General features: G+C 38.8%; 3 protein-coding genes across 12 annotated transcripts; all 3 read left to right on the top strand.

The window, feature by feature from the left end:
* Positions 1-2,077: 2,077 nt before the first annotated feature.
* LOC148879913 (uncharacterized protein At3g49055-like) lies at positions 2,078-12,007 on the top strand. Its single transcript, XM_088975532.1, has 5 exons — positions 2,078-4,150; positions 9,948-10,024; positions 10,869-10,980; positions 11,096-11,212; positions 11,879-12,007. The coding sequence occupies exons 1-5, from the start codon at positions 3,173-3,175 to the stop codon at positions 12,005-12,007; spliced, it is 1,413 nt and encodes a 470-aa protein (XP_088831658.1). The 5' UTR covers positions 2,078-3,172.
* Positions 12,008-34,437: 22,430 nt separating this feature from the next.
* PRD3 (putative recombination initiation defects 3) lies at positions 34,438-43,618 on the top strand. Of its 8 annotated transcripts, XR_016104387.1 has the most exons (14): positions 34,438-34,895; positions 34,981-35,155; positions 36,225-36,378; positions 36,603-36,737; positions 36,964-37,016; positions 37,124-37,318; positions 37,618-37,683; positions 37,943-37,995; positions 38,198-38,251; positions 39,083-39,236; positions 40,936-41,017; positions 41,740-41,848; positions 42,986-43,160; positions 43,359-43,618. XR_016104387.1 is itself a non-coding variant. In XM_088961653.1 (13 exons), the coding sequence occupies exons 1-12, from the start codon at positions 34,831-34,833 to the stop codon at positions 41,844-41,846; spliced, it is 1,266 nt and encodes a 421-aa protein (XP_088817779.1). In that variant the 5' UTR covers positions 34,438-34,830; the 3' UTR covers positions 41,847-41,848; positions 43,359-43,618. The 8 variants fall into 8 exon arrangements, 6 of the variants coding, with proteins under 6 accessions (XP_088817779.1, XP_088817777.1, XP_088817778.1 ...); XR_016104388.1 differs by lacking the exon at positions 41,740-41,848; XM_088961653.1 differs by lacking the exon at positions 42,986-43,160 and having other exon boundaries at positions 36,225-36,351.
* Positions 43,619-50,347: 6,729 nt separating this feature from the next.
* On the top strand, positions 50,348-64,329 carry LOC148879911 (uncharacterized). Of its 3 annotated transcripts, none has more exons than XM_088961648.1 (7): positions 50,348-51,742; positions 53,103-53,282; positions 53,784-53,848; positions 60,264-62,274; positions 62,361-62,521; positions 62,647-62,833; positions 62,940-64,329. In XM_088961648.1, exons 2-7 carry the CDS (start codon positions 53,132-53,134, stop codon positions 63,518-63,520), a joined length of 3,156 nt encoding a protein of 1,051 aa, XP_088817774.1. In that variant the 5' UTR covers positions 50,348-51,742; positions 53,103-53,131; the 3' UTR covers positions 63,521-64,329. The 3 variants fall into 3 exon arrangements, with proteins under 3 accessions (XP_088817774.1, XP_088817775.1, XP_088817773.1); XM_088961649.1 differs by having other exon boundaries at positions 50,452-51,742; positions 53,096-53,282; XM_088961647.1 differs by having other exon boundaries at positions 50,452-51,742; positions 53,051-53,282.
* The last annotated feature ends 7,760 nt before the right edge of the window (positions 64,330-72,089 follow it).

Below are 72,089 nucleotides of genomic sequence, written 5' to 3'. Positions count from 1 at the left end.
ATTACACAAGAATGGCCAAATGGGAATGGAATTCCAATTCCATCCAAAGAAACAGTTGAAATCAAAATAAACCATTACAAATTTACAATTCTAAGTCCAAACCTGTATTCTTACAAACCAAACAGACCCTAAGTTAATAAGAAAACCTTATTGCAATGGCCAGATGGTTCTTTTTTTGTTTGTTGGATCATTAAAAATGTTGACTTAGAGTCAAACTGATTTACCTCATTTACACATGTGTTTGATGTGTCATAGCCTCCAATCTCTCTATATTTAATACTGATGTAAGCTTACTTTGACTTAAAATAGCTTTAAACTATAATCCGATACCATTTTTAAATTAACTTGTATTTTTATTATTTTAAAATTTTTGTTTGAATGCATCAAATAATTGAACCAGATGGTAAAACCATTCAGTCGTGACGAGCACCAACATATTTGTTTATTCTTCCAAAACAAAAATAATTGCTATTTTAGCAAAGTTAAGAATAGACAAAGGTGATGTTTAGTTTAGTTGTTTACTATTAATTCTCCCAAACCAGACAAGGGTATATTGGCTTCTAGTTGGGTATTTTTTGAATTTACAAAATTTATGAAAGTCATGTCATGGCATTCAACGAAATCTAAGCCAGGCAATATATGTGATAAAAAATGTTTTAGCATATTTGTGATTCTTTTTTTCCCATGTTAGAATGCATTTGCTATTATATCTGTTGTAGCATTTCCCTGTAAACATAAAATGTGAATACACTACTAATTTTTTTTTTGTTTTGAGTACAGAATATCATATAATTTGCTTCTTGATTTACTCCGGCGTGTTCGCTTTGTATTGTGGGTAGGGTTATTTGAGCTGGGCCTTGTCTATAAAACTCTAGTTCAGCTTCGGGCAAACTCTGTTTGGACAGTCTTTACTGCTTTGTATTAAGAATATCTTCATAGTTATATGTTTTATTTCATGGGAAGATATTCCTAATGTAAGATTGGAAAAGGTTGTTAGAACGGTGTAGGCATGAATTTACCTTGACTGAAGCCGGTCTCATAAAACTCATGTCTGACCTAATCTGGGTTTGGATTGGATAATTCAATTCCAATATAACTCAAGTCCATCCAAACAAATACATTCTATACATGTATATTCTCAGGTAGATGTTCCCAATGGACGGTTTGGATGTGTTGTGAGGCACCAGTTGGGTGCCAATGTGTATGCCAATACTTTCAGGGTATGCGCAAAGATTTATGTAGGGAGAGGATCCAGTATTGCACTGCTAAGAAATCGGATCTACTACTCACAAGTCTCACATAGGGCATCTCACACCAACCTCATAGGCACATACCACTATGCATTGGGAACATATTCCATATTTATTTATTTATTATTATTTATGGGAGATATTCATGGTAGGATGTGCCTATGAGGTGGTTGTGACTTGTGAGATGCCCTGAGTGAGGAAATAGAGATCTCAATTCATGTTAGAGAGGGATGAGATGAGAGGGACGGGGAATACCTCCGGTGTGTTTGTTAGAGTGATTGTCTTTGCCGGAGTTCTCACCATTGGTTCGGATGGAGGAATGCAAGGGTCAAGAGATGAGGCCAGGTCAAGAGTTGAGAGTAGCGGGAATTTGGAGCTAACGGGACGAGCTAACATCCCTCCTGTTAGTTTACACACGCGCTGAGGGAGAAATCGTGTGGAAGGACACTTGGCACCTTCAGATTGTGTGGGGTGTAGATCCCGCTTCAGATTTGAACTCCTCTAACATCCTTTACATGTTTTGCTGATTTTTTTTTTTTCAATACAAAACACAGAAGGGAAGGTGATCACCAGCGACCACCTGACCATTATACAAAACACAGGTGGATTTTTTCAATACACCTGGCTTTTTTTCCCCTATCCATTCTCATCTATTTTTTTTATTGCATCAAAATTTGGATTTTCTAATAAAAATAGAAAAAAGTGAATTCTAAGTAAAAACACCTACATTCAAAATTAAGAATATCCATATTCAATGAACGCCTCAAATTTTGTTCTTTTTCTACTGTTAAAATAAGATGAATCTTATTTTGTGCAAAAAGAAAAAAAGAACACCCATATCCAATACTCCGACTCGCATAGATCAATTGACGCTCACCTACATTGGCAATGGAACCAGAGCCTGGCGAGAGAACTCTCACTAGAGAACACTAGATCATTCTCCTCCGAAGCAAGCGCTTCCCCGAGGATTACAGCATGCGAATGCGAGATCTTCCTGACGCTGGATAATGGAACCGCCAAGGATTCAACATACCAGAGATAGTTCGACGTCTTTAGTTTCTTGGCCCCGTCCGGCGTGGCCAACAAAAAAAAAAAGTTCCCCCCTGGAGCAGAAGAAGAAAAGAGCGATTGATGAATAGAATGTTGGAGGAGAGAAGTGGAGATTACTGGCAAACGGGGAATACCTCCGGTGTGTCTGACGGAACGGTCATCATCGCCGGAGTTTTGCCGTTAGCTCGGATGTAGGAGTATAGGGGTCAAAGTTAGATGGAGGAGGCCGATTTCGGATCTCCTGCCTACAAAAATTCTGTTCACGTTTACCCACAACACACTACCCCATCATATGTGACTGCGATATTATCTGGGTAAACGTGAATAGACTTTGTATGGGCAGGAGATCCGGACTCAGGGAGGCCAGGTCGAGTCGAGAGTAGCGGGAATTTGGAGCTAACAGCCGTCCCGTTAGCTCCACGCATGCTGAGGGAGGAAATGTTGCGTGAGGACACTTGGCGCCTTTCGATTGTGTGGGGTGTTTGCGGGGCGCCTTGTTGTGAGGCGCAGATTTAAAGTCTTTTACAACCCGTGTTCCATTTTGCTACTACATGGTTGGGATAAAACCGCGAATAGTGGCTTTCAAAAGATATCTGTGGCCCCACCGCGACGTTACTTCATCTAATTCAAAGTAGGGCCACAACATTATCGATGGCATTGATTTCCCAAAAGGAAAAACTTGTTTCAGGAATTTCCACTCGCTAAATTGTTATCCCGCCGAAACCGATTCTCGTAGATTATTATTTCGTTCTCCCACCTGAACGTCTTCCTCGCTTGTTTTGACTGGTAGATTTTAGCCTTCCGTCTTTCTTTCAGTTTACAGAGATGAAAACGTATGAAGCTTTCTTCTTAAATGGATTATCTTCTATGCCATGGAAAATGTTTCTGTTGATCGAAAAGAGGAAATTTTCTCGAATGACGACGAACAGGATCTTCGTAACCAGCTTCGAGAATCGCAGATCCAAAATGATGCTCTTCTCAATGAATTGGAAGCTCTTCGGGTTTCGTATCGTGATCTTCAATCAAGATCCGTGGTTATGGAGGATAACTTGATCTTCCTTCAACAGCAGAAAGAGGAAGCTCTGAAACACAACTTCGATCTCGTTAATTCTCTCGAGCAAACCTCAAGCGAAAAAGACGCTCTCCAGAGCGAACTTCGTTTATTAGAGGTCTCTACGAGAGAACATCAAGATGAATTGATGAGACAACGGGACGAGGAATTGAAGGGGAACTTGGATCTTCGGAACGAAGTTGAAGTTTGTCGAGAGAAGATTTCTGTATTGCTAGAGGAAAGGAGCAAGCGAATTCAGATTTTTTCTCGAAGTTTGGATTTTCTTCGCTCAGTTAAAGAGTGCTTGATGAGGATCATCGAGAGAATCGGTGAACAAAAGCCAGAGAGTGTTATTGAAGAAGGAGAAGAAGAAGAGCAGATAAAAGAAGAGGCTGATTTGGACGAGGAATCAAAGGGTCTTTTATCAGAAACAATGGTAGTTCATAAACTTACGATGTCGGTGGAATCGAGGTTAACAGAGTTCGAAGAAATGAGGAAGAAGGAGAAAAGGCAGTTGGAGAATAGTATCGTGAGTTTGACTGAAGAAAACAGAGACATTAATAGCTTGCTCAGGATTGCTCTAGTGGAGAAGGAATCAGTTGAAAGGGCTCTTAATAGACTGAAAGGAAGTGGTGAACAGAGAAGAGTGGCAATTCTTCAAATTGCAGAGAGAGGGTTGCAGAAAGTTGGATTTGGGTTCATGATGGGTGCTTCAACCGGTGATTCAACAGATAATTCTGGTCCTAACACATGCAATAAATCAGACAGTAGTGAATGCGAAGAGGAGGTTGTTAGTCTGGTATGGTTCTATTACTTTTGTTCCTACAGTTCAAATTTCTAGATACTGCATATTACTTTATTTTTGATCGGCTAAACTAATCTTCATGACTCAATTCCTTATCAGAAAACAATTCTTCAAACATACTGGAAATTTGGAATATGGTTGAATTTCATCATTATTCTGACATGAATTTAAATTGCCGCCATTATTTGTCTGTGTTTTGTGCACATTGTAATTTGGCAATTTTTCTTTAACATGTTTAGCTCTTGTTGGATCCTTTGAGCGGAGGTTCTCTGTTTAGAGTTTGATATTATTCATCATCCATTGGAATTGGGACGCCACATAACTAACTGACAAAATTCTCTTCACCAGTGTGACTTTATTTTTTGTTTTAATTTCTAAACAAGTTATATTGCCTTTACAAAATTATTTCTATCATAAGCGAATGCTTTGGAGATGCTATCTTTGCCTAACCATCTGCTATGGCATCATTAGTTCAAATTTTAGGCCTTTAAATTATCCATGGTGTTATCCGTGCTATCCAAGATGCTAGCAACACCACAAATCCATAACAATACTAGTAAACCAACAAATGATGTTAGCAAAGTTTCCTTAAACTAGAGAGTGACTGTCAATAAATTCATTGAAGATATCTAATTCATTAGAGTGTAATTGTTTCAAACTCATTGGAGTTGTTGTTAGACAGCGTTTGCTCTCAGCTCCAACAAGAGTGATGTAAATGGATATTTGTTATTGAATAAGTTCAAGTCATTATTATTTCATGTGTATATGATATGTTTCTGTTTTTAATACCCCTTAAGTTGGACATTTATGAAACTTATGTTATCTTAAAATGTTCTCCACCAATTGATAAACTTGAGGAGTTTATCATGCCAAGGCTGACGCTCTTGTATTGCCAAAATGGTGGAACAGTTTGTCTCAATTGCTTGGGCTAGACCTGAGGTTACAATGAGTAGGTGATTGAGAAACACTGAATGGGACCATTTCCAGTTAAACCCTAGACATTGGAGACATAGGGGTAAAACTAGAAAACTATATTTAATCCCCTGACTTGATAATGATACTACACTAGGTGTTGGACTGATTTGCTTTTGATGTGCCAATTAGTGAGATCCTTTTAGGTTCAAATACTTGGGTATGGTGAATTGAATTGGAAAGATGCTTTAGTGAATGATCATTGTGATAGGATTAGTCACTTTGTCGAGCAAAAAGAATATCTTAGTTACACTCTTTCTGATGGAAACTCAAAACTACTAGTAGTGTATTTCATTTTTTTCTTTGAAATTGGTTTTGTAAAATGTATTTATATTTATAAATAGTTTATTTTGATAAAGAGTTTGCAAATGATTTTAATCTTGGGATCCATTATGAGTAGAGGTGTAAATTGGGCCGTGCCGCCCGTGGCCTGCGGGTTGGCACAACCCATATATATTTTATATATATTTGTATATACTATATATATTTATATATATTTTATACATACTATAATTATATAATAATATATAGTATATAATATAAATAAAATAAACATTTTTTTAATTTTATTATACTAATTTATTTAATTATTGCATATATAAGCAATTTTATACACAAAATTCATATAAAATTAAAATTTTAAGTTTTTTGTCAATATTTTTTAAATAAATAGCTTTGGCCCGATACACAGCCCGACCTAGCCCAAGGCTTGGCCCACGGGCCCACATGGGCCCGGGCTGGGCTGACCCCCAAATTTTTCACCGGGGAGGGCGACACGGCTTGTGATGGCCTAGCACAGCCCACTTTACACCTCTAATTATGAGTAGAGGGTGTAGCACTACATTTGGTAGTTAGGGAAGAGGTCCTTCCTTATGGTGGTGAATCAATTTTTAGGATCCATTATGAGCTTTTATGCTTTCTGCCATTCCCTAGTGTCTCAATGATCATTCTCGCATTGCACAACTTCATCTACTTCCTTTTGGTTTTCTTGAATGATGCAAGAGCTGAAGAGTCAAAATTGGAATTTTATGAAATGTTATGTATTTATGTATTTTAGGACGGTAGGGGGTATTTTTGTCATTTTTCAATTTTTTGTGGGATCCATTGATAGGGTTTAGTTTGTATAGTTATTTTATGTTTAAAATTTCAGAGTCATTGCATAAGTAGGATTAGAGTTATTGAGTCTTCTTTGAATTGAAATAGGATATGACAACTTAGTTTGAGTCCTACTAGGATTATTAAGTCTAATAGTTTGACTCCTAAAATTATTATGAGTCTAACAGTTTGACTCCTAAGGTTATTATGAGTTTAGAGTCTATAAATATGTATGGGCGTTTTACACAAAGGCAATGAATTATATTGAGTTTTCTTCAGCTTATGCTAGCTATGGTGAGTGATTCCCATGTCCTAGAGTGATTCTAGGTATTTTCTCTCTTATTCCTTCAAGAAACCATTACAGCCATCAATGGCCATAAAATTATGATCTAAGAAGACCATTCACATTCCCTAAGGACTAGAACTGAGCTGGTCCTACATCAGTTGGTATCAAAGCTAATGGTTTATTCACTATGTTCTCACAAAGTGACTGATTCTATAGGCTTAGGGTATCTTCTAGACAATCTTACAGATCTAGAATCAATGATGATTAGGTTTCTGAACCAAATGAAGGGTCTTTGGTTAACTTATTTGAGAAGATGGTGGAAGAAAACAGATCTAATAATGTTGCCTATGGGAGCAAGGTTTTCAAACATGTTAGAAGAGAAAGGGAAATACCAGATTTCAAAGGAGATGATGACCCGCAAGTATTCTTTGATTGGGATTAGATTTGTGTGCATGAAGTTGACGAGTCATGCTGAAGTATGGTGGAGAACTCTTGAGCAATGACTAGAAAATAGAGGCAATGATCCAATTAGTACATGGGCAGAGATGAAGAAGTGTTTGCAAGAAAAGTACATCCCACTAGACTTTCATGATGATTCCTTACATGTTACAACAAAGAACTTGAAGTCAATGGGAAGAAGGTACAAAGTTGAAAAGAAAGTAGATGATTCCTTACACGTTGATGCCTATCCTATAGCTGAAGTTGAGGATGAAGCTAAAGAAGAAGAATTTCAAGCTATAAAAATTGTAGATATTAAAAATCAAGAGTGTGCAGGCTGAGAAAAAACAATAATTGTTGGAGTTTCCAACACCCATGATCAGCCTGAGGTTAATGATCAAGAAGAAATGGAAGAGGAGCAAGTTAAAGAAATTCAGGTGCAAGATACAAATGTGTTGACTGTAGTAGGTGCTAATAAGAAAGTACGTGATTTTACCTTTCAAGTTCAACTAGAACTAGTTCAAGAATTACAACCTGATATAGCACAAGTTCCACCAACATAAACAATGGAAGGAGTCCTAGAGTTGGTTGAAGAACCAAGGATAGCAGGACACATAGGGATGGTGATTCCTAAGCTAGAGGTCGAAGGAAAGGTTCCAAATGTTGCAGTTAAGAGTTTGGACAAGCAAGGTGAAGATTCATCACAATGGTTGGTTGATGAATTAAGTGTTCAGAAAACTAATGTTATTATGATTTAACAAAGATGGTTAGGAAAGGTAGTGTTTCAGAAATACATTTCCTTCAAGATCCTTTTCTAGTTCTGTGTGTGGCCTCTACTCTACAGTCCAAGCATGTAGCTGTGGGAAGTCCTACTCCATTTGTAATTGGGCATATCAACTTTTCATCCTTAAGTTCTTCAAAACTCAAGAATGAGTTATTTTCAACCAGGGAAGAATGATGTAGGAGCTTAAGAGTCAAAATTGGAATTTTATGATATTTTGTGTATTTCTGTATTTTTGGACAATAGGGGGTATTTTGTCATTTTGCAATTTCTGTGGGGTCCAATGATAGGGTTTAACTTTTCTAGTTATAGTTTTCTTATGTTTAAAATTTCAGTCATTGCATAAGTAGGGTTATAGTTATCGAGTCTTCTTTGAATTGAAATAGGATATGACAACTTAGATTGAGTCCTACTAGGATTATCAAGTTTAACAGTTTGACTCCTAAGACTATTATGAGTCTAACAGTTTGACTCCTAGGGTTATTATGAGTTTAGAGTCTATAAATATGTATAGGCGTTTTACACAAAGGCAATGAATTATATTGAGTTTTCTTCAGCTTATGCTAGCTATGGTGAGTGATTCCCATGCCCTAGAGTGATTCTAGGCACCCTGTGAGTGATTCCAGGTGTTTTCTTTTCAACTTTGTACTTTCTTCCCATTTGCTCGAAACTAGTCATCTCCATAAATAGATCATCATGAAAGTCTAGTGGGATGTATTTTTCTTGCAAACACCTTTTCATCTCTGCCCATGTACTAATTGGATCATTGCCTCTATTTTCTAGTCATCGATCTAGAGTTCTCCTTCTCCACCATACTTTAGCATGACCTGTCATCTACTTTTTTTTCAGCTTTTTACCTTCTTCCCATTGACTTCAAGTTCTTTATTGTAACCTGCGGCTTCTTCTTTTGCTCAAAATTAGTTGACTCCATATATAGATCATCATGAAAGTCTAGTGGGATGTACTTTTCTTGCGAACACCTCTTCATCTCCGCCCATGTACTAATTGGATCATTGCCTCTATTTTCTAGTCGTTGCTCAAGAGTTCTCTACCATACTTTAGCATGACCCGTCAGCTTCATGCGCACAAATCTAATCCTTTGTTTGTCAAGCATATCATGCCAATCAAAATATTCTTCTAGTTCAGCAACCCAATCAAAGAATGCTTGTGGGTCATCATCTCCTTTGAAATCTGGTGTTTCCCTTTCTCTTCTAACATGTTTGAAAACCTTGCTCCCATAGGCAACATTATTAGATCTGTTTTCTTCCACCATCTTCTCAAATAAGTCAACTAAAGACCCTTCATATGGTTTAGAAACCCAATCATCATTGATTCTAGACCTGTAAGATTGTCTAGAAGATGCCCTAGGCCTATAGAATCAGTCACTTTGTGAGAACATAGTGAATAAACCATTAGCTCTGATACCAACTGATGTAGGACCAGCTCAGTTCTAGTCCTTAGGGAATGTGAATGGCTTTCTTGGATCAGAATTTTATGGCCGTTGATGGCTGTAATGGTATCTTGAAGGAATAAGAGAGAAAATAGGGAGAGAAGAGAGAAAATACCTAGAATCACACACAGGGTGCCTAGAATCACTCTAGGACATGGGAATCACTCACCATAGCTAGCATAAGCTGAAGAAAACTCAATATAATTCATTGCCTTTGTGTAAAACGCCCATACATATTTATAGACTCTAAACTCATAATAACCCTAGGAGTCAAACTGTTAGACTCATAGTAGTCTTAGGAGTCAAACTGTTAGACTTGATAATCCTAGTAGGACTCAAACTAAGCTGCCATATCCTATTTCAATTCAATGAAAACTCAATAACTTTAATCCTATTTATGCAATGACTCTGAAATTTTAAACATAAACAAACTATGACTATACAAATTAAACCCTATCAATGGACCCCACAAAAATTGCAAAATGACAAAAATACCGCCTACTGTACAAAAATACATAAAATTCCAATTTTGACTCTTCAGCTCCTGCATCACTGAATGTAAGGGGAGTTGTATTTTTTGCCTCATCCATAATTCATACTCTTCAAAGTATCATATTTGAAAGGAGTGCAGTTTATGGTGATAAAATCCAATCTTAGTAAGAACAACTTTCTGTTTTTGTGAACTTTAGAGTTGATAGCATAATTATCTCAAGGAGTTTCATTTCAATGGACAGCAATTTGGTTTCATGTTTCTGGTTATTCTATGCAGGCTTCAACTGTAGAGAAGATAATGAAGAATTTACGGCTGGAAATCACTGAATTAAAGAGATCCTTGGATGAATCTAGGTACTTTTTTTCCTCTGATTAGCAGAGTCTACAGTTACTGCCATACTGCCATGTGTGTTTCTTGTGGCTTTCCTGTTGTTTAGGACATACTGGGAACTGAAGAATGCACCCAAAAAATAACTGGAGAAAGCGAAATAAAAGATGAACTGGTGTAGCACAAGATATCTGTACAAATCCAATTCCAACTTTTATGCTGTACTAAAATATTATTATATTTCTAATGGTTTTCTATCAACTATTTTAATAACTTCAATAGTTTCTGGCCTTCTGTTAGAAATTTTTGAACTTTGGATGCATCAAGCATATATGCCTGTTTTAATTTTAGTAAATTCTTGTGTTTGTCTTTGATTACAATGTAACCTAACCTTTAGAATTACCTTTGTACTGTTTTGTTTATAGTCAGTCAATTCATTTTATTCTGTACTTCTAGAATGATAGGAAATATATCTAACAGTCACTATTTGGATGGGATCATGGAAGAAGTATATTATATATGATGAATTTGTAGTTTAAACAATGAATTATCCATCCACAACTTTGGAATATCTATTCATATCTTCTCTTGATGCCCAAGCTCTTTATATGACATTTTTTTGGTAATCTTTATATGGCAATTTGAGCGGTGGATGGTCTATTACCTTGAATTAAAGTTCTGTACACAGTAACCTTTAGATGAAAACATTGACCATGAGTTTGTTTATGACTAGAACTTTTTTTACTAGATCACATAAGCTTTTAGTTGATCAAGTTAATTGACAGTCAGAAATATTAGTTGACCATCACAGATTCATTTGTGAGGTTCTATCTATTTAGTTACTGGTTTTAAGTATCTATCCTATGGCAGGTCAGACTCTGAGCGTCTACAGAGTCTTACAGAGAAACAAGCTCAGGCAATTGCAGAGAACAAGTTGTACATACAAGAGTTGGAAGAAAGAGAGAGTAGGCTGGCCCAAAATGTAATTATGTGTTCCGTTTATGGGAGTGTTTTTTCCCTGTTGCTCTCTATTAACCATGCTCTACTAACATTTCCTTCCTTTTTGATCTCTTCTTTTTGCTGTTTCTGCCTGTAAGGTTGAAGAGCTCATGATGGAAATAACAGAAACTGAAGAGGAGGTTGCTAGATGGAGGGAAGCTTGTGAATTGGAAGTGGAAGCTGGGAACAATGCCATTGAAGAGCGTGATAGAGAGGTAAAGATAAACTTATTAACTGCTCTTTGCTAGTGTCTTTAGACTTTCAGTTTTATTGCTTTCTATTTATTTCAATGGTTGGAACTCGTAGTTGTAACTTGTATTGATATGGAGAAAACGAAACTGAAATCATGACCAGTCACCAGGTCACCGGTCCGAGGGTTAAAATGGGGTGAAACATTGCTCTTACCATTTGTTAAATAAATTCTCCACCGGTGGAACATTGCCAATTTACCATTAGAACTTGTTCATTCTGTATGGAGAATTTGATTTAGATCATATACGAGGAACATAATACAACTACTATTTCTTTTCCTAGGCATGGTTTTAAATATTTGGATATTCTATCCCATGGAAAAAAGAGAAGGCCAAAATGAAAAAGAATGCTTTCATTTATGGATGCAGATAAAGGTGCTTTCAAAAATCTGTATTTTGATGCTTCGACTTTGTTCAACATGTATACAAAAAAGCACAGTTTCTGAATTCCGAATGATGTTCCTAAAACGAATAATGTTTCATTTATTCAGATTAATACCAGAGTGCTATTTCCTTTCTGACTTCTCAGTCATTCTCTTCTTGATTTCATATTTTGGATTTTACGGCAATGGGAATTTAAAAAAAAAAAATGTTTTATTGATTTTATCAGTTGCTTCTGTTCTATACCAGGCTGCAAATCTCAGGGAAGAGCTGGAGAAGACAAAGGCCTCTTTGGAATTGTGTAACAGCAAGTTAAAACTAAAAGAAAAACTTGCTACTGCAGCCATGGCTGCACAGGCAGCAAGAGCACCTTCATAGGAATTGTAAATGTGTAATGTTGGGAATTGGGTTTCTAGTTTGTGGGCTTTAGGGGCAGCCCACATCTCTGGTACAGTGATTCTTGTAAATGCAGGCCCATTTTCGCATATAATTTTAGATTGTGTTTGGTTTAAAGGAAAAAGTAAGAAAAAGAAGGAAAAGGCAGAGAAATCTATACAAGGTTTGTGAAGGTTTCTGCCTTTTCTTTCAAACCAAACATAGCCTTAGAGTTTCAGACTTTTTTCTTTTTTAATATGTACCCAAATGCATACACTCCACCCTTTTTGTTAGAATCACTAGGAATGGCAATGGGACAGGTTTGGAGTGGGGATTACATTCCCCATCCTTGACCCTGACCCCCAAATCACCCCATCCCCGTCCCTGATCCTTGGTGGGGAAAAGAATCCCCAACCTTGATGGGGAATTCGTCCCCGTCAGAGACCCGAATCCCTGATGAATTGGAGACAGAGTCTGAATCTCTGAGAGACTGAGAATGGGAGAGAGAGAGAGAGAGAGAGAGAGAGAGAGAGAGAGAGAGAGAGAGAGAGGACCGTTGCGACTTGCGAGAGTTGAGGTTGGCAATGAGAAAGATACCAAAGGGTGAGGCGATAACAGTCGGCGATGATGACGAAGGTTGAAGGAAGATTATAGAATTGAAACTCTTCTTTGAGTATCTCTTCTCTGACCTCTATTAAGACTCGAGTATCTTTGTCTGATTTCCGATGTCCAATGGCGACGGGTGAGTGGCGATAGTCAGCAATAGCGGTTGGTGGCCGGTGAATCGACGATGAAGATGAACCGATAAAGGAAGACGAAGCTAGGGTTCTGTTGAAGACTCGAAGTTGAAAGGTTTTACTATCGAGTCATCGAGTGTTTTAATTTTCTTAAGTTTTAATCTTTTAAAAAATAAATAATAATTATTATAATATATAATATCATATATTTATATATTAATTGAGGACGGGTCAGAGCGGGGATTGCTGAATACCGGTCCGGGATAGGAAAAATTGTCACCCCTAAGTAGCACACCGAAAAAACTCTTTTTGGTAGAAGCGTCAAAATTTATTTTTAGAACATTTTGGGAATGTGGTTCCCATCGAATCCATTTTAAGAATTTGCTTTGAGATTGATTCTCATTTTGCGATTCATCAATTAGATCGTTTCACTTCCTCCGGCAGAGAAACTGATTGGAGGGCTACTGCGTTTGAACTTGAGCTGCTACAAAGAAGCAGCCCATATTGATTATCTGTGTTCCGGATGTTCATATTTTACGGCTTCTGATGTTTCCAACTTTCTATATGAGGCCCAGCTCGGAATGCGAGAAGCCTTCCCAAAAGTCTTCCCAAATGAGCAGAGTTATTATCAAAGTTTGGATATATTGATCACAGTACATTCCTGGCCATGCTCATCAGCAGCATGTTGAAAATATGGGTGACCATAACACAACAGATATTTTATATTTGTGCCTGGACGAACGTGGCCATGGTCAGTAGATCGAAACTCTCCCCAAAAAGCAAGGATAATTTCTGTTGCTCACCATATCATAAATTCAAGAGGATATTCTTCACCTCTTACCCCGAAGCATCCTTCAGTTTTTCAGCTCATCTGGTGGTAGGCAAACTCTATGGCCCACAATATGATCAGTCTATGTAAGAAATCCCCCCAAATGAGACCCGAACTGTTCTTCACGGAATATGCTTCACACCAATTTCACAATATGTTTTAGCTTAACATTAGAAACATTTTTCATACTTATATTTATTGTTCACGAGAAAATGTGGCTGTGAGGTCAGTTTGAGGCGCGGTCTGTTAAAAACAAATCCCAATGCCCAATCCTCCGAAATGCATGGATGATCCGGAACCGCTTTCTTTTTGTATTGGGTTGGGGAACTTTGTTTTCTGATCAGCGCTGGTCTCATCGGCCATTTAATAAATTCCTCGCGATTTATTGTTTTTTCCAAGAGGTGGGCTAAAAAGCATTTAAGCTCACGGTCGGCCTAAACCCAAACAATGTAATCTAGGGGTAATTTTCATATATGCCCCTGTATCCCTGTATTTCACTTAACTACTTGAACATTATTTTCTTCCTGATTTCCACTTAAATTATCACAAGTTAAATAAATTAATACCTATATTAAATTTTATTGGGAAATTGACAGAAAATTCCTTTGTATACATCATGTGATATAAACAACCAGCAAGACACCTTATCAACCGGCACCTTGCTTAAGTTGTGACTTGTGAGCGGGAAGATCCCGCACAAAATAATTTAGGCCTCGTTTGATTTGCGATAATAGGGGTCTTGAATTGGAATTGGAATTGGAATGGGTTATTTTAATTCCAATTGTTTGGTTAGATAGAATTGTAATTTTATTTTCATTTATGTTGGATTGGCATTCTTCATTTAAGAGAATGGTCATTTTCTGGCCTTTTTTTGGGAATGAAATCCCATTCTTATTGATTCAAATTTCATTTCCATTCCTGTTTGAATCAAACAGACTATAGGAATAAATCATTCTGATTTCGAGTCCGATTCCAATTCCAATTGTGAGCCAAACGGATCCTTAAGGGTATGTTTGGTTTACAGTAGGATTCGGTATCAGAATTAGAATCAGAATTGAAATTCTTTGAAATCAGATTTGAATAATCTATTCCCATAGTCTGATTGGTTCAAACAATAATTGGAATGGGATTTCATTTCTAAGGGAGGGGGGAGGGAATGGCCATTCCCTTAGATGGGAAAACACCATTCCACTTGGAATGATAATGTAGATGTATAAATTGGGCCAGCACAGCACAACACGACCTATATATTATTATTGCATATTAAATAATATTGTATACATCAAAATTCATATAAAATAAAATTTTAAGATCTTTTTTTTTATTTTTTGTCATTTTTTAATTTATGTTAAAATTTTTATTATTTTTTTCAAAATTTAAAAAAAATGACTTGATCTGGTTTACACGCCTGACTCAAGGCTTCAAGCCCATTGACCAGCTTGGCCCACAGTACAACACGGGTTGTGGGCCATGCCGGGCTGACCACCCAAAGTATCCCAAGGAAGGGAAGCATAGCCTGACTTGGCTCACACTTTACATAAGCCACATGCGAGCCGTGTTGTGCCGACCTAGCACGACCCTATTTACACTTTTATGGGAATGGGATTCCGATTCTGTTCAATCAAACAATTGGAATGTTTGATTGAACATTCCAAACCCTTATTACAATTGGAATGGCCATTCCAAATTTCCAATTCCGATTCGAAACCCTTATTACAATGAAACAAACGGGACCTAAGTAGTGAAAGTGAAATTCCTCGATCATATAAGGAAATGTTCGAGAGAGTTCACCTTTGCCATGAGTCCGTGACACTGTCGTAGGTGGGACTAAAATAGAAAATCATAACCTTAGATACAATGCAATGGCCCCACCAATAAATAATTTGAATACATGGTTGGTTTTGCTTTTGAAAACAAATATATATGCAATATCAACAAAAACAACATAATTTTATTAATGTAGCAATTGTTTTTCTTTTCAAAAACAAAATCAATCCATATTGTTGATACCCCTTTAAAAGGGTAGGAGTATATGGATTAGGCCACTAGCACACCGAATAACTTTGCAGCCAAACATTTCTCTTGCTTACAATATGTATGGCTTAGCACACAAATCTCACCCTTCACTTACGTCAAGGTAGGGATCATTTCAGCCTGGCTTGGGCCTGAAAATTTCTGGGCCGGGCCTAGTCCAATATTTCAGACCCGGCCTAGTACTATGTCATATATACATAATTTATATATGTTATTTTATAATTTATATAAATGTCATAATATGACACCTATAATATTTTATATTATAATACATAATTACATATAGGCTGTATTTGTTTTAAGTGTATGTAAGACTCCATATATTTTCATGCGTTTACTTTCAATATAAGATTTATATCGATTTGATGTATGTCTTTCAATTTCCATCGATTGACTTTTTCATGGATAATCAATATAAATAATACATTAATTTTATCGATGTATATTTACATGAATTATCATCAATTATCGTATAAAAATTTCGATCCACTAAAATTTGAAACTCATAATTGAATTTTCCATCGATTGAGTTTTAGTATCATGGATTTTTCATCGAAAATAAAGGCAGCTATTATATTTTATAGAGAAAATTCCCAAACAGTATCCTGTATTTTGGCCGGAGTGACAATTTGATCCTTGAACTTTAAAATGTGATAATCTAGTATCGAATTTTTGAAATGAGACAATTTAGTACATATTATTAATCAGTGGCATGTGAAAAGACACAAATACCCTTCAAGTGATACCTAATTTTCTTTATCAACCATTGCAAAAAGACTTTGCCTTCCCATTTGGATCTGACGTGTGAGTAACACCACGACAACCAACCCCTGAACCAACTCTAGCACGTGCTCATTGAACAATATACTTGAAACCTTTGGCGCCATGCCATGAGCATTCACCACCCTCAACACCTTCACCCCCAACCTCTCCACCCGCACCTTGAAACTCACATTCCCGACTCTCAGTCCCGAGAATGAGAAAACCATCTACTCCTAAGCGGAGTACTTGTAGAACCGGTACAGAAATGTTATTGTACCATTTACTGTGACACCGCTTGGTAGAATTGCCTGGACTGAAGAAGCTTAAGGCCAAGGCATCTCCTGCCAATACTAAAAGTCTGATTCTCACTTATCATTTCCCCTTATTTAATCTGATGATAGTTAGTAAAATCGATGACGAAAAGGAAACAATGATAGAACAGAGCACCCCACAAACAGTTCTTTTGATATTAAGATCTTATTTGTTCTATAGTTCTTTATTTTATTTTTCCATTTGGCCTACCAAAACAGGGGTAAACTACAATTGTTATTGATTGAGAAAGCAAGGTCTGACTTTGAGAAGAAAGAAGATAAAGTGAAGGTTTTAGAATTTTTGTCTTTTATAAAGAAGAGGATTCGCATGCGTGTGTTGTAGTTTTTTTAACAACGAATACAGATTAACTCAAACAACAAATGTAGAATAGCACCAAAAACAAAAAAGAAATACTCAATAGATATAGACCTCATAGCGGAAAGATATCAGCTTGAGTTTCTGAACTCTTCGCCTTCAATCTCACCAATTTGTTCATATTCATGCCCATGATCATTGAGGTAATTCATCAATGATAACAGTGTGAGTTCAATTCATCAATTAAGGGCATTTTCATCATGAAACAACAATATAGACTGTTGAGAGTTTGGATCTATTTCATTTTCTTGAGGAAGAAGATGATGAATAGTATGTTTTATTTTCAAGGGTAATTTTGATATTTTCAAAAGTTTTAAATCGCATATGAGGTCACGTAATGTATACAATTGACAGTCTATTAACAACAAATACTAGATTGTCGTATTTCAAAAGTTCGGATATTTAATTGTCACATTTTAAAGTTTGAATGCCAAATTGTCACTCAAGTCAAAGTACAGGATACTGATTGGGAATTTTCTCTATTTTATATTATATGTACATGTCTTATAATATATATATATATATATATATATATATATATATATATATATATATATATATTAAAGTAATAATTTCAAGCCAAAGCCTCCCCTAGTCAAACATGTGGCTCTCCTTCATTCAGACACCTGTACATAAAAAATTAAGTTAGGAGAGAGTTTATTCAATTTCCCACTTATAATATATATATATATATATATATATATATATATATATATATATATATATATATATATATATATATATATATATATATATATATATAAGTGGGAATTCACACTTGCAAATTCACATTAAGATAGACCACTAACTTGCAAATTCAAATCCACCTCCTTGCAAGTATAGTGTGTTATTTAAGTTAGGAGAGAGTTTATTCAGCTCCCCACTTAGAGAGAGTTTGTAAGCCACGTACCTATTTTTCAGCAAACCAAAACCTCTCATTCATTTCAGTTGGAAGGCCATCAACCTAAATTGTAGAAAGATGAGAGCTTAATGGGTTATTAGGCCAGCTTCCAATTTTCGAGAACAGACATTCAATCGGGTTCCTTTTTTCAGAGAAATTCAATCCGGTTATTCAGAAAATTAAGCACATTCAATTCGGTTAGTGTATTTACATTGTGTTCAATTTACATGTTTGATTCTCCATACAGCCGCTGCGGTCTACAACAGCCTTCAATTTTATTATACCTTCAAACTGCACTTTTTCAGCCTGCAATGGACTAAACCTTCCATTCTACCTTGGATCAATCTTCTTCTATTCTAGAACATTTAAAATTTTCTACGGTTAATAAAAAAAAGGTGGACTGACTCTTTACATCCTCAGCGGTCAACATCCTTCAATTTCATTTGAGTTCAATCTGCATAGCACTTTTTTCAGCCCACAACCTTTCTGGTATTAACTAAACCTTCCATTCTCTGTTGGGTCGATCTTATTCTATTCTAAAATGTTTCAATTTTTCTATGGTTAATTCAAAACCTGGACCGTATCTCTATAGCCCCTGCGGTCTACAGTACGTTGAATCTGCATCATCCTGCAACCTTTCAGGTATCAACTGAACCTTCCATTCTCCCTTGAATCAATGTTGTTCTATTTTGAAACATTTAAGTTTTTCTACAGTTAATACAAAAGTTGTACCGATGGTCTATAGTGTGAACTTCCATCAGACATTGATTCTGCATCAAACTGCACTTTTCAGCCAGCCTTTCAGGTATTAACTAAAGCTTTCATATGATCCAGTTAAGAAGCCTGTGATTATAGATGTCTATAGTGTGGCACCGATGGTCGAGTACCACACTCAGCGGTGGTTGAGCAGTAGTCGAGTTTTGTAGTGATCGTTGTCTTCAATTTTTTTCTTCTTCTTCGTTTCTTATTTTCTTTATTCTTCGAATGTTTAAGTTAGTTTTTTTGGTGGAAATGGGTGATAAACCACCCATCTGTGGCCAGTCGACGCCTGTTGAAGGTGTCTTGATTGGTTAAGTGGATTGGGTCGGGTTGACCCAGTTTATAGTGGTTCGGCTTACATGTTTTACATAATTGTTTCAATCTGGGTTTAATGCATTTAAACCCATATCATATAATTTTAATTTCTGATAATTAATTACTCAAAAATAATAATAAATTTTTAATATTCTTATTAATTAATATTATCCAATTGATAATTAACTATTACCACTAATGTTAAACAATAATTCGGTTTACATTCCCAAGAGACCCAAAATTTAATGTTTTGCTGACATTAATTACTACTAATTAATAACTGATACTTAACAGCGATAATTAATTAGTAAAAATATTTAATTTTTGATAATAATTACTTACTGTTAATTAATTACTGATAATATTGATACTTATTAATTCCAACCGATAATGAATAACGGTTTTAATAATGATATTTATTATTTCGGATATATTTATTTAATATTTATATTAATTCAATAATAATTATTACATCAATTTATAAGTAATGTTAATTAGTAATAGTATTATTATTATCAGTAATTATAGTTAATAATATTATTATTTTCCATTAATTAATAGATGTAGTGAAAGTTAATTTATTAAACTTTTAATTATTCAACATTGTTAACTTAATTAATTATAAAATCAATTATTAAACTAAATTAATTAAAAAATTATTACTTCATCAATTAAATGCAAAAATTTAATTACAATAAATTAATAACTTAATAATAATAATAATATATAATTATTATTATTATTGTAATCTTATAATTATTTCTGTTTTTATAATTATTAAAATATTATTTTTAATAATACTGATTATTATTAAAAAAATTGTAACTAGCAATATTTAGTTACTTAAATTAATTTTTGAAAACACTACTATTATTACTGGTTTCATAATCAATACACACATAATAAGAATACATTATTAGTTAATAATAATAATAATAATAATAATAATAATAATAATAATAATAATAATAATTATTATTATTATTATTATTATTATTATTATTATTATTATTATTATTATTACTGATTTCATAATTATTAATATATTAATAATACTGATTATTATTGAAAAAATTTATTATCAAAATTTAATTACTCAAATTTATTTTCTGAAATTACCTGTTTTAATTTGGACTGATAATTAATTATTAATTTTAATTTCTTAAAGTTATTATTTACTGAATAATTTTAATTACTCTTCGGTTAACAACATTATTTTTGAAAGATTGGTTTTTTATGTTCAATAATTGTTTTTTGCAAAAATCCAATTAATTTTTCATTTGCAATGCTAACCATTTTATTTTTCTCTTAATCAGTTTTCTAAAAGACAAAAAAATAAATTAATGATATTTATCTATTTTTATTAAATTATATATGTATCAAGTTATTGTTATTGATGATGAGTCAACTTTTTGAAAGAAAGGGGTCTTCCTTTATTGTTTGGTTGCTATATTACCCAATGAAGACATGGAATAAAAAAAGTATTTATATTAAAATTACCACAAAATGAATGAACTAAAAATCCACGAGTATTCTAATTGACTTGAATTTGACACATCAACATGCCCAAAATTAGAATTTAAACCTACATTTCTTATCTTTATCTATCAATTCCCATAATTCAAACAGACCACTAGGTTATGTACATGTTTCCCTACCTTTTTCCTAAAGATAAATTCTACCTATTCTACTAGCATTAGGGTAAGATTTATTATCAAACATATATGCCACCTAACTTGGAGGTGACCTCCATAATCGGAATGGCCCCATTATTCTCCTTTCTTTCATGTTTCCTATGTTGGATGAGCTTTGGTTTAGTGGTTGAAAACTTAATATTGTAATTAGATTTTTTGGTAATAGTTCAACTAGCACTAATCATTGGTTCCTTGCACTTCAAACCCACTATAGTATTGGCCTACACAGATACAAGCCGTTCGTTATTTGCAAGGTTTAAGCGCTTCAAGCACCTGAATGGCTGAACCTGAACAATAAGGGTATCTGAATTGAGAAAACAAAATATCAAAGAACAGGGGTAATACCTGGTCAAAGTGAATTCATCGGAGCGGTCGCCGGTGCCGGAGACGGAAAGTGATGAAGGATGATTTGGCCCGACCTCACAGTTATGCGACACGTGGAAAAAGCAACAGCTCGGCACAAAAGCAAGCCTAAGGCGTTTTCACCAAGGGGAGAAACCAGCGGACCGAACTCCCTACTAGGGGCCCGAACTCACCCTTGGCCCCAAACCAAAAAGTAATCCACTGGCCTGCCTTGCAACAATTCGGTACATACCTCACCGAATTGACATGCCTTGCAACAGTTTGGGACATACCTCACCGAACTGACCTACCTTGTAACAGCTCGGGATACACCTCGCCGAACTGGCCTGCCTTGTAACAGCTCGGGATACCCCTCGCCGAACTAACCTGCCCTATACATACCTCCGAACTCAAGACTTCGCCTCGCTCACCACTCCACATCACCTTCAGGGCACCAAAACCAAACAAACCATACTATGCCTGACATTGAGGAAGTCCGTTCTCGAGGGCGCCGCACCTGACTGACTTGGGATTTGACGCTTGACGGCCGCACTCTAAACGCCCACCTGCCACCGCCACCTGACACCGCCATCTCTAGTTAGAGAGACAGTTAGGCAGTGACAGTTCTGTCCCAGCAGAAAGGACGGCGGCCGAATTGACAGACGTAAGGGTAATCATACCCGACCTGACAAGGGCCTCGGAGCGAGTGCGTGAAGTGATTATAAGAGCCCCCTGCCCCCAACGAACAAGGTATGTGAACTTTGCGCTATCTGGTCTACACTTTGCCTTTGAGAGATTACTGACTTGAGCTTCGGAGTTGTCACACCGGGTTCCCCCCGGAGTTCTCTCATCTTTCCCGTTTCAGACTCCCCAACGCTCCAGCTCAGATGCGAGTTTGTTGACAGGTAAGACCGGTCGAATTGCGCTCCATCAATTGGCATCGTCTGTGGGAACGCTTCTAAAAGCCTCCCTCTAAATCCCTTTTGCCTACCCTTCTTTCAAAAACTCCAACACCCACTCCAACACCGAAATGGCCTCCTCCAGCAGTGCCGGACGTGGAACCGAAACAGCCACTACAGGAGAGCAACTTCATGTTTCGGCGGTGTGCATTGGGCAGTTCACCATCCCCCTTTCAGTGGATGGGAACCCAAGTTTGAATGTGCCACATGCGGTGGCACCTCTGAACACTCCCTCGCTAAACATCCCTCTTCCACTCCCCATCGAAACGAACTTCGCGGAACCAACTGCTGCCTCACTGGCAGTCCGCCAAAACCAGATAGATGATCTGATGCAATGCATGCGGGCAATGTAGGCCCAAATGCAGCAATTCCAGCAGCACCAACTCCAGCAACACCAGGTGTGGTGTTGCATCACCTCTCCCAACACCATTATCAACAACAATTCCCTCAGCTACCCTTGAACCAACCACTCCCCCCCCCCCGACACCCCGTTTCAAAGCCGGTCAAGGCCTCCCCTCAAGGTGGACGACCTCACCAAGGAGAGGCTTCCCGACCGCAGAACCCCCCTAACAGTCAAGCCTCAACCCCCGGCCGAAAGCAAAGAAAGATCACCCCCGCCCCGCAGCCCGCGGGTGGGTCAAGAACCTCGCCAACAAAGTCACCTCGACGCTCCAAGCCCGAGTTCCCACTCACGGAGAACCGCTTCAGCGCCTTAGCAGCAGACCAGCAATCCGGGCCCATCGAGCTCTACAACACGGAGGCAAGCAGCACCAGCACCAGGCCCACTCAAAGAAGGCGTTGGCGAAGTCGCCGAACTGCTACCCGCGTGCTACCCGAGCTCAAAGGCAAGGAAGAAACGAGCTCGGGCGAGGTAAAAACCGTCCCCATTCTCTCAGTTCCTTCCCCCCTTTCAGCAGAACTTTTGGCAGTCCCCTTGCCTAGAGATTTCAAACTCCCTTCTCTGGACAAGTATGATGGGTCCGTTGACCCCAACGACCACGTCGACGCGTTTCAGTCGCAAATGCACCTCGCTAGGGCAAGCGAGTCATGCATGTGCGTGGCCTTCACCACCACCTTCAGAGGGGTGGTCTGCACCTAGTACCGGAACCTAGCTTCCGGGTCAATAAGAAGCTGGCCCCAGTTCGTGCAGATCTTCACTGTGCACTTTGTTACCAGGATGACATGCAGGATCACCCCTAAGAGGGAGAACCCATCCGGAGCTACATCAAACGGTTCAATGAAGCATGTTTGCAGATCCCTCGGTTAGACCCCGCGGTACAGCTCGCCGCAGCCAAAAGAGAGGTGACGCACAAAGAGTTCAAATGGCACATGGTGGCCAGTCAGCCAGCAACCGTGTCCGACTTCCTCAGGCTCGCGGACAAGTTTATGAGAACAGAGGAAGAGATCAACCAGAGAAACGAAGGCGGGGTTGAAAAAAGAAAAAGAGAGGGCGAGCCCTCAAACCCCAGTGACAGAAGAGGCCATAACCGAGAGGCGAAGCCAAGCCAGTCATCCCGAGCTCCCTTAGCAGTTCGGACGGATTACACGTCATTGAATACAAAGCGGACCGAGATCCTAATGACGATCAAGGATGCCCCTTACGTAAAGTGGCCACTTCGCCTGAAGAGCAACCCTAACGAGAGGAACAAAAATTTATATTGTAGTTTTCATAAAGATCACGGTCATAGCACCAAGCAATGTAATAATCTCCGTGACGAGATATAAGGACTCATCCGTCGTGGGTACTTAAGAAATTTTGTACATTATGACAATAGTAATAAAGCAGGTCGGCAAGGGGAACACGGGAAGGATGTCCCCGAGCCGAGCAACAGACCGACCGAAGCCTTGTAGCGACCTCCCCCAAAAGAAAGGCCAATCCGGGGAACCATCCACGTGATAGTGGGCAGTTCGGTGGTGGCAGGATGCACTTCGGCGGCAGCAAGGACGTCAGTTCGCGAAGCAACCCGAGAGGAGTAGAACCCTCCCAAGAGGCCGAAGAAGGAAGAACCGATCTTTTTTACAGAAGACGACGCGCAAGGTGTTCACTACCCCCATGACGACGCGCTCGTCATAAAGCTAAGGATCAACGACTTCAAAGTCCGGCGCGTACTGGTAAACTCAGGCAGTTCGGCGGACATACTATTCAAATCGGCGTTCGACCAATTGCAGTTGCAGAAAAGCGATTTGAAACCCGCTCACACTCCTCTGGTAGGCTTCAGCGGAGAGGAAGTCAGGCCCTTGGGAAAAATAACAGTACCTATGGAAATCAGCACATGGCCGTGCGCGGTAAGACTCAACCACGATTTCTTGGTGGTCGCGACCCCTTCCCCATACAACGCCATAATAGGGCGACCAATTACGCATATTCTGCGTGCAGTGGTCTCCACCTATTATCTGGCAATGAAGTTCCCCACGGTCTTCGATGTGGGGGTAGCGCGGGGCAACCAACTTGAGTCCCGCAAATGCTATGTTGCCGCCTTGAAGGGAAAAACCAAAGTAGCCGACGATCTCGAACTAGAGCGACCTACGGAGCAGGGCGAGGAACGAGTTTCGCCCAATAAGGAAATAGTCGCAGTCTCGGCCTCGGCTACAGATCCGACGTGAACACTACAGATCGGTGCCTCCGTCAATGAGCCTTTGCGAACTAAATTGGTGAGTTTCTTACTCCAAAATTTAGACATTTTTGCATGGTCCGCGACAGATATGCCCGGTATTGACCCTGACCTTATAACTCACAAGCTTAACACTAACCCTGTAGTCAGACCCATTAGATAGAAGAAACGCAACTTAGCCCTGGAGCGCTGGAGGGCGGTCGACAAAGAATTTGAAAAGCTCATCGCAGCGGACTTCATAAGGGAAGTTCATTACTCGAGCTGGGTAGCCAACTCAGTGCTGGTGAAAAAGTCAACGGCAAGTGGCGCATGTGCGTCGACTACACCGACCTGAACTGAGCTTGCCCAAAAGACTGCTTCCCCTGCCTCGAATTGACCGCCTGGTGGACGCGACCTCGGGACACGAGCTGCTAAGCTTCTTGGACGCCTACTTAGGCTACAACCAGATTAAGATGGACCAGTCCGACCAAGAGAAAACCAGCTTCATTACCGAGTTCGTCCTGTACTGTTACAAGGTCATGCCCTTCGGGCTAAAGAATGTTGGTGCGACCTTTCAAAGACTTGTAAATAAACTTTTTCGGCCTTTAATTGGCATGAAAATCGAATGTTATGTAGACGACATGGTCGTCAAAACACAGTTTTCGCAAGAATTAATAAAAGACTTGGATTCTGTCTTCCAAATTCTGCGTCAATATAACATGAGACTAAACTCAAACAAGTGTGTCTTCGGTGTCACCTCGGGTAAGTTTCTAGGGTACATTGTCAACCGGCGCGGTATCGAGGCCAACCCGGACAAAATAAAGGCCATCCTTGACATGAGACCACCTCGGAAAGTAAAAGAAGTTCAAAGGCTAAACGGCCGCATAGCCGCTCTGAGCCACTTCATGTCGAAGTCGGTAGACCGCTGCCTACCTTTCTTCAAGGCAATCAAAGGCAAAGGGTTCGAATGGACCCGAGATTGCCAGCTCGCATTCGACGAGCTAAAGACTTACCTCGCCACCATACCAACCTTAGCCAGACCCGAGGAGGGCGAGGTCTTAGAACTGTACCTCTCGGCGAGCGACGAAGTGGTCAGTTCGGTATTAGTAAAACAAGTAGATCGGGTCCAGTGGCCCGTCTATTATGTTAGTAAAATTCTGCAGGGAGCAGAAACAAGGTACCCGCAGATAGAAAAAATTGCCTACGCACTGGTGATATCAGCTCGAAAACTCCGCCCGTACTTCCAAGCTCACACCGTTGTCGTCTTAACCGACAAACCCCTAAGACAAGTCTTGCTGAAGCCCGAGGTCTCCGGTAGGTTGACGAAGTGGGCCATCGAACTCAGCGAGTACGATCTCTAGTACAAACCACGGACCGCAATTAAGGCCCAAGCTTTGGCATATTTTATCTCCGAGTGCACTTTCAGCCACGAAGCCCTACAGGTTGAGCCCGAGGTCCCCAGTTCGGGCGAACCCGGAGCTCCCGAGCCAATAGAGTCTGAACCCCGTGAAGTAGCAGCCAGTGTGGCATCTCTCCTGGTCAGGCGAAACACGAATTGGGATGAGGAGCCCTGGATCCTTCACGTGGATGGTTCCTTGAACCAGCAAGGCAGCGAGGCTGGAATAGTCTTATGCAGCCCGGGAGGCACAAAATTAGAATACGCACTACGCTTTGAGTTCGCGGCATCCAACAACGAGGCAGAGTACGAAGAACTGATAGCCGGGCTGAACCTAGCGCGAAAGGTAAAGGCAAAGCACTTGGTCATCTGCAGCGATTCCCTGCTCGTGGTCAACCAAGTTACGGGCGAGTATGAAGCACGCGAGCTCTCCATGATTGCATATTTGGTGAAAGTAAAAGAGGCTCTGCTCAACTTCCAGTCACACTTGATCAGGCAAATCCCGAGGTTAGAGAACACTGAGGCCGACGCTCTGTCCCGGTTAGCCAGCACAAGTCACAACAACATGAGAACCGTGTACATAGAGGATTTACCTCGGCCTAGTATTCTCGGGGGGGCAGAGGAGGCCGCTCCAGTCCTTGAAGCAGAGCCGAGCTGAATCGACCCACTCGCGAGCTTCTTGATAGACGGAACCCTCCCTGCAGAACGCAATGCGGCCAAGAGGGTGCAGCGCCAGGCAGCCAAATACGTCATAATAGACGAACGGTTATACCGACGGTCCTACACGCTCCCCTACTTGCGTTGCCTGCGACCTGCCGAAGCCGAGTTCGTACTCCGCGACACTCATGAAGGCCTGTGCGGCGGACACTTGGGGGGTAGAGCACTCGCCCAAAAAGCACTTCGACAAGGATACTACTGGCCAACGATGAAGGCAGAAGCTGTCGAGCTCGTCAGAAAATGGGACAAGTGTCAGAAACATGCCAATATACACCATCAGCCTGCTTCCGACCTCAAATACCTCGCCAGCCCGTGGCCCTTTGCACAATGGGGCATCGACCTCCTGGGGCCATTCCCGCCAACAACAGGTGGAAGAAAATTCCTAGTTGTTGCAGTAGATTACTTCACGAAGTGGATAGAACCCGAACCTCTGGCAACTGTTACGACCCGAAACATACAGAACTTTTTTTGGAAGAACATAATATGTCGTTTCGGGTTACCTCGGATACTAATTTCTGATAACGACAAGCAGTTCGAGGATATCAAGTTCCAAGAGTGGTGCCAGAACATGGGGATTCGGCAAAACTTCACATTAGTCGCGCACCCGCAGGCAAATGGTCAGACGGAAGTAATGAACAGAGCCATCCTGCGCGGACTGAAAGTACGTCTGGATTGTGTTAAGGGACTGTGGGCCGAAGAGCTACCAAGTGTCTTGTGGGCTCATCGAACTACAGAAAAAACCGCCATGGGAGAAAGCCCCTTCAACCTCACCTACGGCACTGAAGCAGTTATCCCGACGGAAATCGAAGTACCAACATTGTGACTAGAAACATACGACGATCGGACAAACGGAGATGAGTTACGTACCAACCTTGACCTACTGGACGAGGTAAGGGACCTCGCGCACATTTGGACAACGGCCTACCAGCATCAGGTAGCTCGCTACTACAATGCCAGAGTAAAGCGATGAAGCTTCCGAGTTGGTGACCTGGTCCTTCGTAAGATTATGGTGCCCGAACCCAGCGTGGGCAAACTTGGACCAAACTGGGAAGAGCCCTATAAAGTAAAGAGAGCGCTCGGGGGGCATACGAGCTCAAAACCTTGGAAGGCAAACTAGTACCTCGAGCGTGGAACATCGTGAACTTAAGGCGATACTACCTATAAACCGCCAAGCGAAGTGGACGAAATCGCTATAAGGTCCTATGGGCCACGATGCGGAGCCAAGAGGAACCTCGGCGTAAACAAGCAAAGAAAAGTTGGGCATATTATCAGCTCGGCAAAAAATCAGTTCGCTGCAAAAGTCTTCACGGCAAAATAGGTCGCGGAAGTACAATAACCCAGACAAGTGGCATACTATCAGTTCGGGAAAAAGGAGAGTTATATGCGAAGTTGATATGGCACTAACATCGAGGTCGGGGTACGTGTTCTGGATCATCCACCGGCTCAGCTTGAACTCCCTTCTGTAAGAATCCACCATCAGATCGTCAAAACGCGGAGAGGCAATATAGTCTTCATCAGCTTTCTTCTTGGCGTCTTCAATGCCTTGGGAAAAAATATGCGTCTTCTCCCGGATGTCCTCCTGAAGATATTTGACTTGATGCTGCAAGCCCAACTTCAAATCCGCCATGTGTTTGACGACTATCCCCATGGCCTCGGCATCACGCTAAGACATCACCTGCCTGGCCATGGCAACGCGAGCAGCTTCTTCGGCAGCATAAGCGGCCACCTCAGCGGCTCGGGTATTCACCTCGGCGGCACGGAAAGCCTCTTCAGCAACATGGGCGACAGCCTCAGCAGCTCGCGCCTGTCGCGAGCTCCTCTCCACTTGGGCCGCTAAGGCGTGAATTGAAGAATTCACCTATCAAAAGAAACAAGTGAGCAACAGCAGCAAAAGCGATAGAAAGTGAAGGCAGACGAAATCTGACTTACCACCATAGCGTGTGTTACGGTGCAGCAGGCGACCTGATTCAAAGGAAGATCGGTCCACGCTGCGACCTCCTCGGGGAAAGTAGCATCCCTATTCTTCTGAAGAGCATAGTTCGGCGTCAACACGCTCCTGAACTCCCCTTGAGCTCCCGAGCCCGAGGGCCCAGCTCGTGTATGAGCGGACCCAGAGTGAGCAGGAGCACTGGAGTATGCAGGAGCACCCGTATGAGTGGTCTCAGCGTAAGGCACCTCGGTAGTTTCATACATCGGCGGAGTCACCTCGGGCTCCCTCGGTAGATCCTCCGGCGTGTGGCCTGGAACTTGAGGCTCCTCATCTGGGGGCAGCTCGGTACGAGTTTGCTTGGCGACCCGCTTCCTCCTCTTCATGCCCTGGAACAGGCACCCCCCATGAGTTCTCTCTGCATCCATCACAACTGTAGAAACGAGTTTGACATCAGAAAAAATGAAGGAAAAAAGCAAGCAAGAAATCGTAGAACTAGAAACCTACCCGAACTCAGGCCGACCGCAATAAGCTTGGCCTCTGTCAAGTACTCATGACACTTTAAACCTTGCCGTGCCCATTGCCGGAGGCCCTTCACCGTCTCTTTGTTGAGAGTGACACCAGAATCAAGAGCGGCCTCACCCCACCCCGTCTGAAAGGGCCATCATTGCACACTTCGCACGCCAAAGTAGTCCCGCTTCCATGCCGGGACCTTATTAGGAAGATCATGCAGAAGCTTAAAGCCCGGGCGAGGAGAAAGGTAATACGCCCGTCTTCCCCCAGGAAGAGAACCCGCTTGTCTCTTAAGCATCAAGATGGAGGAGAATATATCCAAGTCTAAAGGGAAATTCTGCTCGCAGAAAAGGGAGACTGTCCCCACTAGGTTTCGAATAGAGTTCGGGTGAAGCTGGCCAATGGTAACACCAAAGTGGTTTATGACTTCGACTAAAAGGGGGTGGAAAGGCAGTCGTAGCCCCGTGGTGAGATGCTCTCGAAAAATCACGATCTCGTCAGGACTGTGTTCCCAAGGAAAATTACCCGAGGGAATGAAATATTTATACCCCCCAAGCAGATTGTAAGACATGAGTATAGATTGGAGCCCCTCGGGCGTCATGGTTGAGGGACCAAACCTATCTAGCATCCGACCTCGGCGAGAGGTAGACGCCAAACTACCCGAAGCGGCTCGGCCTACGGGTTCATAGTCATCCTCAAGTTCCACCTCGGGATCACTAAGGCAGTCGGGGGATACGGCTCGGTTTGTAGAACCTACATCAGTCCTACTTGAAGAGTCGTCTGAGCTATTAAAGCTAGACATTGAGGAAAATAGGTGGATTCAGGAAGGTACTCACCGGAAGAAAGTTTTGAAGGCTCCGGAGACGGGAACAAGCCAAAAAACCTTGGAGGCTAAGTAACCAGCCTAGACGCGAGCTGAAAAGTTGGACGCGAGCTCAATAGGCAAACCGCAGAAGTGACAAATCGACTGGGGTCCCCCACTATTTATAGCTACAGTAACCAAGAACCGACCGTGCAGATCAAAGATGATCCGACGGCCCACATTCGCACTGACAGCACGTCCCCTGAGGTCGAGACGTGATTGGCGCACGTCTTTCCGAAAAGAGTGAAACGTCAACGCACGTCTTTTGAAACCGGCATCGCGCCGATGCACGTCTTTCTGAAACTGACCACGCCGCACGTCCCCCTGCAACTGACAAAAACCGCCAGCGCACGTCCCTTCAGAACGGCAGAGGCGCGCCTTTTTCAAATTTAAATGATCCGCTGTCACATCCCAGCGGCGCGAATTTTTGAAATTTAAAACGCATGCTGTCACGACCATCAACATTTATGAGCAGTAAGCACGTTTCTCGCCTTCTCGGAACCGAAGAACCCTGGCAAAGGCAACTCGCGCAGTCAAGATTCGAAGGACGGGACAAATCCACTTACCACCTCGCAAAACTCCCCGCACCAGGGCAAGACCCTTGACGCGAGGAGTGGGGGGCAATTGATGAAGGATGATTTGGCCCGACCTCACAGTTATGCGACACGTGGCAAAAGCAACAGCTCGGCACAAAAGCAAGCCTAAGGCGTTTTCACCAAGGGGAGAAACCAGCGGACCGAATTCCCTACTAGGGGCCCGAACTCACCCTTGGCCCCAAACCGAAAAGTAATCCACTGGCCTGCCTTGCAACAATTCGGGACATACCTCGCCGAACTGACCTGCCTTGCAACAGTTCCGGACATACCTCGCCGAACTGACCTACCTTGTAACAGCTCGGGATACACCTCGCCGAACTGGCCTGCCTTGTAACAGCTCGGGATACCCCTCGTCAAACTGACCTGTCCTATACATACCTCCGAACTCAAGACTTCACCTCGCTCACCACTCCACATCACCTTCAGGGCACCAAAACCAAACAAACCGTACTATGCCTGACACTGAGGAAGTCCATTCCCGAGGGCGCCGCACCTGACTGACTTGGGATTTGACGCTTGACGGCCACACTCTAAACGGCCACCTGCTACCGCCACCTGACACCGCCATCTCCAGTTAGAGAGACAGTTAGGCAGTGACGGTTCTGTCCCAGCAGAAAGGACGACGGCCGAATTTACAGACGTAAGGGTAATCATACCCGACCTGACAAGGGCCTCGAAGCGAGTGCGTGAAGTGATTATAAGAGCCCCTGCCCCCAACGAACAAGGGATGTGAACTTTGCGCTATCTGGTCTACACTTTGCCTTTGAGAGATTACTGACTTGAGCTTCGGAGTTGTCACACCGGGTTCCCCCCGGAGTTCTCTCATCTTTCCCTTTTCAGGCTGCCCGACACTCCAACTCAAAGGCAAGTTCGTTGACAGCTAAGACCGGTCGAATTGCGCTCCATTAGGAAGCTCAGGTGGAGGGGAGAAGAACAGGGTCAGGGGACGGCCAGTTCAAGCACGAGGGATCAGTTGAGTTGTCTCGTTAGCCCTGCACGCGGAAATGCTGATGACGTGCGAATGAACAGGTAGCGGACGTTCGGTGTGTGGGGCGTTTGTGGGGCGAGAGGTGGTGGGGCGCAGATTTGAACCCTTTGGAGAAAAATAAAACACATGGCGGTTTCAATGTCTCATATCATTAATGCGACAACTTTTGTTGGAATTTTATGCAAGCATACGTGTTCCTATTTTCTAATTTAAATGGTTAGAAAAGGGGCTAAAGTATTTATTAAAGATAAATACCGATAATTAACATTAATTAATTTGGTTTGGTTTTAAACCACCCGGTTAAATTAAATAATGATGATTAATAACATTGTTAATAATTATTATTTATATTCATAATAATTAATAGTAATTAATTTATAATTATACAAGTACTATTAAAATCATAATAATAAATTTAATAAAATATTATTAAGTACATACATAATAAGAACAAATTATTACTTAATAATAAATATTATCTTATATATATATATATATATATATATATATATATATATATATATATATATTAAAGGGATAGGGGTGATATCCCCTTTCGCCAAATGATATATATATATATATATATATATATATATATATATATATATATATGTCCAGTTTTGGGTCGATGGTTCAACCGTCCAATTTGAAAGAATGTCCCATTCTAACAACAAAAATTACAAGTAACAAACTATGGAACCATTCTAGCCACTAGTTTTAGGTTGACGGTTTGACTGTCGGTTCGAACAGACGATCCATTTTGACAACAAAAAATATAGGGAAAAAATTAAGTGCGTGAGGTCCATTAAGCAATATCATACGTGTTATGTCATTTGAGTGTGTGACTCATCCGACCCGAAAAGGGAACCATTCTAGCCACCAATTTTTGGGTCAACTGTTTGATTGTCTGGCTCAAATGGTTCGATGGTTCGACCACTTGGGTCAATGGGTCATTGACCGATTTGACGGTATTTTGCCAAGGACTAGGATTTGGGTAAAATGGAACCGGTTGCTTGGACAGCTCCCACTTAAAAAAAATGGTGGTTCAATCGTCTAGTTGAAACGAACAGCTCATTCTGACAACAAAAATTACAAACAAAAAATTGAGTGTTTGAGGTACATTAAGCGGTATCATTCGTGTTATGTCATTCGAGCGTGTGACTCATAATAAAACACATTCTGGCCACTTTTTTTTGGGTCAATGGTTCGATCGCCCAACCCGTTCTGACAACAAAAAGTTTAAAAATTAAAAAAATAGCAAAAAATGATTGAATGGGTCAATGGGTCGACGGTTCGACCATCCGAGCCAATGGATCATTGACTGATTTGACAGTTTTTGGCCAAGGACTAGGATTGGGACAAAACGGAACCGGTTGCCTAGACGGTTCTCAATTAAAAAAAAATAAAAAATAAAAAACCATTGAACGGGTCAACGGGTTGACAATTCAACCACCCAGGTCAATGGGTCGTTGATCGACTCAATGGTTTTTGTCTAGGGATTGGGATTAGGGTAAAACAGAATTGGTTGTCTGGACAGTTCCTAGGCCGAAATGTTCATCTGTCCAGGTCAACGACGATTCAAAAGCCATGGTTTTTTATGTTTTTGGATTTTCACTATTCAAAGGTTTCTTCTATTGTTGGCTTTATTCTAGTATGTGCGGTATGTTCTTTTTTTTTTCATTTTTTTCTTCTCATTTTTTTTTTGTATTTGGTCTTCTTCTTCTTCAAGATCCTCTAAAATGGGGGTTTACCACCATTTTATTTCTTTCCTTTTGTTTTTTTCTTTGGATTTTCTTGTGCAATTTTTTTTTCTTACAAAACGATCTACTTTGTCTCTTTCTTTGATTGCATGTATGTTTAGTTCCATCTCAAAGCAGAACTTTGGACTCAATTTTCTGATTTTTTTTCTTTGGTTTTTCCAGTTTGGTGGATCTACTACCATTTTTTTTTTATTTAAGGTCACTTTGGATTTATCTTTCAAGGTTTTGGAATCCCTTGTAATGTCCGCCCTTCCCATGACTATGGCTACAAAGTTATTTCGTCTAATTATTGGCATCTAGAAAAAATGACCCAGAAATGGAACCGTTCTGGCCATCGATTTCTAGAATGGATGGCCTATTCTGACAACAAAAAATTAAAAAATTTAAAATTTAAAAATTTAAAATAAAAAATGGACAAAACCCGTTGAGCGGGTCGACGCCTCGGGTTAACGGGTCATTGACTGATTCAACGATTTTTGGCAAGGGACTGGGTTTGGGGTAAAACGGAATTGATTGCCTAGATGGTTCCCGAGCCAAAAGGTCCTACTTTTCGAGTCAACTGGGAGTTCTCGATGTTAAACAAAAGACAGCTACGAATAGAACTCAGAACTATCATTGTATGATCATATTCTTTTATGTGAGGTACTTTGTTGAAGCAATATTTAAAAAACAAGCACATGATGATCTCTTTTAAGTCTTTATATGAGTTTCAAGACTCAAGTATTTATAGTTGCAAGTTTCTTATTAAGAAACCATTGTCTTTTTTAACGTAGCAAATAACAACGTTGCAATTCCATTCCAATCCCTCGGAAGCAAGGGCTCTCTGCTAGTTATTATTATTACATAATTAATGATAATAAATTATTACTTAATAATAATAATAAATATTATTATTATTATTATTACTGTTACTATATTATTATTATTATTACTATTAACATTAATAATATTTAATATTAACATTAACAATATTAATTAATAAGTATATGTATACAATTAACGGGTCAATCACTAATTTTAAATTACGTTATAAGGCCCGGAATCGGGGCCGGGCCCGAGCCCAGGTTATAGCCCTTAATCCCTTATCATACGCTCAAAGCCTGGTCCAGAATCAGGGGGGATCCTGCATGTCATCCCGTTTACGAACCGAAATGGATTTCCCGCTGAAAATATAAGCCCCAAGAACCTCTGAGCTCGCATCAGTCTTCTCCCTTCTGATCGTACTTATTCGGTTCTCTGGTTTCTTCGCAGTGATCAGCGAATTCACGATTTCAAAAGACGTAAGCAGGCGCAAGCATTGAAAGCTCTGAAAGTTCAATCGATTAACTGGAAAGCGAAGCGAAGGAAAATTGGAAATGAAGTCACCTTCAATGTTTCAATCTAGAAGAGATTGAATTTTAGTTGAAGTTTAGGGCTCTCGCAATCTGAATCTCCTGGAACTACTGGAAAAAGTTCAAATGAAGTTAAAGATCAATAAAGCCTGCGATCTGAATTCCATTTCTGTCCTTCCTCCTCATTCCAGGTTACGATCAGTAACAGAAGTATAGACTAACTAGTTCCGATTTCTCTTCTTGATCTGTTTCCTTCTTGTTTTGATTATTGGTCAGGAGAGCAAATGCTGCTCCAACTGGGGCGGATTCCTCGGTTTTTGGTAAAATCCAAGCCTCTCAGCTTCGATCGCAGCAGTCGCAGCAATCGTTTTCCCAAGGGGTTTCTTCTCAGCTCGGAATGTCGTCACAACTCTCACAGAATTCTCTTGATGAAAATGTGGCTAATGAGCAAGTACGGATTTCCTTTTTTCCCGTTTTCCGTGGAATCATAGTGCTGTTGAATATGAAGTCTTCTTTCTTTGCCCTTCTAATGTATTTTGTATTTTGATGATTCATTTAAATATAATTCCACTTTTTTTTTTTTTTTTTTTTTTATAATTATCTCTGGCTAATACAAGTTAGCTTCTCTTTTTGAAAAGGATATATCTATTCCCTCAGTTGCTAGTATTCTGATAAGTAAAGGAGAAACCTTGATCTTCATTTTGCTGTTTTAGTGTGATTATTAATGAGCTCATGAAAGGTCGGAGTTTTCGATTTCTTCTCTTTTCCTTGTCTTCTTCCTACCTTTTGGAAGAAGTCATGTTAAATAAAGAGAGAATCTCACATACATTCTAAACTCTTGTTTCCCCCTAGGAAAAAATCAATTTCTTAAATCTTGTTTTTTACCTGATTCTGAAGATCGACTTTGATTATTACTAATAGATTATAGTTTTTTCTCATTTCTCCCTGCTTGAGAGTTGCATCTTGGAACTAAGCTTCTAGCTTTTCTTTCATTTTGTAATTTACTGGAAGTTTGTTTTGTGTTTAATAGAACTCTATTTTGATATGTTTATCTTGTAAATTTCATATCAATTTTCCATTTCTGTTTATCGTTTTATAGATGATAATTTCTTTAATTCAAGAATTTTCATGTACTTATGCACATTATAATTGCCCAGGACAAATGGTAGTTTTAATTTAGAGACGTGTCCATCTATTTCCTAGTAGTCTTATCATTTTTTGAAGTCCCATATTAATGCTTACTTTAAACTTCGTGGCAGGAAATAGGTGGACATGGTCTCTAAATTAAACCTACCATTTATCCTGGGCAACTCTAATATGTATAAGAACATGAAAATTCTTGAAAACTCCATAGAAGAAGAATTAAATATTGTTTTTTGCCAAGGAGTTCTGGATGTCTCTTTTCATGAATGTCATGTTCTGGTGCTGCTATGTCGATGTCATGAAAGTTTGCAAATCTTTCTAGAGTTATTTAAGTTTCCATTTCCATTTCTATTAATTGCCTCTTGATGTTTTCTCAGAAATATGGCCCCCAAGAAAGAGAGAACTCAGTGAAGAGAATTTCATCCTTGGTACCTGCTACTCATACAAGAGAGGACACTCCGATGCCTTTTTCAAGATCTTCCAACAATCTTATGCGCAAGTGGAGTTATGCTTCAGCTATGGATCAACGATGTAGTTCTAGACTGGTTTCCAAATTATTTGAGTGAATAATCATTCCTCATCCATGATATAAGAAATAATGGATTTTATCGTTAATTATAATTAAGAGATTTCTCAAATAACTTGAGTTTTACCAATTCTAAACCATGCTTGCTTAGACGGGTAATTCAAGCTTGTAAATTTTCATGTATGGGCACATTTATCATGGGATACTAAATGTTGACTTTCCTGAACAGGTCAGGTTAGCGAAGAACTTGACAACAGGATTGGGTTGATGGAGACTTCAGTAAACAGGTTGGGAATGATCCTGGATTCCATCCAGAGTGACATCATGCAAGTAAATAAAGCAATAAAAGAAGTGTCACTGGAGAGTGAGTTTACCAAATTCCTAGTACCACCAAAATTTGGAATGCATAGTTTAAAAGGAACTATCCTCGTACACTGAAGTTGCAATTCCAAGTACCGCCTTGTGAATAATGAACTCCTCGAGAAAGGGAAACAAAGAATATTTTTAAGCATGGAGTGTAATAGTTCTTCATTTTAGCATCTTATTTGTATGGTTCTTCTAGTTTATGAAATTTATGGCTTCTCATTCAGTGGAAGGCATACGGCAGAAGTTGGTTGCTCATGATGACTCCCTGCAGTTAATGGTAATAATGGGGGATTGTATCGTTCTTGTTTTTATTCCACTGCTGATGCATTTTATTTTCATGAATATAGACCCTATTTAGTTCTGAGATTGTAATGTGCTAACCAGCTCAAGGGGGAGGAAGATATCAAAGCTAGCCTTGATGTTGGCTTGAAAGCTATTCATCATCAACTGAAAATTGATTCTAAGTGGTACAAGCTAGAGGATGGAATCTCTGTACTTTCTGCTTTACCAGATCAAATTGGAACACACTTCCTGAAGTTACAACGTGAACTTTGTGGAGCCTTCACCAAAGAAATTGATGTATGATATCATATCATTCAAAAATTGAAGTGTACTCTCTGTTAGGATACATAATAGATTATTTGTTTCTCTATCCCCTCAGTTACATCTCTCAATTTTAAAGTTTCTGCTTCTTCATGCTGCATGTTTCATCTAAGTTGTTTAAATGAACTGGCATGGTTAAGGAAAGAAAATTTTGTTTTGTTAAAATCTGAACAGATGTAGTCTAAAGAAACATGGGAAGAGATTTGAAAAAATAAAGAAATGCATTTGCCCATCAATGTTTTGGTCTTTATTTGTATATTCTCCAATGGTTGCAGGCAATGGTGAATTTTATGAAGCTTCCCAACCATAGCCATTCAGTATGCACCATTTTGCCACCAAAGGTATCTTATTTTTTACTTGCACATGGGTGACCTACTATTCTTTTCTGGAGACCATCTACCATGCATGGGCTATGTAACGAGACCCCCCTTCCTGTCTGGATCAGAGAGCAATGGCCCTTTATTGATGGGCTAACCCTAGAAGCACCCTAGGTTTTCCTGGAGTTGCCCCAATATCATCATCGATGGGAACAAGTAGTCTCCATAGCATTTTTCTAGTGTATTTCTGTTTGATAAAGTTATAAGATTTCATGTTTTGCAGAGAGGACGTCATGCTAATCAATCTCATAAAGAGCAACCACCTTCAATTAAGAAGTAAGCTTTGACTCTCTACCTGGATTTTGATCAAATTTGTTATGCAATATATGACTTCGGTACATTCAATGGATGAGAAAGTTGCATCCACAAAGAGAAAAGCAATATGGAAATAAATTGAGTAATTCCCAGAAATAGGGCAATGGTGTTTTCATTGACAATTAAAGGTTTCCTGAGCACATTGAACCACATTTTTATGCAGGAGACAATGCCATGCTGATCAATCTTTCAAAGAGAAACTTCCTTCTATGAGAAAGTATGTCTCTGGACACTATCTGGATCTTAAACAAATTAAGTAGACAAGATATGCCTAGGTACACACTACAAAGCATATGGCGAGTTTGGCTTTCAACAAAGTATGGGTTAAAGTTGAGAAACTCCAGAATTAGAGAAATGTGTATTTTGTTGACATTTGTAGGAGTCTGGTGCAAATTAGATGATGGGGGTTGGAATTGCACAGGCATTATCATATTCTTTATATTACACAGAGCCTCATGCTAAAAAGGTGGTATGCTACATACAATGGTTATGACTGCCATGAAATTATCCATTTCCTTTCTTAGTTATGGACTTAAGCAGTGGAATTGAGGGTTTGTATATCTGAATCAAACACTTGGGCTAAGATGACTTCTTAAACATACTGTGCTATGTGGCTTTTTTGGCAGTATACCAAGTAGGCTTCTCTACAGTATAGCTTCCCACATTGCAAGATTTTGATCCTTCATGACTGAATGATGTTCATGAAATCTGTATGGTATGCCTCATGTGAATCATATATTTATCAGAACTTTTTTTGGTAAACATATCAGAACTAAGGTCTTTGACACTTTGCATATTGACAATGTAACTTGCATGCAGCATCCTGAGAACATGCTTCTTCACATTGGTTTCTGTGTAAAGAACTTATCTAATGTTATTGTATGCTTTCTATTTCCTGGATTGAGAAAAATATTGTCATGATTCTTTATGCTTATATTATTAAATGATGCGACTGGTTATTTAGTTTTTTTTTTTTTTTTTTTCTCTTCATTCTTTTCTCCCCTTCTGCTAGATTGCCAAGAAGCTAAAACAATGCTCTTGATTTCAGCTTAGTTGTGCCTCCAAAAGTTGACTTGAAAGCAGAATTGATTCCAAATATTGAAATTGGAAGATTGAAATCATTGAAACCAGAAAGAGACACTTGCACCAATAGAAAGTGTGGTACAGAGCACAAACAGGAAGAGATGCATATTGCAGAACTGGTAATTCTTAGTAATCCTATATGTTTGGTAGTAGAACAAAATGATTTCCCTTTTTGATACCTAACATACTGAAACCTGCTTTCAAATAATAGACCTGGCACTACAGGTTGAACTGAATAATTTGATATTGTCAACTGATTTTAAGGGTGATATGGTACACTTAGCAGTGAGAAATATTCTCTCTTTTCCATGGGTTAGATGACATACATTTTATCTCCCTGAAACAATAAGATCTGGTTACCAAGAAATTTTCAACAAGTGGATTTTCCTGATATTTTTTACTAGTTTGCCTTTTAATGCTGATAGAAGAGTAAGAGAAAACAAAAATCCAGAGGATTATAAAACATTTAAGAAAAATGCAAAGAAGAAAAATTGTGATAATATAACTGAATATTTTCCTCTTGATTGGTACCAATAACACTTCTCTGTAGAGCAAACATTACGCCCAATGAGATGCTAATAGATGTTGTGAACTCCTCAGTTTACTCAGTGTTGTACTGGTGTGTGATATCATCCAAATTTGCTGTTCCTTCCCAAGTTATGACATTATTTGATCCATTCATTACTGTATTACTTAAGAAAATTAGAACACTTGTCTCTTTAATAAGGCATATCAAGCGCTTCACTTTTCTGGAACCACTTTCACCTGGTAGGCCTGAGAGACTTTTAATGGTTTTCTCAATGCCTTTGTGTACACATTGCACCTTAATGTTGCCTACAGGGCACCCATCAGATCAGTTTTGTGTTGGCTATACAGGGGAACTGAGAGACTTTTAATGGTTTTCTCAATGCCTTTGTGTACACCTTTCAGCTTAATATTACCTACAGGGCCCCAGTCAGATCAGTTTTATGTTTTCTATACAGAGGAACTTCAAACTATTATGACATGTAATCACAGGCATTTTCTCCATCCTTGTATCTGAGCACTCTTATCCTGATAATAACCTCTAACTTCAGATTCCATATGATTTATCAAATAGCATGGCATAGATCTTTCTTTTCTTTTCTGTCACTAATGATAATACCTAAATTTATATAATAATTGAATAACCAAAAATCTTCTAAGTATCGGTCAGGATATCCTATTCCAGCAAAAAGGGTTAAGGGAATTTATCATCATCCTGTTTAGGCAGTTTCTTCATGTCATGCATTTTTTTTAGAAATTACTGTTTTTTTCCTTTCATCATCATGCCTTACTGTTTTTCATTTCCATGCATATATTATTAGCAAGTTGTTGAGTTGGTCACTCTTTTATTATTAATGCATATAGTTTCTTTTTTCCTCCTTTTGCCAATGCCTTCCTTTTCTTTTTCTTCTATGATATTCTTGCACTTGGTCATAAATTCTTCTTAATGTGTATATATATATATATATATATATTTATATAGTCTTAACAGTGTTAATTGGATATGTATTTTGAGAAGTTAAGACCCCAAGACCCAAGATAGCTGGGACCAAGATTGGGCAATGGCCATCTCAAGGCTCTTGAGATACAAAAAATTACTATCTCCAAGTACACCATCGAAGACTTATTTCATCTCTGGACTCTGGGGCTTGGCTATGTTGACATGTTCTTCTGTTTCCTTTTAACTAAATTTTTGTGTGTTCTGGTATTGAAATACAGCTTAGGATAACTTTCAACTCATGTACAGTTGGGAATAACTTTCAACATCCATTTGACATGAGACGTGGCATGCAGGAAAGAGAACAGAGAGTACTCATTGAGTCAGATGAGGACATTGATAGGGGTTTCTCCTTCTTGCTTAAAGGAAAAGAATCTGGTAAGCATCTTAAAAAGTTGAGCTTGCATATCTCTATAGCTACTGCTAATAGCTATACCTTGTAGAGGTGCAACTTGGGTGGGCTCATTATGGAAATTTATTAAAATTTGAATGGGCTTGGGCCTGATGCAGTGAACTTCTTCAAATGGGGCATCCGACTTGAACCCCTACCTCCTTGTTAATGGCCATAATATGCCTGTAAAGTTATACATTATTTCAGAATAGAATGTTCTGCATCATCCATTGCTTGGTGTAATGGTAAAAATCTCGGGCTGACAAGTGTGAAAAAATGCCAAAAGTTAGCTGGGACCAAGATCGGATAATGGCCATCTTTCTTCATGCATATATTTTGAGTAAGGCGTAACACATCAAGAGTGAAATAAATTAAGGTGTGGATATAGAATTGAAGGTGAAAGAGAAAGCTATACATTGTTTCCGAATAGAATGTTCTGCATCTTTCATTGCTTGGTGTAATGGTAAAGTCTCGGGCTGACACCCCAAGACCCCATATAGTTGGGACCAAGATTGGGTAATTTCTATTTTGTTTCATCATATATTTTGAGTAAGGTATACCACATTAGAAGTGAGACATGGAATTGAAGGGGAAGGAAAAAAATATTTTTTGTCTTATGACAGCCATCATTTTTGGAAGTTAAGTTTTATATTAAGGCTTCATGTAGTCTCTCAGCATTCTGCTGAAGTGATATCTATTCTTGGTAAAGGAATAGGAAATTATTTAACAGAGGAAGTAAAGGAAGATACTGAGCGGATATTGAGGAAAGCAAGAAGGAGAAAGAGAAAACATTGTGATATCATAGTTCTAAATTGAAGGTATGATAATTTGGTCATTACTTGCTTTCCATAGACAACTTTTTTTTTTTTTAAATTGCCATGATAACCTGTTTTTTTATAGATATTTCCATGATAACCTTTTTCTGCATATTGCTGAATGAACTTGTAATATTTTTTCAATAGTGCAACTTTTAAAATTTTGGTTGTTGTTCATTCCACAAGTTGTTAAGTAGGTTTAATGCTCCTGGCATTAGAAGCCAGATGGAATGGAAACCTATGTTTCAGAAGATACTTTTGCCAGGGGAGGGGGCTCATCTCAGAGAGTTGCACAAGTTTAGGGCATTTGAATGCACAGAGTTTATCATTTACATTATTAAAGTCATTTCAAATGTTTATAAAAATAAAAAGAATAGTTCATTTTTGAAATCCTAAATATTCTTACTTCAAATTAGCTATTGCTGACAATGGAATGTCATGCAATCTCCTTGTTATAAATGCATATTTGCCTGAATCCATGACAGGTTCATTTAAACTGTACTAGAAGCAAAATTGTAAGTGTGGAACTTATGTCTACACGTTATCATTATTCTTGAGTAACTTGACTGCTTAGATTGTTGGATGTATTTTTTTCCACTACTGATGCTTATCCATAACCCCCCTCTCCTATAGAGAAACTAGCTAGTAGGGGTGTCAATGGACCGATTTTGGGTTGGATTCCATCCAAATCAAAATCCATTTGGACGGATTGGACAGACCAATAATTCATATTGAATCTGGACGGACTGGACGGACCAATATGACATATTGGATTGGACTTGGTCCGTCCATAATGAATTTATATTAGATTGAGCCAATATCTGGTCCATTGATAGAAGAACATAGGTATCAGTGGACCAAGTTTGAGTTGAAACCAATCTAAATTAACAGGAATTTAAACAGATTGGACAGTCTCTGGACTGGTCCAAAATGGTTCAAAATATTCATTGGACTGGATTGGACCAGGTCCATTTGTAATGGACTCACATTGGACTGGACCGGATTGGACCAAATGCAGTCCAATTGACATCCCTACTAGCTAGCAATTCCTGCATCTGAAATTCTACTTGTGAATTGTGATTTTTTTTTTTTAGATAGATGTATTCCAAATTGAGATGTACTTTCTGTCATTTCTTTCAGGAACTTTGGACCAATGAAAGATCCATGGTGTTGCTTGAGATATTTTCCGTGGCTTGCATAGTAATTTATGGGATTTAGAGATGAACTAGGAGGCCATAGATTGTAGGGCACATCATCTTATCAGATGGAAAACACAAACAACCTGAAAATAAAAAGAACCAAGTCATCCTATATGGTAAATTCAATGAACATACTGTAGAATACCAAGAATAGAAACTGTCATCATACCAGCCATTCCTGAAATAGGGAAGATCTGATGTGATATATACAAGTAACAGTTATAATGGGCGTTAAGATTGCATGTCATCAAGGGTAGTGGAGTTCTTGCAACAGACGAGATTGATGGTATTTTCTGAATATTTATTTGTTGCAGGAAAGAGTCGAAATGACAATCAGTATATGCTGAAGGACCTGCTTCGCCATAGCCTGTTTGAACATACTTCAATCCAGTATTTGGTGCCTCTGCAAAATGGCAGAGGCGCATGTGCTTCCTTTAGATAGATAGTAAGGCAGATGTGCTTCTGAGACATTCTTGAGTAAAAAATTTGCCTTATTGGTGACTCATTATGATGCAACATTAGATCATGTATACATCTCAGTTTACCCGCCAAAAAAAAACAGTTGATTTTCTTCTTCTTTTGGTCTAAATCTAGATCGCATATAGAAAGGAATGAAGGGTGGACATTTGGCAATTTCTCTTAGGAGAGCACTGAGAATCAAATGTAGACCCAGGTTTATCAGCAACCTTGGTCACCTTTGAGCTCTAGTCTTTAAATTTAAATTTTCTTTGTCAAGAACTTTGCTAAAACGAGGTTGTGATCCGTTGCAGGAGGCATCCTTAATGGCGTAATGAGAGTGGTTTACACCCATTCTATGGGCTGGGCCAATGATATTTAGGGTTGTTAAATAAATGGGCTGGGGCCACTGGGCCAACGCGTTTGTTTTATTATTAAATAAGCTTGGACGCCATATCCTAGTCTTGGGTTGGCTTTGGCGATTTGCAATGAAGTGTCTTGGCCATTTTCTAGCCCCAGTCTGATCCTTCCAAGGATCCTTGATCACACGGTATGTAACTGCTATTATGGTTGGCATCAAGTTCCTGCACGCAAACGCAATAACGATGTCTTCCGTGGTACAAACTGCAAAGCTTTTGCTTTTTCTGCGACGCAACTTGCGAGAAGATCATATACACAAATTTGCATCGATTAATACTACTACTATCAGAAGATTCAGAACTATCCTAAAACTGTACTCTGCCTGGTTGAATGAAGAAAAGAAAAAAGAAAATCATCCATGTAAAGTTGGCTCATGAAGTGGTTAGTCGAGAATGTAGGTGAAATCAGACAATATCATCGCCAGTAGAATTTACCTGTTCAGAAAATCTTCCTTCTGCTTCCCTATCATCACCATCCGCCTGTTGTAACTTTGCCCTTGCTAGCTTTATTTGATGAATTTCCCCTGCTTTATTGCCCAGTAGATTGTCATGGTACGTCAATCAGGTTATTCTGTTTGCACAATGGTCAACTTGTGCCATTTCCAACTGTAGATTTTAACTTTTTTTTTTTTTTTGTCCGTGAAAGGCAAAAGGTAGATTCTAGCGTTATTTGGTTTGCTAGTGGACGTGGTGAAATCTGTTACTACATTCCAAAGTATTAAAACACCACTTCACTGTTCCCACTTACCAATATAGTGCTTAGTAAACCTCATTTGCCAACTTCTCAAAAACAATCATAAAGAATCATTCCGGATCTGCTGAACTTCTTTTCCCAATTTCCTGCATCTCTGACAAGTGCCTCCTGACATGTCCCACACATGTAATAGGGCACGTCACAGACTGAACGGAAGTGCAGGAAAAATAAAAGTGTGGGAAAAAGGTGTATGAAAAGGAGAACCTATTTATTCGGAGTAGGGATTGTGTAATGGGACACCTGTCATAGATTGAATGCATATGCACGATAAGTTCAATACAAACAAGTGGAGTAGAGATCTACTGATCTAGACTCGTTTTAGTGGTGTAATTGCCGAAAATGATCACTCTTTGTGCGTTCGAGCGCGTGCTTGTGAACATTAAGGAATAAGGACTATTCTTAATAGTGAAAACATAAATGAAAATCGAAAAGCATGTACAAATTAACGAAGCACTGGTATTTGCTTGACACTGAATGAAGGGCGGTACAACCAGGCTGGTGGAGAAGGATGGATGGCCTTTGATAGTCATCGCTCATAATGAAATTCACTTTTGTTGTTAGATTGCTTTTATTGCCATCATGTAGTTCATGCTTTCAAGAGCCCATGATTCTAGTCTGGTGCTCGGTCCATGGGTAAAAGTAAAGACAGTGAGAAAGGGCCATGCCTTGATGGATTGCTGATGTTTACTGGTGTTACCTTGGGATCATCTACAAGATATTTGTTCCCTGGATATGATGTTCTGATTCAAAGTTATATGCATTGAAACTACAACTCCTATCTTATAATTTAACTCATGGGACTTTTCAACTACTAAGCAGCTTAAAAAATTTAGGGCTTCGGCGTTGATTGAGCTGCATTGATTAAATCGCTTCAGAGAAGATACCAAAACTAGTTTTATTGGAAAGTAAATTTCTCAGCTCAATGCAAGCATTTCCTGGCTTTGTGGGTCTTTCACCAAACATAGCGTCACAGCTTTCCGTCTGGGACCTACCTTGCAACACCAGAAGCCGTTAGATGAAAAACCCTGATGACTATTTTGAGGGCTTTCTTGCAGTGACTTCTAATTTTGCTGAGGGGAGCTTCACATGGACAGCTTATGAGCTACTTTGGTGGAAAATCTGGAAAGCCCAAATATGTTGTCATTCAATAAAAAAATTGGCTTTCAGTGAAGCTTGTATTAATAGTTTCTTCTAACCGTATCAAATCAGCTCAATCAAAGCTTCAGCCCTCCCAATGGGCCCTAAGTTAATAGAAGAGACTTGCCCGTGTTTCTTATTAGCCCAAAAAAAGAAGAAGAAGAAGAAATTGATAAAGCAAGACTGCATCTTCAGCTGGCTAATTAGCTGAAAGAGTCAACACTCAACTAGGGATGGCAATTTTTCCCCTAAAATCAGGGCCCATCCCTGCTGGGCCGCTATGCCCCAAATGGGGCGGACTTTCCTCGATCTTAAATGGGGATAGGGCGGGAACAAGGTTTACATATAATTCCTCAAATCTGATGGTAAATTAGTAAAGTATCCCTAGATTTAATATTGATTCTTAAAATATCTCTAAGCTTTCCCTAAATTCCAAAACCCTAGAATCCCATAATTTTAATTATAAAGTAATCCCAAATTATCATAATCTAATTCCTAAAATATCCTCACATTCTCATAATCATATTTATCAAACATCCACAAATTAATTTACTTTTAAGTGATAGCCCTGAAGCAAAGAAAATTTGAGAATTCCCCATCCCCAACGAGGAGTGAGTGCACCGCCCCAAACCCACACCATTGCCATTCCTACACTCAACATTGTTCATAAGCAAGAAAAGGCCACAAGTATGCTCGATAATTAAAGAGGCTATTTAATTCTGCCTCATGTGTCGGCTTAAGTGGTTGGTTTTTCTTTCCTGTCATTGAAGGATGAGTTGGAAACAAACCTCTTTTTGGTACTAACATTGTAATTGTAAAGCTCGTGTCCTCCCCATGGGGCCCCAAGGTTCAACCATTAGGAGTCACCACCATGTGCCAACTACTAGGTGTTTTTATTTTTCTTTGCTGATTCGAAGGGAACCATTTCATAAAAGCTGGTCCTGATAAAACTCATGTACGAATCAATATTTTGAGGAACTTGGGTCCAATTCCTGAATTTTCATTTTCGTTGTAAGGGCGATAAACATTGTTAAGTCATTTTATTTGTTCATATGGTTGCTTGTGAAGCCACCTCCAAATAGAGTAATCTAGTCCTGCTTCTTTGTAATGTCTAAAATCCAATGAATGATTAGAATTGTGGAACTTTCATTGGTCAAACACTTGTTAAATGAAAGCTGAATTGTCTTATTAGAGAGACAATAGCACAAAAGGAGGACTTATCTTAATACTAATTAGCCAAATCAATCCCCAGTTATATGCACATCCATTAGAATTCTGTAAAGCATTCCTCCCTCTATCTCTCTCTCTGTCACAGACGCATACACACACATTAGCCTTGTCTTTCACTGCTGGATTCATGTAGTGGTGGCCATCTGGTGGGGACCCACCTAAAAGTTGGTAGTGGGTGGAATTTGGATCCAAATGACTTTGGCTATCAGATGAGTTCCAAGTCAGCCTGATGGCTTCTCTACTGTGTTGAATTGTTATCACATTCGGATGGCTGAATGGTTTAACAATTGGCTCACATTTAGTTGGCGATGTGGTGTAAAATGACATAAATCCTTGACTTCATTTAAAGGACCCAAGATCTGCCAACCCATTTCAGTAAAGCACAAACTTTTCTTCTTATTATTAGAAACCCATTTCATTTCTCATGGAACCCTGGAACCCACTCTCTCTAAAGTCATTCAGCTCATCAATATTGATAGAGATAAAAGTAGATATTACACAATCTTCATTACTCTTTTTTTTTCTTCTTTTTTGATGGATATAGTCTTCATTGCTTTGTTGCACGTAACTAGAGAGAGCCTTTTATTTCTTTCATATAATGGATAAGGCCTCACGGAGCTTTTTAACACTTTTAGGTGTCAAAAAAGATAGCATCCAAACGTCAAAGAAAAAGGGGGATAGGAATATTGAAAATCTTTGCACAATTGCCTCTTCCCACCGACCATCAAACGGAGTAGAAAAAGAGAAGCTGAAGCCGTGAAGAATTAGTAAATCAACAATTTAAGTTTGGTTTAGTCACAAGCTTTGAAGATTAATTCCATTAATCTTTAATAGTCAAATCTGTGACACCCTTTGCTGCAATCCCTAGCTAGCTACATCCTAACCACCAAATTAATACTATAATCTAATAGCATAATCTAAGAATCTAATCCCTCGTACCAGAGTATTTACATAGTGTCCTCTCTCTATTTCTTCAGTAATTGTAGTAATTAAGATTCTTAGTCAATGCAGCTAGTTAACATGGCTGTACCAAACTGGCAGTTAAGGACAGAGCTTGTCCTCTAACTAACCCTTTAACCAGATTGGTCTACAACGTGTTTGTGGTGTTTTAGGTTTAAGCCCCCATTCAGTTTTGCCCATCTGGCACTCTTTGAGGTGGTTAGAGTGAAGGTGTCAGCTGAGATGTAGCTCCCACTGACCTGGGATGAAAACCCACCTTCATTATTTCCTTGAGGAGTTGAATGGGGGTTGGTGAAAGAGGCCCATTACTGGATCGAAGCTAGTTGTAATGAAACTGAATAATTACATTAGAATTGATTGCCTTTATTTGATCCTGTTAATATTTCTCAGCCAACCACCCCCACCTTACCTCTTTTGTATTATTTTGGGCTCCAAGCATCTCTCTCTCTCTGGGAATTTTTTTTTTTTTTTTTTTTTATATGGGCAGAGTAGAAACTAGAAAGTAATTGGGATTTATCAAGATAATGGTGTAGGTTATTTAATTAAGTTGGATTAGTTGGGGGAGATAAGGACATTAGCACCTCATTTGCCAATTTTGATGGGGTGGGCCATTTTAACTGAGACTGAGAGATGCCAAATTTTTTAGCAAAGACATTAAGAAACTTACGAGACCATCTCTACAAGGCTTCAAATACTCAACCCATTTGCAAGGGTGAGGTGAGACAACAAGAAACATCCTAGTCTATCTCTATCTGTTGTTTACTTAAGCTCTACCCTAATATTAATATCTCAACTTACTCACAAAGTAATGCCAGTAGCTGCCAATTTCCATCACCAAATTAGACTCCAATGCTCCCTCCACGGCAACGAGGTGAAGCATCAGTGAAGGTTCATAGACTCGAGAACGAGAAGCTGCTTTACTTTCATGTAAAGACTTAGCCCTCAGGCCCTCTGCCTCATTTCCCGGTGGCTCCGGCAGCTAGTCATCTTGTTAAGTGTATTATCAGTTTATTAGTCGTTGTTGGGGAGTTAAGGGTTCTAATTTCTCTATCTAAACACATAATACAAAGGATAGTGAGGAGGGTTGTTATTGTCATCGGCTCCAACTCTGAGGCCTGAGGGCCCACCCAATCCTTTTCTTCCGATCAGATAAATGAGATAATGGATCCCACACCCATCAGAGTTGGTAATGCGTGTGGTCCTAACTTCTTTCCTTTCTTTTTATTTTTAAAATCTTTATGGTTGTGGGGGCCCAGCCCACTTTGCTTTCAACCCTAACCGCCTCAAACATGCATGGCCGACAGCATTGGTGTCTCGGAGAGGCACGCCATCAAATTTTCTGGAACGTGATCCTCCGGTCCTCCCTTCCAAAAGGGGTCCTTCAAATTAAACAAAATAAAAGAAAAAAGAAAAAAAATCTTAGCCATAGAATCATGTAGTTGGATCAGGGTCCTTCTCTGCAAAAGAGGGCTTTTTTTTTACGAGGGAGGGTTGGGTCATGGGGCCTAAGTTGCCACGTGTTGGGTCAGGGCCCATAAGACCATAACCCAATGGGTCCCACTTATAATGGCATCTGCACCAAATATCAGCTTGAAGGTGTGCTGTCTTGGGTTGGGTGTATTTTCGTCGAGCTTTTATAGCTCCACCGTCAAGAATCATCGGGTTCATTTTTTTTTTCTTCTGATGGGTAAGACTCATTTTCATAGTGGGCTCTGGGCTGGATCCCCCTCCCTGCTGCCTGGACGGTTGTTATTGGCCTACACTGGTTTATGAAAGTTTTCCACTCAAGGGTATATTTGTCATTTTTCTTTCTCAACTAAAGTGAGACGAAGACGACCAAAAGAATGCACCTCCGAGAAGTTAATCTATAGAAAAGGATATATTTTCATTGTCTTCTTCATCGGATTTTGTTTTCTTCATTCAGTTTTAAATTTATTGAATTGGGCCCTAACCCTAAGACCCAGTAATGGTATCAGCCCAACCGAAATTAGCCGCACTGATGGCTGTATTGCTGGCTGTTTAACCAATAATAACGTCCCACGTCATTCATCAAGTGTACGTGGCCCACAATTACTTACTCTAATCTCTCACCTTTCGTGTATGGCTGACGTGGAGTGTTATTATTGGTTAAACAGCCTGTGATGCGGCCATCAAATGCAGCTAATTCGGATTCCAGAAGGAAAAGTTTTTTCTTTTTTGATTATCACAAGTTCACAACTGTCCAAATATTGACTACTCTGAAGGTTGTAGCCGTCCGATGTAATATACGATAAATGAAGTTACAGAAGAAGTACAAGAACAATGTCTGGTCTGGTTGATAGAAACAGACATTAACGACCTTTTGCTTGGCTCATTTTCCAATCGGTTTCTCATATTACGGATTTGCCCCTCTCCCTGTATCCTTCCTCGGATGTACAACTACATATATAATATAAACGTAGGAGAGAGTCCATGATCACTGAGCAGACACCACACAGCAAGAGGGTGAAAGAAGAGACCTAGAAATCGATGCAGGGTGAACGTGGAATTGCAGAGAAGAAAATGGAAAAAAATACCCAACTTTTCTTCAAAAGCAAGCTAGGGTGATGCAGAGGAAGTGGGGGCTTTTGATTGCCAATGCCATCATCCCAAGTGTCATATTAATGAAGTCTGCTCCCACCACGCAACATCATAAAGCGCAGTGGCAACAATTCTTCTTGGCTCCTTTTTTTTCTTTCTTTCTCTCCCCACTTCTTCTTCCTCCTCCTCTGCTGCTCTCCCACTTTCTACAGTCTTTAATGGTGGCTACCTGAACTAATCCATAAAGAAAGTTATAAATTAGTTAGTCTTTGTCCTGGGTTTCTTTATTTGGTTGGTGAACCAACACGAAAAGGTTTTTTATTATATCAAAAAGCAAGTTTTGGTTCTGGGGTTTCTATTCTTTTTTAGTTTGTAGTGGCAGAGATTCCGAAATTGAGAAAAAATGATGGAGGCGGAAGAGGAGAGAGATGTGGAGGGGAACTGGAGTTCGGAGGTTCTGAATGTGTAGAAGACTGAATTGAGCTTTCTTTTTCTCTTTCTTTTTTATTAATTCTGGAAAGAAATGCTTGTACTTTGGTGCTTTGGGAGCCTGGGAGGATCTTCTGTAGCATAAGCTTGAGATTTTTGCCTGGAATGGGGAAAATGGAGAAAGCTTATTATTGAAGGAGTAAGAATTTAGTGTTTGAAATTGGTTTCCTGATACCATTGTCCTGAAAATGTAGAGAGGACGAAGAATTTGGAATTGGTTTTGGTTTGGAAGAGAATGCATTTCTTGTGGAAACTTTCTCTAATGATGGTTAAATTTCGGATTTTACAGTCCAAGACTATAAGCCGTCAGCCCTTCTAAGCTCGTAGTTTCTGTGTTAATCTATCTTTTGATTTACCATTGAAGTTTGCGTGAACGAACTGTTGAGGTATTCCCCCCAATCTGAATTCTGAATTGGTCTTTCAGTCAGAGAAAACGCGTATTACCAAAAGTTTCATGAGTCTTCAGTGGAAGATGCTTAATTAAAGCGGAAAAAAAGAAAAGGAAGGTTTCTATTCCTTTTCTTTTCTACTAAATGAAAGCAGCTGGAATCCTTTGCTTTGCCTCCTTGGAAAGCTAGCAGTTTGAAATTGAAATTTGGTTTTCTTCTTCCTTCAGAGATATCTCCCTCTCCCACCGGAGCTCCCTCTTCTTTTTTTTCCTTCACCCGCCTGAAACCAATGATCAGAATTTCAGGTACCTATTTTTTTCTTTGTTACTAAATAAAAGCAATATAAAAATGTTGCTCTGTGCTTTTCTTAATCTCATTGTTTCTTCCTGAGTTGTTGTGTCTCGGTGACTGAGTTACTCGCATGAATGTGTATTTACTCTAACAGACTAACTCATAGTCAGGAAGATAACTAGCATTCATTTCAAAAGAACTCTCAAATGGATCTAACATTGTTAAGTGATGGTTAGGACTGTGGCTCACTACATTGAGTTCATAAGCTCAAGCCCATCTTACCCAGAGAGGAAAATAAATTTGACTCAATCACAGGGGGTGCTTATGGAAATGTGAACATTGTAATCTTTTTCATTCAGAGAACTATAATAGGGCTGATGCTCTCAGTGAGGCAGGTTAGAGCTGGTCTAACACCTTCTGACCTTTTTTTTTGGGGGTATTAAAAGTTCCTGTTTTGTTCAGATTCATTTTATCTGGGTTTGTTGTGAATTAAGACATTGAATTGTTCATTTGCCAATGTTCCTTGTTTATTCTGGAAATGATTGACCAGGTAGATAATTAAAGAGATAATTGCAAAGAAATTTTTTGTTAGTTGGAGGTTCTAGGTTGAAAGCTGAATAGAAAAATTAGTTTCTTTATCCCCAAAATTAGAGGATTATTGTTTCAGGTTAGGATCTTTCTCCCTTCTTTTTGTAGTTCTGTGAGACTGATATGGATGGGAAAGTTCTCAGATACACGTAAGTTTTTTATCATTCAGAATTGTCATCTCAGAAACAAAAACTGTGTTTGGTCACTTTCAAGGAACAATGGCTACTAGAAAGTGGAAACTAGCCAATAAAGTATGTGAGTGTACACAAATTGGGGGGAGAGGGTTCTCAGATGACATGCATATCTTATTTACTTTTCATACTTCTTTGTTTCCTTCTAATCTAAATCAGTCAGCAGTGTCTAAAATGCACCAATTTCTTGTCTATCTTCTCTGATTTTATTCTGGACTTTGGTCTTATTCAGCAAAGATAGAGATCCATTCTTGAATTTGATGTATTAGCTATAGATAACTTCAGTTTCTCTGGATTATTAGCAAGCTCCCATAATCATACTATTCGATATTTTGTTTGGAATCTTTAACTGTTTTTAAGTTTTTGGTTATGCAGGATGTTATTTTCTGCATTTGTTCCTTTTATTCTATTTATGCTTTAGCAATGCTTTAACAAATAACTATATCATGTATATTGGAATTTTTTAATGTTGGAAAAATATATTTTCTTTCAGTACAAATCACTCATCTTCTTAATTGGGTATCCCTGTTTTCTCTTCATTAGGTTTGATGTACTCAGGTTAGAAAGGTTGGTTTGGCTTAACTTCAGTTTTCAGGTAGTGGAGTTGAGTGATTTTCATTCACTATGGCAAAGAGATCACAGAGATGCCCTGCTCGACGTGAAAAGGACCAATCTGGTTGTATGTGGGGTTTGACTAGTATTTTTCACTTCAACCAAGGTCGTTTTACTCGAAAACTTCTATCAGATCGGAAGCGTGGGGGCAGAAACACTGTTGGTAAGAAACACTCTTGGAGTCTGTGGCACTCTGCTTCATAACTATTCATACATTTTTTGTATCATGGTATTGCCTTCACACTGGGAATAGAAAACACCATAGATCTCTTTCCCCTCTTCTGGAGACAATTGAATGCCCTCCCAAAGAATTTAGTCCTCCTTGTTGAAATGCATTTCTACATTGACATCTGCAAGCTGTTTGCTATAGCATCCTTAAGACCAAATGGCATAAAAATAGCTTGTTTTTAATGGTCTTGGAAAAGGTGATAACCGGTATGACACCTTAATCACCTATTGGTTTGTCAGTCTTCAGCAATTGCATTAAGCCTCCACAGTAGAGTGTCATATGCTAAATATTGAAAAGAAAAAAAAATAGTGTATCTTCAATGGTTAAGCTAGTCCATACTGCAGCATTACTATCTGTTATATGCAAACTTGTTTTATGTCCTTCAACAATTCTATTTCACATGCCAAAGCTGATTTTTTTTCCTCCCTTCTGCAGGTGCTGGATATTCAAGGAATAAACAGAACTTGCTAGATTATGATGGCAAATGTAAAGGCACTAATGTAAGGGTTGACAACTTGTCTAATCCAATTAAATGCATATTTTGCATCATTTGTCTTGTTTTGGCTTCCGAGAAAATATAAGAAAGTGAGACAGGATTTAAAATAAAAGATAGAAGGGAAGAAAAATGAAAAAAAAAAATTGTAAATTGGCTGCTAGTAGAATCTGTGTTTGGACAAATAAATATCATGTAATATTACTTTAAAGCTTAAACCCTCCTGTTTTTCATTCATTTTTTAACCTTCAGATAGCATATTATGCTATTAAGGATAAAGTGGAAGTATATTCAATAGACTCCCGATGTTTATTTTTCACATCTATGTCCAAGGAATCAAACTACTTTTTCCTCTAATAAGCAATTAAAGGTGTATTAGAGGGGAAGAAAGAATAGAGCTTGCTTTAACAAATGTGATTCCCTATGTCTAGTGATGTTGTTCTGCTGTCATCTGACAGTCAAGCTGAGCATTTGACCCATAACTAAGAAATATAACTTTTAAATACTATCTAAAAGAAATAAAAAACACTAAGGCCCATTCGGCCCATTCTCACTACACTCCCCCTCAAGCTAAGCATAGATGTCAATCATGCCCAGTTTGCTTACATAATGTTAAAGTTTTGCCTTTGGGACACCCTTAGTTAGAAAATCTGCTAGTTGCTCTTCTTATACAATGAAAGGTAGGCACACCTCTCTTGAAGCCACTCTCTCCCATATAAAGTGTCTGTCCACCTCAATGTACTTAGTTCTATCATGCTGAACTGGGTCATGAGCAATGTTAATAGCAGCTTGTTTATCACAATACAACATCAGTGGCTCGTCACATGAAACACCCATCTCATTAAGGAGAGATCTAAGCCATAACTACTTAGAAACACCATGGGCCATAGCTCTGTACTCTGCCTCAACTGAAGATCTAGCAAACACTGATTGCTTTTTGCTTCTCCAGGAAACAATATTTCTGGCTACCATAGCACAACATCCTGATGTGGATCTTCTATCATCCACATTTCCTGCCCATCTATGTATACTTCTACCTTCATGTGTCCAGGTTTAGCAAATAATATACCCTTCCCAGGGGTTCCCTTAAGGTAGTATAACACCCTTTCTACAGCAGCCATATGTGCATCTCTAGGAGCATGCATGAACTGGCTGGTGATACTCACAGCATATGAAATGCCTGGATGAGTCATACATAGATAAAGAAGTTTCCCTAGTAATCTCTAAAACACTCCCCTGCCATCTAAAAGTTCTCCATCATTATATGAGAGTTATGATTCACATCAATAGGGGTAGAGGCAGGTTTAGCACCAAGTTTTCCAGTCTCAGTAAGAAGGTCTAGAACACACTTCCGTTGAGAAATAAAGATACCTTCCTTGGACCTAGAAACCTAAATGACCAAAAAATACCGCAACTCCCCTAAATCTTTAATATCAAATTCAGAACTGAGAAACTTCCTGAGAGCAGTAACTTCTTTTGTATCACTGCCAGTAACCACAGTATCATCTACATAAACTATAAGAAATGTCGCCAAAGTGCCTTTTCTCTTAACAAAGAGGGTATGGTCTGATTGAGTTTGAATATAGCCGAACTGAGCAAGAGTAGCCCTGAACCTGTCAAACCAAGCACATGGAGATTGTTTCAGGCCATAAAATGATTTCTTCAATCTACACACCTTACCTTGCATTTCCTTGCCATATATACCAGGAGGAAGGGACTTATATACCTCTTCAGTGAGACATATATACCTTTTCAGTGAGATCACCATTCAGGAATGCATTCTTAACATCAAATTGATATAGAGGCCAATCATAGTTCACTGCTAAGGATAAAAGAACTCTCACTGAAGTCATCTTAGCAACTAGAGAAAATGTCTCAGTGTAATCTATCCCATATACTTGGGTATATCCCTTGGCAGCAAGTCGAGCCTTATACCTCTCAATTGACCCATCTACACGATATTTGATAGTGAAAACCCACTTGCACCCAATAGGTTCCTTCCCAGCTGGCAAGTCAACAATATCCCAAGTATTGTTTTTATGAAGGGCTTCTATTTCAGTACTCATAGCATCCCTCCAATCTAGTGTGGCTAAGGCTTCTGAAACATACTTTGGGATGGATTGAGAGGAAATGGAGGCTAGAAAGGCATAGTAGGATGGGGACAACAAGCTATAGGAAAGATGTTTGGAAATACAATGAGGTGTGCATTTCCTTTTACCTTTTCTCAAAGCAATGGGTAGGTCAAGTTTTGAAAACGAGGGTGCTGATGGAGGAGGTGATGGACATGTCCTCTCTTCAGTAATTGGGAGCGCCTGAGACTCAACTGGAGGTGTGGGGTCAACTTGTGTTTGCCTTAGCCTTTGCTACTGGTACCTCCTCTAGAGAATAGGATGAGTGGAAACAAATGGAGGACTAGTAGGAGTAGGGAGAGGAGTAGGAGTGGAAGACCTCAAAAGAGAGGATCCCTCCATGGGAATGGGGGTAACTGTGGAGGGCTCAGCACAAGACTCAAATGGATTTGGCAAAGGAAGGGATGAAGAAAACAACTTGAGAGATCTCTCCCCCTCAGAAGGATGGCTATAAAAAGGAATTGACTCTACAAAAGTGACATCCATGGAAACAAATCGGGTGCCACTAATGATCAAAACAACAATACCCTTTCTATGTGGAGGCATAACCAAGGAAGATACACTTTTTAGCCTTGGGATCAAACTTGTGTCTTTTGGAATTGGGAATGTGGACTAACAAGTGCAACCAAAGACCTTCAAAGGAATAGATAAAATCTCAACATCAGGAAAGAGGGCTCCAAAAGGAGATTTTAACCCCGAGACTTGAAAAGGCATGTGATTAATAAGATAGGTAGTTGTTAAAACTGCATGACCCCAAAACTTCACAGGAACATGGGTAGAAAAAAGAATACTCCTTGCAAATTCCACAATGTGTCTGTTTTTCCTCTCCTCTACTCTATTTTGCTGTGGAGTGCGGGCACAAGAGCTCTGTTGAATAACCCCAAACCTTTCAATATAGGAGGTAAGGTCCTTCTCAAAACATTCTTTAGCATTGTCTAACTGGAATATTTTGATGCGGGTATTAAACTGAGTGTATGTGTTCGTGGAACTGTTGCATAAGTTTAGGCACTTCAACTTGAGAGCGCATAAGGTAAATCCAAGTATATCGTGAAAAATCATCAATAAGCAGGATGAAATATTTATACCCACCCATACATGCTAAATGGCAAGGCCCTCATACATCAGAGTGACCAATATTAAAGGGAATAGTTGATCTTTAATTACTTGAAGGGTAAGTGCTCTTACAATGCCTTGAGAACTCACAAGACTCAATGAAGACTCTATAGGCTAATTCCTTTAAATAACTTTGGAAACAATAGACTTAATGAAGAGAAGGACAAATGACCCAAACGATTATCACATAACATAATACAACCAGTGGACTCTGAAACAAATGCAGTTCTCTTAGGTTGTACTTGGCTCTGCTCAAGCATGTCTAACAAATAGATCATATTCACCTAATGGCCACTCCCAATCACTTTCTAAGATTCCATGTTTTGAAAAATACAATATGATGGAAAAAAATGTCACACTGCAATTCAGGGATTTAGTCAATTTACTAACTGAAAGCAAATTGGTATTAAGTTTAGGTGCTTGAAGAACATATGATAAGGTCAGGGCATTAGAGGTCTTAATGTCTCCCTTTCCCATGATAGGGGCTAGGGAGCCATCAGTAAGGGATATCTTATCATAGTCAGAAGAAGTTGGTAAGAGGTGAATAACTGTGAAACAATGGTCATATGGTCAGAAGCACTAGAATCAATTATCCAAGGGATTTTATGAGTACTTAAGACAGAAGCATGATGTGTAGTGGCACGAATACCTGAGTGGGCATATGTAGAGGAAGGAACAATCTCTGAAGGAGTTGTAGCAGTGGACTCCAAGTGACTGATGATTTGGCCATAGTTCTCATATTCAGCCCGGGCAGTTGCAAGTTGTTCTCCCACTGACTTCTCTCTACCCTGTCCTTGTTCACCTTGTGAAGAGGTGACTACATTTGCATTTCCACATTTTCCAGTTTCAAACCTTTTTCCACCATTTCTTTCTTGAATCTGGCAAGAACGTGCTCTGGATGCAGCTTCCAACATGTGTCTTTAGTGTGTTTAGGCTTCTTTGTAGTATTCACAAATAACATCTTTCTTCCCAATGCTAACCTTCGGCTTCATCCCAACATTAGTATAGTGATCAACCTGTGTCTTAATAGACTGAACCTGTCTTCTGCTCTCCTCACTACTCATCATAGCATATGCCTGAAATCAAGTCATCTCATCCTTTGCTAAAACATTCTACCTCATAATATCATACTCCGAGTTGAGTCCAGTGGGGAACTCAATGACTCGATTTCTCTCCACCAACCTCCTATATGTTTCTGCATCCTTTGTAGAACCCCAAACAACGGTCTCCATCAGATCAATTTCTTGCCAAATAGATTTCAACATAGAGAAGTAGACTGCTAAGGACTTCTCCCCTATCTAAGATTATTCACATCATGCTTCAATTTGTAGGCCCGAGCAACATTAAGCTTTTGGGAATAGGTTTCTATAACACTATCCCACACTTCTTTTGCAGTTTCCATCCACAGGTAATGTTGACTAATGTGTGGTCGCATAGAATTCACTAACCAACCCACTGCTATGTAGTTTTCCTACCTCCACCTTTCATAGGTAGGATCATCGTCCTCCGGTTTCTTCTTGCTCCTGGTAATATAACCCTATTTTCCTCTACTACACACATGTATCTTAATAGATTGACACCAAGCTAAATAATTAGTCCTATCTAGCTTCACAGTAGTCACAGACCCAAAAAGATTCTCCACTGACCCCCACGTCCAAACTCGGAATCTATGGAATATTTGGTCTATCATCCAATTTGCTCTATTGAGTAAATTGAATGCAAACAAAAATCAAATTAGGGCTTTACTAGGCTAGATTTACTATTCTAAGCAAAGAACAACCTTTCAACCCCCCAAAATTAGGGTTTCATAGGGTCCTATGGGATGGGGAGAAAGAGAGAAACTTCAACTGCCCCTTCCAGAGGTTCCAGGATTCAATCCAACCAAAACTACCCCTAATAGAAATCAGAAAGCTTACCCTTGATCCCCAAGTGCCTGGTTCAAATTGTCTCTACGACCTGTAACAAGGTTTCTCCAGTTATATAAGGTTTTGGGGAAAAATCTCCAAGAACCTGCCTTGGGCTTCAACTAAGGATGATAAACCTCTACAAAACTCTCCAAAAACCTTCCTAACTGGACTGCATAAGTAGCTGATTGATCAACCAATCAGTTCTCTATACACACTATGTATGGGCAAAGAAAGGAGAAAAAAGTTGAAAATGAGAACCCGCTCTGATACCAAGTTGAAAATTACACTTACAGTAATTCAGATAATGCAAGAAAAGAAGAAAAGAGAGAAAGAAAAAGAAGTTTCAGCAATGTTGTATAAGAAGGAAAAAAGGGAAGAGAGAAAAGAAGAATTTGAACCTCTCTCTCTCTCTCTAGCCCCCCCCCTTTCATCACTTTTATTAATAATTCTAAGTCTGAGTTCAATTACTTGGATGCCCTTAATGGGGAGTCCAGTACTAAAGTAATAATTAAAAAAAAATAAAAGAAGGCCCATAACTAAGAAACATAACTTTTAAATACTTCTTAAAAGAAATAAAGAACACTATGGCCCATTCATCCAATTCTCACTACAATACTTTATACTACAATCCATTAATATTATGTTTATATTATAATATATTTATATTTAGACTTACATTTCGAGTTTTCTGGATTTTCATATATTTTCCACCTTCTAGAGAAGCTTTCATAGGCTATATAATGAAGCATAATTCTGATTGCAAAATGCTGGCTGCCATTGAAGTCTGAACAAGTTTTTTTTTTTCTTTTTTTTTGTTGTAAAAAAGTGTTCATAGATAGACATGTGGTGGTTAAAAGATAACCAAAGGCCAGGCCTTATCTTTATTATAGAATACAAGTAATGAGGAAAAGCCACAGCTTTTTCTAGATGCCCTTCTAAACTCCTTCAAGGGCCATACTCAGAAAATGTGGGGGAAATATTACCATAATGTTTGTTATTTATCAATATGGTATTGCCTCTTTGGTTTGACTCCTCATCTCATATGCTTTCCCACTCTTGTGCTTCCTCTCTTTTTTTTTTTCTTTTATAGATTGTTTTATTTTGTTTTATTTCTTACTTTTGATTCTATTTTCCTTTCAAACTACCTGCACGTGCACTGATAAATCTATCCATCCTTCATCTTACTATACAATAGTTCTTCAATTTGTTTGTTTAATGCAAGTACCACATCACTAGCATATATGAAATTGTATTTTCATTTCAAAATTTTCAGTATGTTGACAAAAGAAAGAAAGTTGAAGTTGATAGCGATATAACAAGTGTAAAGAAACTCATGGAAGAAGAGATGTCCCATGAGCAATATCCAAAGAAACAGATAGTCAGTGCTTCAGTGGAACAGATACAATCTGATTTAGGAGGCAGGGACCACCAGGGGAAGCATCAAGAACAAAGAAAAAGAAGTTGCAATAAATCTTATGGTATGCATGCCCACGAGTTGAAAGATTCTGTAAGCTCGGAACATCAACAACTTTGTCATCCAAATTCAGTGGAGGAATCTCTAGATAATATCAACCTAGACGCACTGATGGAAGAGTTCTTTAGTCAGATCCATCAACACCTGGAAATACCTCTGCTACATGACAACAAAAGAGATCCTTGTGATGTTCAGGGGAATACTAAATCTAAGAATCAGAAGCAGCTTGATGAGATTAAAATGCAGCTGACTCAAAAGCATTCTATTCTTCAAGATAAGCTGAATGAAATTACTGAGGCCTTTCTAAATCAGAAGTTCATTAATGTGAAACAACTAATTGAAGATGGGACAACCCACCAGTCTAAGCATTTCATGGATGCTGTAGAGATAAACAAGGAATTATTTTTGAAACTGTTACAGGATCCAAACTCACTGTTGGTGAAACATATTCAAGAGGTACGAGATGTTCAGGCAGAGAAAGTTGGACCAATTGAATCATTAGAAGAAGCGAAGTTGTCAGAAGAAGAAACTGGCATGTCAAGGCAATGTGAAGAGCTTGTCATTCACAAACAGATTCAGAAACTGAATATGCATAGTTTCTTTTGGAGGAAGAAATCTCAAGACAGAAACCCATTGAAGAGAGGTGATAATCCTTTAGCTTCAAATAAAATTGTCGTTTTGAAGCCTGCAGCAGGTATGCAAATTTGTGAAAGTGAAACCAGTTGTAGCTCAATGCCACAGTCTCTTTATAGCTTGAAAAATCAAGGGCAGAGCATGGGAACCACTTCATATTTTTCTCTTACAGAAATAAAAAGAAAGTTGAAGCATGCCATGGGAGAAAGAAGAAAGGAGGGGGCTGGAATTCCAATAGGTGGTATCATACATGCACCTTCTAAGACTCAGGATTCAAGTGATTGTGGCAAAGGAACTGAAAAAGAAATAGTTGGAAAGAATTTGCCAAGTAAACCCCATTTCCATGACGAAAAGTTCGTAAAGATTTCCATGAATGTCAAGAATGGAAAAAAGATGAGCAAGCCAAAAGAGTGTAAATTAAGAATTGAAGACAGGGATGCTTCAACCAGTGTTAATGGCCATGGAAGTTTAAACATGGTGACTACTGAATATCCAAAAAAAAGAGAATCGAACATCTACACTGAGGCTAAGAAACATCTTGCGGAAATGTTGAGCACTGGGGACGAAAATGAATATTTGTTCAGTAAGCAGGTCCCAAAAACATTGGGGAGGATTCTCTCTCTTCCTGAATATAACTCGTCACCAATATTCAGTCCTGGTAGAGAGGGGGTAAATAGTTTTGTAAATAAGAATATGAACTTCTCCCTTTATGATAATGTTGATGAGGGCACGTCACAGCTTAAACAAGATAATGTCAGCTGCTTAAGTCCATTGAGGAAGAATATAGAAATTCTACCATGCACTGATGACAGTATTGACAACCCAATGCATGTCTCTGACTCCAATTCAGATGAACCAGAAGAGCTTATTCCTGAAAACAACTTGTCACCAATATTCAGTCCTGGTAGAGATGGGGTAAATAGTTTTGCAAATAATAATATGAAGTTCTACCCTTATGATAATGTTGATGAGGGCATGCCCCAGCTTAAGCAAGACAATGTCAGCTGTCTAAGTCCATTGAATAAGAATATAGAAACTCTACCATGCACTGATGACAGTAAACTTGACAACCCAATGCATGTCTCTGATTCAAATTCATATGTTCCAGAAGAGCTCACTCCTGATAGCACAATACAGGAAGGCATCTGTACTTTTGAGGAAGCACCGAGTCCAAAAGGTACTATGTTCTCTATCCTCCAGCTTATAGTAAGAAATAAGTAGCATTTTCGTAGTCCTCATGCTCACACTTGTGTGTTTATGCAGGTGATGTGATTATTGTAACTGATACTGTAGATGCCAACCAAAGCAACACCCTGGATGAGCCCATTGAGCTAAATAGCAATAAGCCCATCAGCAGGACCAACCAAAACAGTGACACATCCAAAATTAGTGAGGAAGAAGGATCTCCTGAACAGTCAAGACTGGTAAATTATTATTCCTTGTGGAGATACTTATATCTTGTATTTATCAACTATAGTAGTCACTTATCGGTGCTCCTTGAACTCGTAATTATAATTTATGTGTCACTGCTGGCTTTGTTATCTTCCAGGAGGCACCTGAAGAGAGCAAGCTATTGTCACCTCCATTAAGCCCCCCATTGTCAAGCTCTCCATGCATCAAGAAAGTAGAAGATGTGGAAGAAATCAATAATGGAGTAGAACGGGCAAGTCCAGTATCCATCCTTGAGCCATTTTTAGAAGATATTATCAGCCTTGCAAGCACTCCATCCCAGTTTGGTATGCCTTTTACAAGGAAGCATAAGAATTTCACATTTATTTCTTATCCCTCAAATTACTTTTACATTAAGCCTAATTTGGTTTTAATTTAATTAAACATCTACAGACAATCCACCTAGCAAACCACTACAAATTAATTTTCAAGAACAAGATTCCTTGGATTTGGTGTTAACAACTTCAAGTTCAGAAATCAACTTGAGCAGTTGCATGGAAGAAAAAAGGTCTACTTTTGAGTATGTAAGAGCAGTGTTGTTAGCCTCTGGCTTGAGATCAGATGAATTCTTCAGGTGGAATTCCCCACAACAACTTCTTGATCCTTCATTGATTGATGAAGGAGAAATCATCTCTGCACGACATTGTGGCAACCGAAAGCTCCTCTTTGATTGTATCAATGAAGTTCTTATCGAGGTGTATGAGCGTTATTTTGGATGTACTCCATGGGTTTCATTTGTCAAACCTAGTATCTGTCCAGTGCCTGTGGGAAAAAATATTATTTGTGAGGTCTGGGAAGGCATAGGTTGGTATATCCTACCACAACTACCACCACAAACATTAGATCAGATCATTGGGAAAGACATGGCAAAAGTAGGAGCATGGATGGATCTCAAACCTGATTTAGAAAGTATTGGTTTTGACATAGAAGAAGCCATTCTAGAAGAACTAGTGGAAGAGATGATATTTGAGTAGTACACTTGAAATCTGTATTACAGAAAGGATATTCATGCTTTCATTTAAATGGGAAATGGAAAGGAATAGAAGACGAGGCCTAGTAACAGTCTCTGAAATGGTTCGCTTTGGACTTTTTTATGGGACAACATGGATTGGTAAATCCTGCCATAGATTCCACCACAAACATGGCACAAGTAGGATCATGGATGGACCCCAAACTTCATAGAAAGTAGTGGTTTCAACATAACAGGAACTACTCTAGAATAACTGGTGGTAGAGATCATTATTGAGGTGTGCACTTGAAATCTGTATATTAAAAAGGATTATACCATGTTTTGAAAGAGGACAAGACCAGGCAATAGTTCACTTTGGACTTCTGCCAAACTGTGGCCCTCCTCGTGCTTATTTTCTCTTGAAAAATGAGGCATTGCATCAAACTAGGCCCTTCACAGATGCTTATTTATCATGTTACAGCCAATTCAACTTTTTTTCTGACAATGGCCATTAATTGGAGCCTTCTTCTAGACTGTTTGTCATCCCCCCCCCCCCACCAAACTATCCAAGGGATACAATAGGTATGGTGGCTACAAGCTTCTTTTCTAGTTGACATTATAGCAGAGGATGCATTCTTCACAACACTGTAAAAGGTGGAAAAAGTGTGGTTTGAGGGTGTTGATTGAGAGTGAATAATTGTAACTAATGGTTCATGTTTTTTTCCTGTTAATTCTTTCATTTTCTCTCTATTTTATACTGAAGGCGTGGTTTCTTTTGTTCAACTCAACGAAATCATATCCAATTGAGATTTCTTTGTGTATTTTGCATGTTAAGATATTGTTCCACATGTTGCTTAATTGATCCTAAACATGTTTTTTGTACAATAAGATTTCAAAGAGAATTAGTGAGTGTTTGGCATTGATGTTGTTTTTTTGAAAAGATGGCGCCATGTAGGCATTACAGCTCGTTATTGCCAGCGGTGTAATGATGTGGCATCATCTTGGATGTTGGATAATATGATCAATGCTGAAAACAGTTCTACAGCACTAGTACTAAACAAAATCAGTATTATTTTCCCAGAAAACAGCCTATGTGATAGCACCACTTCCAAAAAAAACGGTGCTTACAACTCACACATGCCCAACACCATTTTTATAAGAAAACAGTGCAATATTCCCATCACCAATGCCAAACACTTACTTATTATGTCGCCTAATCGACGAGATGGCAATTAAAACAAACTGTTGGGGTGATCTTTATATTAATCATGCTCAAAAGGAATATAACTAAATGACCATCATTCTTGCATACACCTTGTCATGCTTCTTAATTCCTAAGCAAATTCGTAATGAGATGGTTGAGCTATAGAGAAGATTTTGGTGGGATGGTGGCAATTCCAATAAAAAATCAATTGGTTTAAGTGGAATTTTGTTAAGAAAAATAAGTTAGCTAGTGGATTGGGTTTTAAAGACCCTCACTGTTTAAATCTTGCTTTAACTGTGCACTCATGATGATAGTTTATGCGCTAGAACTATTAAAGCCAATTATGTAAAACACAAAAGTTTCGTCCATTCTGAAATCCTAAGTGATGGATCATGGGGATGGCATAGTTTATTGGCTAGGAGAGATATTCTTCTTATTGGGCTCTATTGGGTTGTATGCATGGTTTTCAAAACTGGACCGGATTGGACGGTTGGACCAGAAAACCGGGAACCAGTCAGGTGATTGGTTCCGTTTTACCCAAGAACTATTATTTCGTAAAAAAAACAATGATTTGATCAGCAAACTACTGATGTGGGCGGTCAAACCGTCCAATGGTTTTGACCATTTTTTTTATTTTTTTTATTTTTTGTCAGAATAGACCATCCATTCAGTTTGAATGGTTAGACCATTTGACCCGAAAATCGGACCCCTGACCAGTTCGTTATCCAATTCGGTTTTAAAAACCTTAGATGTATGTTTTGGTACTAAGGTTGCATTTGTTTGAGGTATAAATTCAAATTTTACACCATAGAAAAATGAACCGATTTAGTGATCAGTGGAAATTAAAACCGGTTCATTTTGAAAATTTACACCTACCTTGTTTGGTTGTCAATGTGTAAATTAGGGTTACAAATCGGGTTGGCCCGAGTTAACAGTTTACACTGTCTCGGGCTCGAGCTTCGGGTTGGGCCTATTGAAATTTTGACAAAATCCCAACCCTAACCCGAAAAAGTTGCACCCCTAGTGTGAATTCAGTGAGATGGTGCAGAAGAGGAGAAGACGATCTACAGAGGAAGAGAGAAGTAGAGGAAGAAGAAAAAGAAAAAGGAGTAGTTGAAGAGAGAAAGAGAGACATATCAAACAAAGCCGGAGGGGCTGCTGCAACTACTTGACTCGGTTGGATGACCCAAAAAAAGCAGAACAAAATCCAAACAACCTACCATTTCATACCAGACGCGTTCTCTTGACCTCTCCGTTGTGTCTCACCTCGCCACCAAACCAAACCCTTGAAAGTAAAAACTACAAAACAAACCCTAAAACACGATATCCACCATGAATGGAAAAGCTCACAACTTCTACAACAACCCAACAGGTCACAGGCGTTCAGATATGCAGCGGCAATGACAGAAAGAGAAAAAAAAGGGGGAGCAGGAGAAGAAGAAGAAGAGAGAGAGAGAGAGAGAGAGAGAGCGAGAAGAAGAAGAAGAAGAAGAAGAAGAAGAAGAGAGGAGAGAGAGAGAGAGAGCAGTTACCTGTTACATCGATATTATCGATGTAAATAAATTTCAAAATGTAATTTTACATCGATTATCGGTGTAAAATTACATATTTACCAAACGCCAATAAAATTAAACCAAAATGTAAAATTTATCTCAATTCGATTTTCCACACCAAACAAACATAGCCTAAAAGAAAATATTGGCACGATCTTGGCTTCCAATTAAAGAAGATGGAATGAATCCCTAAATCGAAATACCTTTTTAGGGGTCTTTACAAATAATATTACGAGTATTAAGCTGGCGAAGGGCTAGTAGAAAGATAGGCTGGTGTGGACCCCAAGTGTTAATGTGGGTAGTTCATTGTTAGGTCTACCTACCAAATTGCAAAGCATTTGGCTTATCTTCCTATGGAAAGGGAGAGAGCTGAAGGAACTCTGATTTATCCCAAAGTGTTGCTGGGCTGAGTTTAATTCAAATCTTAATAGGAGAGGTTACGGCAAGTAATTTATGTATATTTGTGATTGTGAGTCTGCATTTGTCTTTTTCATGCTTTATGTGCTTGTTCTGCTGCTAAATGTGTGCGATTTGGTATTTTCTTTGATATTAGAATGGTAGGCATTCCTCACTCTTCATCCTTTACAGCATGGTTTTCCTCTTGGATTGACATGCACAAATCTATGGCTGATAGGAAAGAGGAGATATTATTGTTATCAGTTTTGATTCTTTGGAATGTTTCAAAGGTTCAATTTTTTTTTTTTAATCTTTGAGAAGCCTAGTATGTATGTATGTATGTATGTATGTATGTATGTATGTATGTATGAGGAATTGATTAAAATTGAAATAAAAAGAGCAATACCAAATATTGTTTTTGTTAGGCAAAATTGAAGTAAAATAAGACCTATAACATTCCCAATTTGGTTAAGCCGGTTTGAGTCCAATCCATGTATTGTTTTTGGGTCACATGGGCTTTATTAATTTTTATTAATTATTAATAAAAATAAAAAAATTATTAATTATTAAAATTTAAGATTAATTTTTTTTATTAATTAATAAAATTTATATTTTAGTAATATAATTATTTTTAATTAAATTTATTTTGAATAATTACATTTAAATTTACCCAAATTATAATTGGACACATAATTCTTCAATCTTAATAAACAAAAACAACCCGATAGAAACTAATATATTGGACACATCATTCTTCAAAACAAACTAAGGATTTGTTTTGTTTGCAGTTGGAATCGGAATTGAAACCCTTTAGAATCGGAATCAGAATAGTCTATTCCTATAGTCTGTTTGGTTCAAATAAGAATGAGAATTGGAATCAACAAGAATGAGATTTCTTTCCCAAGGGAGAGGCAGGGAATGGCCATTCCCTCAAATGGGGAAATACCTTTCCAACAGGAATGGGAATGAGATTCTGATTCTACCCAATCAAACGGTTGGAATCAGAATAGATCATTCCAATTCTAATTCCAAACCCCCACTCCTGTGAACCAAATAGGGCTTAAGAAAATGAGAATGAAGTATATTGAAGTCACATTTAGGAATGGCAATGGGGCGGGTCACTCCCTCCCTGTCCTCGTCCTGAAGTCAAAATACTTTACCCCGTACTCGCCCCGTCCCTGGTGGTGGGGTGGGGCATCCATTCCCCATCAGGGACGGGGAATACCGAAATTTTCCCCGACCCAAGGCAATTATTTAAAAATTATCTATTTTATGAACAATTTATACATAGGATATAGGAATTTAGGGGTATTTTAGGAATTGAATTATAATACTTTAGGGGTAATTCAAAAATAAAATTATGGGATCCTAAGATTTTAAGAATTTAGGGGAAACTTAGAGATATTTTAAATATCAATATTAAACCTAGAGATATTTTACTTATTTTCCTTTGGGTTCAAGGCAGGTTTGGGGAATTATATATAAAACCCATTCCCACCCCATCCCCAGTTCGGGGAAAATATCCCCATCCCTATTTAGAGTCGGGGAAAACCTACTCCGTTCAGGGCAGGGCAGGGTGGGGCCCCGGGTTTACAGGGGAAATTGCCATCCCTAATCACATTCACCTACATGAGTATCTTGATCCGCTCAAGGTTAAGTCTGCAGTTTTGTCAAATTCTTTGGTAGCGCCTCCTTGACATAAGTAGGTAAACAACCAATGGACAAAACCTCCCTCGGCAGGCGCCTTTTCAACAAATTCTGCTACACTGGTCGACATAACAGACCCTTGAGAGGAATCCATCTCAAATGATAGAGAAATACACTTGGGAAATGGGAATACACCCCAATGAACTTATATGCTAATATACATATATGTTGGAAGAAACCCACTTGATGCAATGCTCAAGTATACTACTAAAGAACAAAAATGGTTAGCAAGTTTCTAAAAAAACATTAACAACTTCATGCATGCTTGGCTATGCTGTTAGAGGAACAAGAATGTTAGAAGTTTTTAAAACAAACATTAACAACTCCTTTACACGCAAAACTTAAAAAAAGGAAAAGAAACATAAAATTTCACCTACACACTATTGCAATTTGAGAAGGATGAAACCTACAAAAAAGGTCTCTTGGAAAAAATTCTAACATCCAAAATAAACAAAACCCATTGTAGAGTTGGGAGTTTGAACTACTCAGAAAAATTAAAAATAGTAAAAAATATGTAAAATGAGAGCTAGGATCCTCTTTCCATCTTTTATGTATCCATATGTTTTACTCATACTCCCTTTTTTTCATGAACTGTTTTACTCGTACCCCTTAGAACTACAATTAACAAACACATCTCTGTTAGTTATCTATGTTAATGTTGATAAAAAAGAAAACCTAACCCAAACCATTCATAGTGTACTGTATTGTCTTCTCCGGGATGGTTGTGGTTCTCTCACAAAAAAATCCCAACACTGGTCAACCTTTTCAGTGACCTTTGATTACCAAGGATTCAAGTATTCAAATGTTCTTTTGGATAGTCATGTATTTCAATTTTTATTAACTAACCTTGCATGTTTCTTTGTATTTTCAACAAAAGTTTTGAATAGGCACATAGCTCATTACAGAATGGGAAAGGTTTTATGAAAGTGGGGAAGAGACCATAGATTTGGTTTTCTAGAGAAGATAGTGGGAGAAATGAAATTTTATTAGAATTCCTTTGTTAAATAGAAACATAAAGATTGAAGACTTGGCAACGTGTGTGTGTGAGAGAGAGAGAGAGAGATTTTAGGGGGTGGGAAACTGTGAAATCCGATTGGTTCAAGAGCACAATTACTTGGCTTTAAAAAAATATATATTTTTTAAACTGAGAATATTAGAATGAGGATTTGGAGCAAGTTTTGAAGTAGGACAAGGGTGATACATGGACTGAGTCGCTTTATATAGAATAGATCTATGTATGTATGTATGTATGTATGTGTTAATAGAGCCAAGCTCACAAGCTTTCTAGCCAAACTTTTTATTGGTCAAGCTCAAACTTACCCCAAAGTTCCAATATACGTGTTCATGGGGCTACACAATAGGGGGCAGCCCATTCCTCAAACCCATAACCCCCAACCTAGGTGCAAGTGGGATTCAATCCCAAGTATTTTCTACAATCAGCTGGAGACCTTACCAACCATCTAGTTGGCACCTTGCACACTAAAAATTTAATATAAATGTGTGCATGGTTTACAAAAAATATGCATATAAATGCATATATGCATGCAGATATATGTATATATATATCTTTCAAAAATATATATATAATTGGACTGAACTTTTGGGCCCTAACGGCCCAAGAACAAAAAATCCAAATCCAACCTATGTAAAATTGCGAATTGACTTCGTGCTGATATAGTTTCTGCCCAAGTTGCACCCAAGCCAGCCAATAAGAAGTAAAAATAGAACAAACTGTAATTTAAATTACATCTAAAAGGTATTTATGACTTTGGACTCAAGGTCAATTTTAGGGTAAAAAAGGGAGAAAAGACTTCAACCTCCCCCGATATTTAAGCTAAGTACTAACTACTAAGACCTCCCCTATCTTTTCAAAATGGAATAATACATGAATACCTCCATTATTGGGTAATGTTATCATAGAAACCTCTCCTCCATGGGAAATTCGTGGTCGTATGTTACTTCATCTGCAGTTAAATATTCTCAATGACCCAATATTGCCTTTAATTTCAATGGACAAAAACCTCCCCTCATAGATAGATGTTTTTTTTAGTTAAAATAATAAAATCTTGTTAGACTTATGTCATGCATTGTTGATACTACATCAGATGACTAAACAAAACGATAATCAAGTGAACAATGGAAAAATAGAAACATAGACATACTCAATGAACAATAAAGACATTTGGAACTTATTATCCTCTCTTGTTTTTTGCAATCTGATGTATCTAGCGAGCAATGAAAATAACTTAGCTCATCTTGTTGAAAACCAAGATAGAATAGTAAGTCATCGAATAAACTATGATGGTGTTTGATTTCATTATTGTTTATCTGAAAAACGGTGCCAACTCAGCACCACATAAAGATATCAGGACCTTGTTATCCTCTCTTGCTTTTTGTAATTTGATGTATGTAATGAGAAATGAAAGTAACTTGGCTCATCTTGTTGCAAATCAAGCTAGAGTGGTAAGTCATTGAATAGACTATGACGGTGTTTGGTTTCATTATCATTTATTTGAAAAATGGTGCCAACTGAACACTACATAGGTGTTTCTCCCATTGGAGCTTGAAATGTTGTTTGTTTAAATCATTTGTCAAAGAACATTTTTATTGGGTTGTGAGAGAGCTATTTGATGGGATAAACACCAAAATGTTTCCCCCAATGTTTAAGCATTTTTTCACTATTCAGCTTATGTGACACCGAGTTGTCAAAAATATTACAAAAGGATTTTGGGCATATTTCTTAAAATACTCCTATGTCTTAAAGTACCCTTAAGTTTTTTAACGATTGTCTAAAACCTCCATTGTTGTTAATTTTTCGTCACACTCCATTCACATGTAACATCACGTGACTCATATATTTTTTACAATTCCTAAAATTCCCAAACCACTGAATTCCTAAATTGTTTGACCAGCTCCCTTGCTTCAGACGCTGAAAATGGAGTGATTCTAGGCTAAGATCAACTTTGGGTTTCATATAACACCACATGAACAAAAATTTTGTTTGCACAGTTGAACCTCTGATGAACTTTGATGAACTCTGCCTCTCAAATGGAAGCTTTTCTAATATTATTTCCACATCTTCCTCAAACCCAACAACAAGCATCAGGTCTACTTCGTCAAGGACCAAATATATATTGAACCTCCCCCAATTTGAGGCTATTACCATTGATCAACTCAATGATACACCCTAGAGTTCCCACTACCACATCAACACCACAAGATAGTGTGTTTTGTTGACTGTTATAAGAAACACACGTACCACCATATACACAGACAGTGTTCAAATAAGGTGTTGATTCCTTGATATCCTTCTCCACTTACTTGGCCAACTCCCTTGCTGGTGCTAGGACCAGAACCCTAGGTAGACGACCTGACCACCTTCAAGACAATAGACAGTTAAATTTAAACATTTCTGAGTTTTAAACGTATCTTAAACTAGTACAACATCTAAGAACGAGGACCTCATGAGTATTATCTTTTGTATGAATGAGATCTCAAAGCTATATTTGGGAATCCCATGGTAGGCACATATAATTCAGACGAGACTTAGTGGAGTACTAGCCCTAATATCTGTTCTTGGATACTCAGAAATGTTTCTCTATTGCAGTATTGTTTGAGCGCTCTCTCTCTCTCTCCGGCTTATTGCTTTTGTCTACTTGCTACCACATGATCTCTCTCGTCCTTCTTCTCATTCAGGATTTTTTTTTTTCAAAGCTTCAATTGATCAGTTTCTT

This window comes from Nelumbo lutea, chromosome 1 (genome assembly GCF_056320005.1).
Source record: "Nelumbo lutea isolate HS-2025 chromosome 1, American lotus-T2T, whole genome shotgun sequence".
In the NCBI taxonomy this organism is placed as follows: Eukaryota; Viridiplantae; Streptophyta; class Magnoliopsida; order Proteales; family Nelumbonaceae; genus Nelumbo; species Nelumbo lutea.
Note: the sequence above shows the minus strand (reverse complement) of the source record. Positions and strands in the feature narration are given on the sequence as shown.

Excerpts from the sequence above, each read along its gene's own strand:
- LOC148879913 (XM_088975532.1), top strand. The coding sequence starts at position 3,173 with ATGGAAAATGTTTCTGTTGATCGAAAAGAGGAAATTTTCTCGAATGAC. Across the intron at positions 4,151-9,947 it reads AAGAGGAGGTTGTTAGTCTG|GCTTCAACTGTAGAGAAGAT; the intron begins GTATGGTTCTAT and ends TATTCTATGCAG. Across the intron at positions 11,213-11,878 it reads TTGAAGAGCGTGATAGAGAG|GCTGCAAATCTCAGGGAAGA; the intron begins GTAAAGATAAAC and ends GTTCTATACCAG.
- LOC148879911 (XM_088961648.1), top strand. The coding sequence starts at position 53,132 with ATGGCAAAGAGATCACAGAGATGCCCTGCTCGACGTGAAAAGGACCAA. Across the intron at positions 53,849-60,263 it reads GCAAATGTAAAGGCACTAAT|TATGTTGACAAAAGAAAGAA; the intron begins GTAAGGGTTGAC and ends CAAAATTTTCAG. Across the intron at positions 62,275-62,360 it reads GGAAGCACCGAGTCCAAAAG|GTGATGTGATTATTGTAACT; the intron begins GTACTATGTTCT and ends GTGTTTATGCAG.
- PRD3 (XM_088961650.1), top strand. The coding sequence starts at position 34,831 with ATGAAGTTAAAGATCAATAAAGCCTGCGATCTGAATTCCATTTCTGTC. Across the intron at positions 36,738-36,963 it reads AAAAGAAGTGTCACTGGAGA|TGGAAGGCATACGGCAGAAG; the intron begins GTGAGTTTACCA and ends CTTCTCATTCAG. Across the intron at positions 37,017-37,123 it reads ATGACTCCCTGCAGTTAATG|CTCAAGGGGGAGGAAGATAT; the intron begins GTAATAATGGGG and ends TGTGCTAACCAG.